The sequence below is a fragment of the Ceratotherium simum genome, chromosome 4 (assembly GCF_057802395.1).
Source record: "Ceratotherium simum simum isolate JZ-2026a chromosome 4, ASM5780239v1, whole genome shotgun sequence".
NCBI lineage: Eukaryota > Metazoa > Chordata > Mammalia > Perissodactyla > Rhinocerotidae > Ceratotherium > Ceratotherium simum.
The window spans coordinates 5,108,934-5,179,842 of record NC_141903.1 but is presented as its reverse complement, the minus strand read 5'-3'; the positions used below and the strand labels follow the sequence as shown (position 1 = coordinate 5,179,842).

The following is a 70,909-nucleotide window of genomic DNA, read 5'->3' as shown; positions in this document are numbered from 1 at the left end:
CACAGACTACAAACTGAGCGCCAATGGTGTGGGACTCAGACCGGGCCACGCCGCATCTGTGTTTCAAACAAGACAGAGACAAAGCCACACAGAGGCCACAAGAACTACTAAACACCTCCTCCTTTGACTAATGTGAACGATTGCCTCTTTTTTACTGCCTCTAAAATAAGATGCATTTGGATACGTGATGAATGAATTGCCCTTGCTCCTTGACAATATCCAATCCAGAACCCACTTCCTTAATCCCACCTTAGAATCAAGCATGTGAAGCCCAAATACTCTGAGAATCTCTCCCAACCCAATCCCACTCTTGGGGTTCCTCTGGGGTGCATTTCTCCCTTGCTGCAAAGCCAAATAAGCCCCCCTGTTGACCACAGGTGTGCTGCTGGTGGTCTCTGGTCGTGGCCTTTGACAAGAGCATAACTTGGGCACCTTTCCATATCAATCACTAAAGATATCAACGAACTTGCGCATGGCTACATAGCAGTGTTTGGATGGCAACATCTATGTTACTTCCCTTTTTTCAATATTTTCCATCAAATATTCCCTTATCATAGTAACTCCATCACACAATGTAACTATTTTGCCTTCTTGTATTTACTTGTATTATTTATTTGCTGCATTGAAACTCTTTGCTTGTTTTCTGTCTTTCCCACTGGACCATAAGCTCTGTGAGGGCAGGGACCACACCCCCCAGCCCAAGGGCCAATAAGTGCTCAGTGAGTGGCGAACAGAATCGGATGGGGACTAGAAGACAGTTCATCACCAAAGGAGAGTGAACAAGAAGAACAGAGCAAGCTGCCATCTGGAGCGCTTCCTGATCACCGGAAAAGTCAGCAACACGGGCTCTGGACCTCTGGACGGAAGTTGCATCCAGGCCGGAAGGGAACGAGTGCTGCGGGCCTTGGCCAGCTGCCTGCGAGCCAGGACCTCAGGGTCTATGAATAGCCTTCACACAGGGCAGCCCAGGAGTGCTTGAGGTCCTGGGACCAGACTCAGCGATATACTGAAGATAGCAACGCAGTTGGGCCAGGGCTGGCACCCAGCCCTGGGCCTGAGCTTTCCCTCTGCATTCCTGTCAGCAACTCTATTGAGTTGTTTCTCTGTCTTTTAGCTCAGGGAGGGAAAAGAATTGAGAAATGCCAAGGGTCCATGCTTGCCCAATCCACATATGCCATTAGCCATTCTGGAAATCCAGAGAAACTCTCTGACTCTACTAGGAAAGAGAACTCAAGAGGAATGTCACCCACAGCTTAGCAGGCGCTCACCCCATGTGGAGTTGAATCTGAGGACTCTCCGAGGAGAGGTGTCCTTTGTGCTGAGTTTGGAAGGGAAGGCCCCGCTCTTCGGAGCTGGGATGCGGCAGAATCAGCAGGGGGCTCATGCTTCTACTATGGGCGAGACGTGAGCTGGAACTCGAATGTGGAAAAGAGACTGTGAGCACAGACTAGAAGTTAGGAGACTGACTGTGCAGCCTTGAGCCAGCTACCACTCCCTTCCGCCTGCCATTCTAGAGAAGAAAGGGTGGGAATACGTGGTCATCAAGGGCTCTTTCTGCTCTAGAATGGTCTGTGGTGTGTGCTCTGGGACAGGTCACATATGCTCGCTGATCCTCAGTATTTCTGCCTGTAGGGAGAAGAAAGACAGGGGGACAGGAGGGAATAAACTCTGAGTAGTGTTGTGTGGACTCTGGGCCAGACCGCATGCTGGTCACCGGGGATGCAGAGATCAAAGGCACTTTCTGTGTCCTCAGGAAGCCCATCCTCTGTCATCCTGAGCGGGACGAGTCAGTAGTTCATTGTAGCGCTTGAGGGGCCTTCAGAGGCACTGATGGAAGGCTTCATTGAGGGGTGACGGCAGAACCTCAGAGAATGCATAAGAGTTCCTCAGGGGAGAGGAGGAGAAGGACAGCCCGGGGGAGGAAGCCCGTGAGCAGTGGCAAGGAGGTGTGCTTCGTTTGGTGAGTACCTAGAAGGCAGGGACTCTGTATGGGTGTGGGATACTCGCAGCAAAAGTGACACAGCCCAACGTCTGCAGGGCCCGGGGCGGCGATGGATGCGAGTGAGGTGGGCAGGCGCCTGAGACCGAAGGAGGTGTGGGGACTTCAGAGGAGTAAAGAACATGCCCTGTCTAAGAGAGAGGCACTACTCGGTTCCCATCGAACGCTGTCTTGTAAGACCTAGCCCAGTGTCTGACTTTTTAGAAGACAAAAATCTGGACTTTTAGGTGACATCTAATTTGTAAATATTGACTTCAATGTGCCAGACAAAACAAGCTGAATATCCAGTATCTGACTTTTCAGGAGAAGACAAAAATTTGGATTTTTAGGTGAAATCTTCTAATTTGTAAATACTGACTCCAATGTGCCAGACAAATAAAACAGGCTGAACACGACTCTTGGCTCCCCAGTTTGCAACCTCTGGGCAAAGTGGTCTCTGAGTCCCTCACAGCTCTTCTTTCCTAAAAAGGCATGTAGCACAGTGCTTGAGAGCACGGGCTGTGGAGCCAGAATGACCTGAGTTCAGATCTTGGCACTGGCTCTTACCAGCTAATTCACATATTTTGCAGATGTCACCGCCTGGAGTTGTGCAATGCACAACCTGAGCAGCTGTATGTAGTTGCCTTGTATGTAATTATAACCAAGGACCTCCTCTCCAAGCCCAAATTACCTCACCTGTAAATCAGGGACGATTTTCTATGTGCCTATGAGGGTGAAATGACCTTACATTGGTACATACGCTCAGCTCAATGTTGGGCATATAGCAAATATTCAAAATATGTCATTTTCATGCTCACGTCATTTTGAGGACTCCAGCCAACTCCGCAGGCCCTCTGGGGAGAGGAATTCCTTGTGCTGGGAGAATTTTGGCTGAGGGCTGGAAGGGAAGACTTCGCTCTTCGGAGCTGGGCTGGAGTGGAATCAGATAGGGGAGCCCATGCTTTTCCTGGCAAGACATGAACCAGGATGAGAACGTGGGAAAAGGGATTTTGAAAAACCTGGGCACCAGGTTCAGATTTTGAGAGAATTTTTAAAGAATTCGTTAAAAGAATCAATTTGGAATATGTTTGGAAGTATGTTATTTTTTTTTAAGCTTCCTGTTCACTAAGGAAAATGGAAGCACCCCCCCACCCCCAAATGCCTTCGGAACGTGAGGCCACAGACTTGGATGATAAATGCAAATCGATTCACTGAGGGTTTGTTTACACAGGGTCTAGATCTGTTCTCAGCATCCCCTTCTCCCCGCAAAACCGCCTCCCCGCCTGCACCATCTACCCCTCCGATCCCTCCCTCTGGTTACGTGTTTAGGGCTTGCCTCTCTGGGCCGAGCTACTTGACACCAGGGAACTGGTCCTCAGTGTCTTTGCCTCTCCAACGCCCAGGGCACGGTACACGTTAGGTGCTCAGTAGAGGTATGGAGGAAGCGAATGAGAGTGAATAAATATCTCCACTCTTAAGAGGGCTAAAATAGCGTCCTTCCAAAAGATGCCGAAGTCCTAACCCCAGTGCCTGAGAAAGTGACTTCATTTGGAAATAGGGTCTTTGCAGATGATCAAGGTGAGATTGTTAGGGTAGGACTTAATCCAGTAAGACTGGTGTCCTTATAAGAAGGGGAAATTGGGACACATAGAAGTATGAACAGAGGGAAGAGTTGTGAAGACACAGGGAGCTTGCATCTATAAGCCAAGGAATGCCCGAGGCTACCAGAAGTGAGGAGAGGGGCCTGGAACAGATCCTCCCTCACAGCCCTCAGAAAGGATCAACCCTGCCGACGCCTTGATCTCAGACTTCCAACCTCCAGAACTGCGAGACAATACATTTCTGTTGTTTAAGCTGCCAGTGTGTACTTTCTTTGTTACTCAGCCCTAGGAAACTAATACAGACAGAACACACAGAAATGTCCGAGTTACAAACGCAGTGTTTTAAAGGACGCATGTGCTCTTTCATTACACAGACACTGACGGAGCTCTGCCCCCATGCCCAGCCCTCCTGGAGGCAGCGGTGGTGACACATGGCACATGCATCCAGGTTTCCTGTTGTTGTTCTGTCAATTGTTTGCCCGCCTCCTTTCCACAGTCCAAAACAAGTCCCCAGACCCTCCCCAGTTCACCCCTTTCCCTTGCAAATTGTGTGCTTGACTTCAAGGCTCCTTGCCCTTCACATTCAAACAGTGAAACCCACTCAGCCCTCCAGTCCTCCTGTCTCCCTGCTAGACTTAAGCTCCCCTTGCTGGACCCCCACCCAGAGATGCAGACCCCCTGGGTCTGCAGGGAGGCCCAGGCACAGGTATTATCTCAAACGTCCCAGGGGCTCCTAATATGCAGCCAGGGTTGAGAAGCCCTGGACTGGAGGCCTATGGTCAGAGGGCTGACCTGTAATAATATCAATAATAAATAACAGCAACAATAGCTAACACTCACACAGTGCTTACAACGTGCCCAGAATGGTTCTAACTACTCGTATCCACTCTGTTAAGCTTCACGACCGTCCCATGAGGTGGCAACTGTCATTCTCCTCATTGCAAATGTAGGGGGAAGAGGGAGAATCTCCCTCTGCCCTTTCCCTTAAGGTTCTTATGGCTGGCCAAATAATCAACAAGACAGGTTAGCAGGAGAAAATAATACCAAGTTTAATAACATGTATACATGGGAGAAACTCAGAAATGAGCAACTCGTCCCTCTGTCTAAGCTGCTTGCTTAAGTATTGCAGCTAAAGGCGAGGAGCGTGTTGGGGGTGGGTAGTGGCCTGGGACTTCAGAGGGCAGGAGGACAATTCTTTTTGGGGTCATCTATAGATAATGTGGTCAGGGAGAGACAGAGTTTTTGATAAAAGGGGCTTGGTGCCCCTCCCATTGTAACATCTATTTTACATTATCTTTATAGCCATCATGATAGAAGATCTGTTCCAGGAAGGAGCCACCGTGTCAAATTCTTTAGGCAGTTAGTGGGGGAGGTCAAATGTCCTTCAGAGAAAACAATCAAGGTAAAGAGATAGATTTCAGGGTGGCCAAATCTTGATCTCCCACACAAATGAGAACAGTGAGGTGAGTGCAATGGACTGAATTTTTGTGTCCCCCCCAGATTCCTCTGTGGAAGCCCTAACCCCCAGTGCACTAGTATTTGGAGATGGGGCATTTGGGAGGTGATTAGGGTAAGATGAGGCACTGACAGTGAGGCCCTCAGGATGAGACAATGCTGTATAGGAAGAGGAAGAGACCAGAGCTCGAGCTGTGAGGACACAGCGAGAAAGTGGCTGTCTGCAAGCCAGGAAAAGAGCTCTCAGCAGAGCCAGCCATGCCAGCACCAGCCTCCAGAACTGTGAGAAATCAGTGTCTGCCATTAAGCCACCCAGTCTGCGGTACTTTGTTACGGCAGCCCGGACCTTGCGGGTGAGTCATGGAGTGGGGACTCGCACCCGGCTGCCTGTCTGTCCCAGGGATACAGGATGACTCCACAGCAGAGGGCTGGGGTCCAAGGCTCTTGCTGGGACATGGGAGAAGAAATGCTGATTTAAACATGCACATAGGACCCCTGGCCATCAACTGATTGCTCTTTTCATTTTCTGCTGGCTTGACACTTTGCCATGGGCTCAACTCCGAGCAAAGCTCCTGATTATGATCCCATCCTACTGGGAGTGTATTTGGAGCCATCCCAGCCCTGGTGCATTCCCCAGTGCAGAGCCGCTCCCACATGCAGTGGCCCAGGAAGCAGCTCCCCGGGATCCCTGATGAGGCACTGGAGACAGTGCAGTGTAGGGCCCCAGACCTCAGCCCCAGGCTAGGCTGCCTGGATCCAGACCCCAGCTCTGCATCTTGGTAGCTGGGTGACCTGGGGCAGGTACCTACCCTCTCTGAGCCTCAGTTTCCCTATGAGAAATCCCGCTGACAGTAACAACACCCATCAGAGTGGTGCGGTGAGGATTCAATAATGCAAACGAAGTGCTGACAAAGAGCCTGCAAGCAGTCAGTGCTACATGGTATGTGGGCCAGTCCTCCCCTGGAGACTGCCAGGCAGCTCCCTGCTGTGCGGATGATCTCTCTCTGTCCCTCCAGATGCTCTCTCCACCCCATAGGCCCACTCTATCAAATAGCAGCCTCGCCCCCTGGCTCCCTGTGTGTGCAGCCCACGGGCAGTGCTGCCAGGAGGGCTGGGGAGAGTGGGGTTGTGTCTGCGTCCCGCGCTTCTCCCTGTGGGGCCCTGCGGGTTGGCCATTTCCCTGCCCCGAAGGTCGCAGCTCCTTCCAGGCAGTTCTTTGCACCCAGCCCTCTCTATGTCCAGTGCTGGAACCTGCTCTCTCTTGTCCCTCCACCTCTAGGGGTACCGGTGCCCAGCTGCAGCCAGCAGGGGGTGCCACTCCATCTTTCGTGGCTTCCCTTCACCCAGCCTGCCCCTTTACAAAAAGTCTCTCTGATACTCTCCTCAAATTACCCAACTGGAGGGTGCCATCTCTTTCCTGCCAGGACCCTTTCTAACATGTGTACCCTGTAGGGGCTGTCAGGAAACTGGCTTGGGGGCCAGCAATGAGAGAATGCATTTATTAACACACAGTGTTAGGAGGTAATGAACTGTGTCCCCAGAGGGGACTTGGTGCTGAGTTTCAGACAGGGGTGGGTGTGTGTGTTGAAATCTTTCATTCAACCCTAGATGGTGTGAGCCTGCAGGAGCAGCCCGCTGAGGAGGGCTCTGGGGCAGGGAGCCAGGCTTCTGCCCCGCTCCCCACATCCAGGCCTGCAGGGCTGCAAGTCCCCCCAGGGCAGGGACTCTGCGACAAGGCCAGGCCCCCCACAACAGGGGCCCAGTTCCCCACCCCCTTGGCCAGCCCACCTTGGGAATGGGAGGGAGCCGCATGGCTTCCAGGTGGGCTTATGCCCCTGCAGGGCCTGGGAGCCTGGGGTCTGCAAGGGGCCTGCAGCCTCCATGGACTTACCGCAGCAGGTGCGGCTCAGAGGCAAGTCCTGTGGCTCTGCCTTGAGGCTAACAGCCCCACGGAAAGACCCAGGTGGAGATCTGGGCCAGGGAGGGGGAGGCTCAGAGCTTCCTTACTTGGCCATTGTGATAGCATGATGTATAATAAGAAAGATACATTTGATCTTTGTCCCTATTTCTGGCACAGAGCTCCTAAAACCCTTGGAATTTCCTGAGAGCAATAAAGGTGTCTTGAAATTCATAACAGATCCCTTTCAACCACACCTGAATTTATGTTAATGAGGTGACTTTTGGAAAGCCCCTAAGGATGGGGGTTGGTTGCCAGGTGAACCAGCCTTGTGCTTAGAAGGCTGGGACTTTCAGCCCCACCTCCCACCTCTGGGGAGGGGAGAGGGACTAGAGATTGAGTTCAAGCCCCAGTGGCCAATGATTTAACCAGTCACATCTATGTAATGGAGCCTCCATAAAAACCCAAAAGCACGGGGTTTTTTCTGGGTTGGTGACCACATGGAGACTGGCACCTTTGGAGAGAGCATGGAAGCTTTATGCCCTTTCCCCATCCCTTGCCCTATGCATCTCTTCTATCTGGCTGTTCCTGAGTTACACCCTTTTATAATAAACCGGTGATCTAGCAAGTAAACTCTTTGAGTTCTGTGAGCCACTCTAGCAAATTAATGGAACCCAACAGGGAGTCATTGGAACTTCTGATCTACAGGTCAGTCAAAAGCACAGGTGACAACCTGTGACAAGCATCTAAAAAGGGGGAGGGCCGTCTTGGTGAACTGAGCCCTTAACCTTCGGGACCTGATGCTATCTCCAGGTAGATAGTGTCAGAATTGAGTTGACTTGTAGGACCCCCAGTTGGTGTCATAGAATTGCTTGGTGGTATTAGAAAAAAGCACACATGGTAGCCCTGAAAGTGAACAGGGGGGAGGAACTAGGAAGGGGTGGGATTTCCCTCCCAAATCCCCATGACATTTGATGCTTCTGCTCTGCCCCCTCTCCCATCACCTGGTCTTTCTCTTTCTCTCTCTCTCACACACACACACTCCCCAGAGCCTTTCTGCCATAACCCCTCTCATCCCTCCCAAGATTTCCTGGCCCCCAGCTCCACTCTCCACCTGGTCTTAGGCAGAGCAACTTCACTCTCTTCCAGCATTTCCACACCTAACATCAACATCACTTTCAAGAACCTGAAAGGTCATTAGACCGAGTACTCGACACATGTGCTTAGGGAACAGAAATGTCCCCCAGCTACCAAAAAGATGAGGGGGGAGAAATATTTTTGTATACAAGTAATAATAAACACCCAGCATGACAGCACATTGCTTAGAGTTATAAAATATTCACGTCAGTAACATTACTAAGTAATCATAACAGCAGTACCAGGCAACACCCTAAAAGCTTTACCTACAACCCCTAAATGTTACAATCAGCCCATGGAGCAGATGCTGCTTCCTCCCTGTCACAGACCAGGAAACTGAGACTCAGGGTGGTTGGGTGACTTCCCAAGTTCACACACCCAGATCTGCTGGGCTCCAAAGCCGGGGCTCTGAACCACAGATGCCAGCAAGAGGAAGTGCAACCCAAGATCTTGCGTGCTCAGTCACTCTAACCGAGAAGAGGTGCCTTCAGAAGCACAAGAGAGGCAGCAAAATACCCAGGAATAAACTTACAGGCAAGCAGACAAGGCCACTAGCAAGGAAACCATGCAGCTTTGCAAAGTGCAACGAAGGAGGAGGGCTGGATGAAGGAGCGCAGATCATGTTCCTGGGGTTGAAAGGTTGATGCTACTCAAATTAACCCATTAATTTCTTATAATGCCAATAAAAATCCCATTAGTGCTTGGGCGAAGATCTTGGCAAATTGCTTAAAATTAATTTGGAAGAAAAAAATGCTCAAGAGTAGCCAAGAAAATGTTCAAGAAATGGGATAAAGAGGGGAGCTCGCACTACTCATTCACTCTTTCAGTGGATATTTATTGAGCACCTATTATATACCAGGTGGTGAAGATATAGACACCAACCCTGCCCACGAGAAGCTTATGGTCTAGTGAATACTAGTTAGTTATGCTATAGAACTAAGGGCATGGAAGTGGGGAGGCTCTGGGGCAGCAGCAGAGGAAACAGGGAAAGCCAGGTGCAGACGCTTGAAAAGGGGGAGGAGATTAGGAAATAATAGTCATGAGGATGGTTATTGAGTGCTCTGCACGTGCTGCCCCATCGCATCCCCCAGCAATCCTGTGAGTCCCCCACCTTACACGTGAGGAAACATAAGCCCCGGGACATGAACCTGTTCAAGATCACACAGCCAATGGGCGGCAGAGCAGGGCCCAGAACCCGAGTCTGTCCAACCCGTGTCCCTGCTCACGAGCACTACAGACAGTGAGACGGCAGGACGGCAAGACCCCTCAGTCAGTAGGGAGAGGGTGGCGTAGTCAATCAATCGTGTTGGGATAATCATTTGAGAGATGATTAACTTGATTTTAAAAACAAATTTGAAATGGATTAGATATTTAAATGTAAAAAAAACCCATAAAAGTCATAGAGAAAATAAAGGGAAAAAGATTTATAATTTTGAGTTGAGAAAGGCCTTTCTCAGCTTGACATGAGGGTCCGTAAGAAAAGAGCAATTGCTCTAACCACACTGTGATTTAAATCTTCTTTGTAGCACAAGGCATGGATACAAAGAACAAAATGAGAAAACATGTCCACAACATAAATGACAGACAAAGCTTGATATTCAAGGAGCTCTTATAAGTCCTTAAGAACAAGAAAGCAGACTAATAGAAATATGCGCGAAGGACACAAACACGCAACCTGGGAAGGAAAGTGAAGGGTGCGGGGCAGGTTGCTGGGCACACACACGGCACCTTTGGAAGCACCAGCTCCCCTCCAGCCTCTGGAAGGAGCAGCCACGTGTGCTCATTTGCCGGCCTAGGACCCATCAGATCCTCTCTCTTGAAGATCTGAACAGAGAGATGACTCACAGAGCTTGTGGTCAGCTGATGGGGGAGTTGAGCTGACCAGTCATTTTAGGACAAGGCCAGAATCAATGCCATTAAGCCGAAGCCCCAAGCCAGATGTAATCATGAAGGATGCTGTGAGGTGACAAATTGGGAACAACTAAAGGTGCATCAACAAGAGACTGGCTAAAAAAATTATAGTTCATCCAAAAACGGAATATCATGTAGGAATTAAAAAGAATGAGATAAATCTTTTTTTTTTTTTGTGAGGAAGATCAGCCCTGAGCTAACATCCGTGCTAATCCTCCTCTTTTTGCTGAGGAAGACTGGTCCTGAGCTAACATCTATTGCCAATCCTCCTCCTTTTTTTCCCCAAAGCCCCATTAGATAGTTGTATGTCATACCTGCACATCCTTCTAGTTGCTGTATGTGGGACGCAGCCTCAGCATGGCCAGAAAAGCAGTGCGTTGGTGTGCGCCCGGGATCCGAACCAGGGCCACCAGTAGCAGAGCACGCACACTTAACCGCTAAGCCATGGGGCCGGCCCAAGGTAAACCTTTATACGCAGGAAAAAAATGGAAAAAGTTAACTCTGATATTATTTTTTGTTTTTTAAAAAAACTGTGTTTTAAAATTTTATATTTATGGGGTGTGTGTGTGTATGTGTGTGTGTGTGTGTGTGAGATTCGAATTGCCTGGGTTGGAATTCCGGCTCTGACATTATTCGCCACAGGCTTTGGGCAAATTGCTTAACCTCAGTTTCCTCATCTATTAAATGAGGAATAACTGTGTAATCTTAAAATGGTTGTTTCAATGAGGATTAAAACATATGTTACCTTAGAACAATGCCAGAAACACACTAAATGTGGGGTGACTGGTAACTATCATCATCACCATCCACCTAGCAAAATAAACTAGCAGGACGCACATCAAATTGTTAATTGTCCATGCCTCCGAGAGAAGGGATTGGTGGGGGACGACACTGTTCCATTTGGCATCATACACATCTATATTAGTTGAAATTTTCATAATGGATGTGTTTGAGTTTGAAAACTGAAACAACAAAGCTGTGAGGAAGCTTTCCCCTCTAAGTGGAAGAGCTGATCAGTAAAGAAGGAGAAGGAAGTGGAGCAGAGGGGCTGAGAGAATGCAGACCCCTCGGGGCCCCCGCACAGCCAGCAGTGCAGGGAGTGGCTGCAGGGAGCAGGCACGGATGGCGCTCCACTTCTCCTCAGGCAACGCAGGGATCTGTTCATGGAGTTGCTCTGTGTTCTTACAAAAAACACCCTCCTCCATTTTTTAGAAAAACTGAAGCTAGTTCAAACGGCTTTTTGTTCCTGGTAACCAAAAAATCCTGACCAAAACAAGCGGCTGATATCACATAAAAATATACTCAACCTTACTGAGAAACAAAGAATTGCAAACTAGAACCCAGAGATATCCATTTTCACCTACCGTATTGAAAAATATTTAACAGATTGTTAAATGCTCAGTGTGGTGAGGGGCTGGAAAAGAGTCAATGTTCACACACTGCTGAATGTATACATTTGGTCAGCCTTAGGGAGAGCACTTATCCATGAAATCTATTTGTCCTTAGATCTTGAAATTCCACCTTGAAGAATTTTCCAAAGAAACTCTTGGACTAGGTCATGAAGATACAAGTTGAAGGATGATGACATTGTTTATATTGGTGGGAAAATAGAAACAGCCTAGGTGTTCAGCAGTAGGAGAAGAGTTAAATAAAGGGCACACAGTGTCAGACGGTGGCCCATGATCCCTGGCTCCTGGTGTTCACACCATTGTGTAATGCCCCTCTCCCCTGTCCGCCCCCCCCGCCCCGCCGCGTTGAGTGAAACTTGCTTCTTATCAATAGAATACCTCAATGTTGAGTGGATCTCACTTCTGTGGTTGGATTACAAAAGACTTCTGTCCTGCTAGGCAATTCTCTGCCTTGCTGGCTTTATTTGATGGTAAGGAACTGAGGGTGGCCTCTAGCCAACAGCCACTGAGGAACTCAGGCCCTCAGTCCAAAAGGAACTGAATCCTCTTGATAACTATGTAAGTGAGCTTGGAAGCAGATCCTTCCCCAGTTGAACCTTCAGAAGAGGACCCAGCCCTGCCGACAAGTTGACTGCTGTCTACTAAGAGATCCTGAGCAGAGGATCCAGCCAGGCTGTGCCCAGATTTCTGACTCACAGAAATGGTGAGGTAACAGATGTGTGTTGTTTTGAGCCACTAAGTTTGTGGCAATTAGTTTTGCAGAAATAGATCACTGATACAGAACTATGTCCCTGTTCAGGAGGGATAAGTTACATCTATTTGTATAAATATGGGGAAATGTTCGTGCTACTCGTATGTTTAAAAAAAAGTAGATGGTAGAATACTATGTGTGCTGTGATCCCATTTTTACAAATAAATGCCTAAAAATATTTTTATGCATAGATAAAAATCTGGGATGAGATGTAGATCAAATTATTCATAAACTTTTCTCTAGGGAAATAAGGTTTCAAGAAACTCACTTAACCTATACGGTTTGAATTTTTACAAGCTTTTTTACTTTTAGAGTCAGTAAAAAATAATAAAAGTCTTTCATTTAGAAAAAAATTTTAAAAAATTACGGTTAAAACATCAAAGAGCTTAATAAAATATTTTGTCATTTGTGGCAGATGCTGCTTTGTGGCCAACCCAGCACTTTCATTCCCAGTCCTCTTCTCCTTTGCCTGTTTCCCACTATGGAGGCTGGAAGGGTGACATTGTCACTTTGCAAGCCTCCCTTGTAGCTGGGCATGGCCATATGGTAGGTCTGGGCAAATGAGAAGTAAGGGGAAGTCCGCTGAGAGATGAATATCACTGGCTGCCTCCCTTCCCCCTTTCTTCCTGCCCTCACAGAGCGCCTATCTTGTGGGAAAGAAGCCACTACAAGACCATATGACCTGTGCTATGAAAGTGAAGGTGCATCAGGCTAAGAAGGCTCCCAGGAGGGGCATGTGACCCAGCCTAGGAACTTAAAGTTGAACTTCCAGAGGAAGTAATATCTCAGCTTGGTAGGGGAGCAGGTGGAGACTAGAGAAGAAGAATGTCCCACCAGAGGAAAAGTGGGTCACCATATTCTCAAGGTGCAGCAAACTGGGCATGGGTCATATTTTCTGCACATTTGTATATTTTCTCCTTGAATCAGGAGGTGCCAGCTGTAAATCATTTTTCACAGTTCGTTATCTCAGAAGTGAAAAAGCTGAGAAGTTGGTGTTTCCAGAGCCTGTCCAGAAGCCCTACAATATCTGGATTCTGAGTTTCTTTGCAGTTCTTATGGTTTTTCCCTCTTGGTCACAACATGGCTGCCTCAGCTGCAGGATCAAAAGAAGGAAGTAGTGGAACAAACAGGCAGAGCACAGGAGAGTGCCTTCTCGTGTGCCGCTCTCCTACTATAGGAGGGAATTTTCCACAACCCCAAAGACTTCCCCTTCGTCTCATTGGTTAAACTGCGTCACACGACAATCTCTATATATGATGGAGGCTGGGAAAGCAAGTATCTGGATTTCCAGTCTTTACAGGGGGTAAAAGGCAAGAACAAAGCAGGGGAGGGTTGGAAAACACTGGGGTAGACAACAGTCCCCACCTGGTCTGGGGACAAGCTGCCCTTGTCTTCTTTGGCTGGGCCCCAGGCTCACCTCCTGACCCTCACCTCCAGACTCCTTGCCTCCGGGGACTCTGATTAATGACCCAGCCAGGCTCCCAGGGGGTCAGCCTCGCATGATTCCCAGACCTGGCTTTCCTTTTATTCTGGGCTATGGTTCTCCTACTTGAGCCCGAGTTTTGGCCTGTGTCAGCTAACACGTCCCCCAGCTGCTCAGAATCTTCTCTCCCATCCTTGCTTTAGGACACAGCTAATAGTTCCTACTCTGTGTATTAGTCAGAGCTCTCCAGAGAAAAAGAGCCAATAGGATGTGGACATAGAAAGAAAGAGATTTATTTTGAAGAATTGGCTCATGCCATTATGGAAGCTGACAAGTCCAAAATCTGCAGGGTGGGCTTGCTGGCTGGAGACTCAGGCTGAACGCATGATCGCTGACTCTGGGTTCCCACAGAACAATCTATTTCGCTAGTAGAGGGAGCCAGGAGAGCAGGATGGTTAAAAGCAGGGGCTTTGAAGCTGGTCAAATGAATCTCCCAGCTAGCTATGCAGTGCTGGGGAACACTCTGACTTTCTGAACCTGAGTTTCCTCATCTGTAACCTGGGAGGATAATAGTATTTGCCTTACAGGGGGGTGATGAGAATTATTTGAGATGATGTGTTCAAAGAAGCCAGCACAGTATACAGAAGTTGGTAGATATTCAGCAGACTGTGTCCCTCCCTCTCTTGTGAGCCAGAACTGGGGCATCACGTGGTCATAGAGACATCGGGAAAACAGCTGGCCCCTCTGGAGTAGCCCCAGTGGGGCAGGAACCAGCTGCATCCGCCGTGACTCCCAGCCCTGAGACCTTTCCAATGCGTCTCTCAAGACCCAGAGCGCATGGTGGCCAGGAAATTCTGCACCCTACACATCCCAACCACAGGCTCAGGTGCCCGACCACAAACCCAGTCACCCCAGGACGGAGAAAAGAAATAACTGACGACAAACACCAGTGGGTTTTGCTGAAATTTTCCGCAGACCACTTCAGTAAATGTTATCACTATGCCATGTCGTTCATTATCTTAATCGTTGCAATTTTTTTTTCCAATTTTAAGTTGTTACACACAGCAGAGATCACTCATGTAAAGAAAGCACATTCTTTTGCTATTTTGGTCAAAGAGTGGTTTGGGTTTCCTCAGAATAAGAAGTTTCTTCCGGCTTCCTTTGAAAGACAGTTCTTACTACATATTCAGAGCAAGGAGGGATTTGCGGCCACCACATCTCAAAGCCCTCTTGCAGGGCAGGAAGCCTATTAGTGATAATGATGACTTCTTATATGATTAAACTGCTAAGGCAGTTTCCAAAGGTTTTCAGATCTAGCACAGAACTGGAAACTTCTAGAGCTGGAAGGGATTGCAAATGTCATCTCAATCTCTTGGGTGGCCAACTACAAATCTCTTCCAATAATAACTCACTTTACAGTATATGAAGGGTGTCACTTCCCTATTAAAACCCTCCAGTGGCTCCACTGTATTTAGGATAAAATGCACATGCCTCACCATGGCCTTGCACCAACACCATCCCCACCTATTCCTGCCTCCCTCATACACTCACGATGACCTTCTCCAGGTTCCTTGCCAAGGCCAAGCTGGTCCCTACCTTGGGGCATTCGCACTTTACTGCTCCTTCCACGTGGGGCGCTGTTCCCCCATCTTCATGTGCCTGGCTCAGCTCAAATGTCACAGGCTCAGAAAAACCTTCTCCAACTATCTTAAACTACCACCCCCAGTCACTTTCAATTATATCACCCTGCTTTGCTTTCCTCATAGCAATTCTTTTTAGCTGAAATTATCTGGCTTGTTCATCGTCTTTCTCCTCCCTCTAGCATGTCAGATCCTTGTCTATCTTGTTCATTGCTGTATCCCAGGGTAACCCAGTGTCTGACACGTAGTAGGTCCAATAGACAGGTGTTGAACGAATGAATGAATTTAATATCCATTTCCTTTTTCATCTGAGCCTCATCCAAACTCTTTGAGGCAGACATCAGTATTATGCTTATTTAATAGTCAAGGAAATGGGCTCAGAGATGGGAACTGATTCCTCCGAAGGCCCCTTATCTAGTTATCCATTGCTTAACAAACCACCCCCAAAATTACTGGCTTAAAACAACAAGGATGCCTCATTTCTCTCAGTTATGTGGGTTGGCTGGGTGCTTCTTCTGCTGGTCTTGCCTGATGCTCACCCACGTGGCTGTGAGAGCTGGGACAGCTGGTTATCTCCCTCCATGTGGCCTTTCATTCCAGGCATCTTCACAGCCTGGCAGTCTCAGAGATTATTCCAAGAGAGGCAAAGCTGAAGCTCCAAGGCCTCTTAAGGCCTAGCCTGGGAAGTGGCACAGCATCATTTCCAGTGGGTTCCATCAGTTAAACCAAGTCACAAGGCAGATCCAGACTAGGAGAAGGGACATAGATGGGAGGTGCTGTCACTTTGCAAAGGATCTTGGGCCAAATTGTTGTGGCCGTCTCTGAAAATCTATCACAGCTAGTAGGTGCTGGAACCAGCCTGCCTGATCCTCTGATTCAGTAAAGAAAACCAAGGGACCGTGATTATCTGGCAATATCAAATGACTCCAGAAATCCGAATGCCTACAACAGATTTCTCTCTCACTCTCATTAATGTCCACTGGGGGCTGGCTGGGGTTCTGGGACTTCACTCTGGGACCCAAGGTGAGGTAAGGGACATGGCAGTCACTGGCTGGCCCAGAGCCTCTGCAGAGAAGTGACACACATCACCTCCACCACACATCAGTGGTCAAACAAGTCACAGACATATCATCCTCTCTCTGGGAGGGGCACTGAATGTGAGTGGACAGTAATCCCATCCACACGAACCCATTTTCCTCTTCAGATCCTTTAAGAAAACATTCTTTACAGAGCCAAACTCTGCCTCATTCCATTTCTGCCAATGGTCCAAGTGCCCCTCTTGCATCTGCTCCCTCTGTGCAGAGAGCCCTTCAAACAGACAAAGGTCACTGCAGCCTTCTCTTCCCCAGGATACACATCCCAGCCCTTCCAGCCTCCCAGCCAGAAAACCTGCTGTAGCCCTGCATGGCTCACAATATCCCATCCGAGTGGTGTCCGTAAAGCACCTCACGATCTGAGTCCTGCCGGCCTGCCACCAGCCCTCATTCCCCAATGCCTCACGCTGTTCATGCTCTGCGCCTGTCTCCACACCTTTTCCTCTGCCTCTACAGCCCTTCTGCTTTTCTCCACCCTGTGAAATGTTGCTTTCCTTTTAAGATCGGGCTCTAAAACCACTCCTCTATGAAGACAATCTTTTCTCCCTTGGCAGGGCCAATCAGCTTTTCCTTTTTCTAAACCTCTTCATTACAGCATCTATTCATTCACTCATTCAACCACCATTTATGGAGCATTTATCACTAAGTGCCAAGTTCTGTTCCAGGCTCTGTGGAGACACAGGGAGTAATACAAGTGAGGTTCCTGCTCCTTCTGGTACATTCTGGTGAGGTAAAGCAGACAATAGGCATATAAACACACGAATGAACAAAATAATTTTAGATAGTCATAAATGTTTTCATTATAACAGAAAGGGATGATATGAAAAACACTGTAGCAAGGAGGTGACTGCTTTAGGTGAGATGATCAGGCTTCACGGCCTCTCTGACTTTGAGCAGCCATGGGAAGATGTGGAGGAAGAGCATGCTTGGCAGAGGGAACAGCCAGTGCAAAGGGTCTGTGGTATGATACAGCTCGGCCCTTTCTGGGCACAAGGAGGAAGCTGCTACGACTGTGGCACAGGGAGGGGGGTGGACAGTGGTGAGAAATAAGATCAGAGAGAGGGCCGTGGCCAGATCACTTTAAGGTGGTAAGGAGCTTGGATTTTATTCTAAAACGACAGGAAGTCACTGGAGGGTTTTCAGCAGGGGAGTAGAGAGGTGTGATCTGATTTACACTTTTTAGAGATTACCTACATTACTTTGTGAACTGCAGGTGAGCAAGAGCGGAGTCCACGAAACCTGCTTGGAGGCTCTTGCTGTCATTCCAAGACAGTGGTGACTTCGATGCATGGCCTACAACAGCCTTCCCCAGAAGCTGTGACTGCAGAGCTCGAGGGGACTGTGGTCTTTGCATCTCAGCAGGTAGCACAGGGCCAGGCCCATAGTGACAGAATGGCTTAGGGTGGGGTGTCAATCATCATTAGCACATGTCCGAAATTTATGTTCAGCTGAACCAGTATCCTTTCGCTCTCCTTTGCCAAGCTTCTGCAGAAACACCCCTCCTCCACGTATCAGGTTCCCCAAGCAAGCAGGGCAGCCCGTCTGACCACCTGCCTCTCCTACACTTGGCTGACCACCCCTAGGCACCCCTAAGGCACGACGCCCTTAGCCATCCTGCCCACCCAGGCTCCCTCCACAGAGGTCTGCATGGTTAGCACTGCAGCCTTGACATCTTGATATTTAAGAGACAGGTTTTCCCATCTGAGCCTCCATTTTCTTGTCTGGAAGGTGGGTGTTATTTTCCGTACCCAAAAAAGTTCCTTTTCCCAAGACCTTCCTCCCTACCTCTTCTCTCTCGCCATGCCTTCCTTCAATTGGAACAAATCCACTCTGGGGTTTTCTGAAGTTCCATGGATCCCAGAATTAGCCAGACTTTTCCTTGCAAACTAGTTCTTTCTCTCACTTCTAGCCTGATTCAAAGTAGCTGGGTGCTGGGCACCAAGGTGAGAGGTGCCACCTGATCCCCAGCTGGGCCACAGTGGGGAGTCCCCTTCCTCTCAGCCAGTTATGGAACAGGTGGACGGATGCTGGGTCCCAGGTCAGGCTGTGGGGGGAGTGGGCAGGAGAAGCCAGGGGAAAAAATGAGAGAAAGAGGGGGCAGTGTGACAGAAAGAGGAAGGGGGAAGTGTCAGAGCCAGAGAAGGAAAGAGGGTCCAGGAGAGAGGAAAAGAGAAAGCGGGTGAGAGTGTGGGAGAGGCGCTGCGCAGAGAGAAAGCCAATGAAGAGAAAATGTGTGCGCGCGCTGGGCACGGAGTGAGGGGGAAGAAGAGGGGAGAGAGAGAAGGGGAGAGAGAGAGAGACTTGGAGAGGGAAGGAAGGGAAGGAGCGTTTGAGAGCGAGGAGGAGCGAGTCGGGGGCGGAGACGAGGAAGTGGGTGCGGGGCGCGCCGCCCGCTCCATCCCTGCCCGGAGCGCAGGCGGCGCGGGCGCAAGACCCAGGCGAGCCCGGAGCGGAGCCACGCTCGGCGGCTGCAGCTCCAGGTAAGGCGGCCGCCGTCTCCCCGCAGGGCCTCGGCTCGGGGTGGGATGCCCCCGCGGGCGCTGGCGGGACCTCCCCGGGCGGCTGCTCCCGGTTCCCCGCTGCCGTCGTGACCCTGACCCCGGGGTTGAACACCAGCCCCGCCGCTCGCTGGCTCTGCCTGACCTTGGGCAAGTCCCTCCACCCGCGAGCCTCAGTTTCCTTCTCTGTGACCCGCGGGGTCGTGCCCCCACCGAGGGGCGTTGCGAGCACGGGACGCAGCCCAGGTCAGTGGCAGGGCTCCGGGCGCGGGGTCGGGTACGTCCCCTCTGCCCGCGTGGGCGTGGATTTAGCAAGTGCTCTTGCGCCGAAACAGCCCTTGGTGTGTCCCCGGGTCTGGGCGGTGGCATTTTCTCAGGGAGATATGTCTGTCGGAGCGTGGGGGATTTTGCTTAAGGAGAGCGCGCAGAGGGCCGGGGCGGGCGGGGAGGGGGCCCCTAGCTCCTCGGGAGCCGTCGTCCTCCCGGGCTGCTGCCCCGACGCCCGGGAGCCAGGACAGGGCAGCGCTCGCCGGGAGGGAGTCCTGCGGCCGCGTCTGGAGAGCCATTCGCCTCCGGGATGAAGGGATGAGCCTGGCAAGTGCCCCGGGCTCCGAAACCCAGTTCTGCCGCTTCAGTGGTGCGGTTGACCTTGAGCATGCCAGCCTCTGTTACCTCCCCGTGGAGAGGGGCATGCTAATGCCCCCTTTGAGGTGGTTGTGAGGATAAGGAGGTGGGCAGGAAAGTACCTACACCTGCGCGGTGTGGTGTCCCCAATGGCAGCTGTCACACCCTAACTCGGGTGGCCAGAGTCCTGGCGCTGGTGGCCTCCTGGGAACTCATTTGTACGTGCCAGGTCCTCTCTGGTCTCCTTTGCCAGAGATGGTCAGTGACCCGGCTGGGCCTGAGGCAGGGCCCAGGGAATTTGGGGGGCCCAGGAGCCCCACCCCCAACCCAGACACACATCCTGATGATTCTCTTTAAGACATGAAAGCTGTGGGAGGACAGTTTATGTCCTGTGAAGACTCCAGGCTGAGTCTCTCAGAGCCTCAGTATCCTTATTTGTAATAGGAAGTTATGAACTCCTGCCTACTAATGAGGTCCCTGTTGCTGGAGGTTATGAAAGGCAACTAGGTAGATTCCTTTTATTGACATCTCTGACCCTGAGATATGACGAGAATTGAATAGAAAGAGAAAAGAACATTTCTCCGGCACCTGCCCTGTGCAGGCGAGGTCCTCGGTGTGTTATGTCTACAGTATTGGCTATAGTCATCACAATAATCATGGGAAGCCGGTGTCATTAAACTCCAACTTACAGATGAGAAAACCAAGGCTCACAGGGGTCAGAGATCCCACAGGGCACACTGGTAGGAGGCACCTGCCCTGGGTTGGGCCCCAGGTCAGTCTGACTCCAGAGCGCGTCTGCCAGTACCACCCTGGCCCCAAAACAGGAGTGTGACAGGTGCCTGGCATGGGACCTGGCACCTGGTAGGGGCCCAACCAGTGTTGGAGAAAGTGAGTCTGCAGGCTGGAGGTGCAGTTGGAGACCTCTGCCAAGTGGTTTCTCTTGGGGTCTGGAAGGAAGGAAGGTCACTCCCCAGCACCACATAGGAAGCAGCTATCAGGCTGACTCACCCCAGCCTGCCAGCTTCTCTTCCCTCCTCCGCCACCTTGTCCCGGGTAACGTCGCCTCCGTTGACCTTGGCCTAGGCTGCCTGTCCTGCCTTCACAGGCACCTTCAGTTCTCCATCCTCCGCTGATGACTAACTGAACTGACCCTTCCAGCTGGTGTGTCCGAGGGGAAAACAAGGCCAGCTGTGGTCCATCTCCACCAACTCCCCAGAGAAGGGGAAATAGGATTAAGTCCCAGTTCCGAGGATTTAGCTCAGCCTTGGGGAGGAAATCCCTGATGATTGGAAAATGGGCGTCCCAGCAGGCTAGACAGGTTCCTTTGCCAAAAATGTTTTACAAGAAGAGGAGGACATCCAAACGAATGATGGGAATATGAACAAAGGCACTTTCCAATGCAAAGATATTCATCAACAATCAGAGAGCACCTAAATGTCCAACAATAGGGGATCAATTAAGTAAATTATAGGACAGCTATGTGGCTACTAAAAACGGACAGTTTTTAATAAGTAGGGTCATGCTTATGCATATGCATATTATGGCATGGTCACAAATTTGTGGCAAGTGCTTAGAAAAAAGACTGGAAAGAAATAAGCCAAAGAGTGTTAACAGTGTTTGCCAGTGGGAGGTGACATTATGGGAGATTTGTTCCCTCTTTATAATTTCTACATTCTAGATTTTATGCAATTAGCATATACTGTAATAATTAGTGGACACAGAATTGTCTAGCTTCTAGTGACAAGATAATCCACCCAACCTCACCTCCTCCTGGCCAGCACCCAGGACAGGGCTGGCACGTGGATGCTTGTCAATCATAGGGCCACCTGGCAGGCTCCGTAGAAGAAAGAACGAATACTAAATTACTAATACCAATAATATCTGACATTTGTTGTGTTCTTACTGTGTGCTCACAAGAACCCTATGAGGTAGGTCCTATCAATATCCCCATTTTACAGAGAAGAAACCAAGAGTCAGATCATTCAGTCACTCGCCCAGCGTCACATGGGTTTCAAACCTAGGCCATATAAGTCCAGAGCCTATATTCCTAACCAGAGTCGGGGGGGGGCGACAGATTCCATTGGCCAGCATTTAAGCACCTGTCACAGAGACCCTGGGGCAAGCAGTGCATCTCTACACTTTACAGGTGAAGAGATGGCTCAGCAGGGACCTCCAAAGTGCCAGACTTTGTGCCAGACGCCGGGACCCGAAGGTACACCATCTCTGCAGAGGGGTCGGGCGAGAGTCGTGTATAAACAGCGTCCTCAGGGCTTGGGTTGGGGGGTGTTTAGGGAACTGTGGGATTTCAGAGGAGGAAGAGTGAAGGTTCCCCAGAAAAGAAGATATCTGAAATAGTTCTGGAAGGATATGCAAGAATTCACCAGATGAGCAAGGGAGGTTAGAGCAGGGCTTCTCAGCTGGGAACAGTTTGGTCCCCCAGGGGACATTTGTCGATGTCTGGAGATAGTTTTGATCATCACAGCTGGGGTGGGTGGATGCTGACGTATAGTGGGTAGAGGGCAGGGATGCTGCTCACTATCCCACCATGCACAGGACAGCCCCGCAACAAGAGAACTGTCCTGTGCAGGGTGTCCACAGTGCTGAGTGGAGGAACCCTGGTTTAGAAGAGAAGGGCGTTCCTGAACAGGGGTCAGCCCATACAAGGCGTCCGCAGGTACTTACTAAGTGTGCTGGACCCTCGGAGCCTGTGATTGCACTGCTGGCCGCCTGGCCTCCCTGCTGCCCCTGTGCCCCCACCAGCAAGCAGACTGGTCTTCAAAAAACAACAAACATTAAAGCTTTATAAAGATATAATTCATATCCCATAAAATTCACCCATTTAAACTGTACAAGTCAATGGTTTTTAGTATATTCACAGTTATGCAACCACCACCCCTATCTAATTCCAGAACATTTTCATGTCCCCAAAGAGAAACTTTGTACACAAAACTGTCACTCTCTATCCACCTCCCACTCCCACTCAAGGCTAGGCAACCACTAATCTATTTTCTGTGTCTATAGATGTGCCTATCCTAGACGTGTCATATCAATGGAATCACATAATATTTGATTATGTGGAATAATATATGGCCTTTTGTGACTGGCTTATTTCACTTAGCATAATGTTTTCAAGGTTCATCCATGTTGTAGCATGTGTTAGTACTCAATTCCTTTTTATGGCCAAAGTAATATTCCATTTTATGGATATACCACATTTTGTTTATCCATTCATCAATTGATGGGCATTTGGGTTGTTTCCCTTTTTGGGCTGTTATGAATAATGCTGCTATGAACATTTGTGTACAGGTTTTTGGACATGAGGACATGTCTTTTCATTTCTTTTGAGTATACACCTAGGAGTAGGATTACTAGGTCATGTGATAATCCCATGTTTAACCTTTTGAGGAACTGCCCAAGTGTCTTCCACAGCATCTGCATATTGCATTCTCACCAGCAGTGCACGAGGGTTCGAGGTTCTCCACATCCTCACCAATGCTTATTATCTGAATTTGGATTCTAGCCTAGTGGATGTGAAGGGGTATCGTTATGGTTTTGATTTGCATTGGTTGGGATTATTACTCCCATTTCAGAGAAGGGGAACTGGGGCTTTAAGAAAAACCGCCCACCTATCCCTGCCTCGCTGGGAAGTGGCAGAGCTGGGATTAGAACCCGCTGTGCTGCTGTGAAGGCACTATTTTTCACCAGGAGCCTGGAGGCTGCGATGAGGGAGGTGAGGGGCAGCCTTCGAACCCACACAGCCCCTCTGGCCTGCGGACCGCCCAGGGCTCGCCCCAGCCGCCTGCACGTGGACGCCCCCAAATGCAGACCCGTGTTTGCCCCCGGGGCTCCTGTCTTCTCCCATCTGGCGAGCTTGGGTACCTTCTCTCGCAGGAAGGGCGGGACTCGAAGCCCAGCGTCCCTAGAGAAGACCAGAAGATGGCCGGGGAGGGGAGGGCGTTTGTGGAGGAGCCGCGAAGCTTCTGGCCCATCTCTTGACCTCACACTTCCTCTTCCCAGCACCTCGCGCTGTGGTGTTATGCCCATTTACAGATGGGAAAACCGAGCCTCCGAGAGGCGCCTGGCTCCTTTCCACCCCACAGGGTTGCCTTTTTGGGATGAGCAAAACGCTTCCTCAGTGTGGGGCAGGCGGCCCAGGGGGGACTTGGGGGGTCTTGGCCTAGAGAGCAACTGACCTCCCATCATAAGCAAGAAGATGCCCTTTTCGTGCTCCTTCAGACCTCGCTCTCACGTCCCAGAGGAGGCGTCAGCGAGGCCCGTGGCTGTTGTCCCCGTCCCGTCGCCCCCCCCACACGCTCCCCCCACCCCACGCGGCCAGGCTGCCCTTCTCCCAGGACGGTTCGGGCTGGCACTTGGGCGGCAGTAGCTATACGGAGTGTAACACCATCGGCTGTTATCTCCACTGCGTTTATTTTCACGGTGACTTATTTGAGGGAAAGTGATCTTGGTGGTTCTTACAATGATGAAACAATTCCGTTTGTAATAAATGCCATCACTTTAAAGAAAAATGTTAAGTAAAAGATGGAACTGGTATTTTACGGGTTTCTCAAAAATCATGGAGGTGGAACATGAACAGATGAGGGTTGAGAAACACAGGAGGTATGGGACAGGGTGAGCTGTCCGGAGTTAGAAGCTGAGAGGGCTCTTCCCGGCTCTGACCAGGTGTGTGGCCTCGGCCTAGGCATTCAGCCTCTCTGTGCCACATCTGCAAAATGGGGTAACAGTGTCTGCCCTGGCTGCTCCACAGAGCTCTCCTGCACGACCCAAACTGAGCTCCTGGGCATGCGGAGGGCGGTGGCAAGTCGGGGAGGCCGAGAGGATTGCATAAGATAACCAGTGTGTGTAAACGTTCCTGGCGAGTGTTAGCTGTGGGCTGCTGATATCGCTAAGGTGACCCAGCTGGCTGCAGGACTTGGGCCTGTGAGAGCCAGCTGTACCTTGCTGGAGGGGCAAAACCTTCCTGGAGTGAGGCTGAAAGCAGAACAGAGAGGAAGGAAACGCGGTGTTGGCGGGGGCAGTTCTGGTGCCCAGCTCATGGGGCAGCGGCTGCAGCTGCTGCTGGTGGAGGTGATGGTGAATAGGATGGTGGTGGTGGGAGGCTTATGATGGCAGTCATTATGGTGAGGGCAGTCGTAGCTGTGGATGGCTGTGATGATGGTGGTAATGGGTCCAGTTTGAGGGCCTGAGGGCTGTTTTATCATGGAGAAGAAAAAACTTAGAGATCATGGACCGCTGTAGGGCTGCCTGGAAAAGACAGACTTAGACTTGTTCTCCGGGGCCTTAGAGCTTTTCAGGAACCTACAAAGTGTCTGCAAACTCACGCACATGGACACACATACACAAGTACCAGATTTAAAATACGAAAGGAAAACCACAAAATTGCAAGTAATAAATGTTTAATTGGATATCTGCAAATATAACACTATGCCAGCTAGTCCGGCATGGTTTATATTAGGTAGCTACATGCAAATTATATTTTCTTTGGAATGTGTATATATTGCAATGTGTTTGTTATGCCACAGGGTATGGCCTCCAAAAGAATGTGTAGGGCTCTATAAATATCTCTAAATGGCTATGGCCTATTGGCAAATAATTTGTAAGTTAGTAAGCCCCCCATTGTTGGAGGTATGCAAGGCGATTGGTGACAACTGCCTCTCTGATGCTGTAGAAGGAGCTCCTGAACACCAGGTGACCCCTGTGTTTTGTTTCTACACAAAGCCATCCTATGTTATTATCTGGGGGGCTCTGATCCTTGCCTCCCACGCCCTCCACACACACACACAAAAGTTGCTGAAGAAACCCTTGCGATTCTAAGCCCATCTGCCCACCTTTCTGCTGAGGAAACGGGGGGGGGGGTGTGAAACTTGTTGGAGGTAACACAGCAAGTCAGACTAACCCCAGGGACTCACACTCAGGGTCCAAATTCCCAGCCCAGTGCCCTCTCCACACCTGCCCCGGCCCCTGGGCAGCTTTGCCTCTGGGTGGCAGAGATTTGGGCCTCCCTGCGACATTGGCAATCTCGTTTCCCCCTGAAGGACCGAGGCAGATTTCGTTTGGCCCAGTCCAACTCCTGCCCTGAAAACACCCTCCCCACACCTTCCCCACGTTTGCCAGCCCACTGCTGGCAGTGGACTTTAGCCAATTCACAAAACACCATAATCCTTAATTTCCTCATCTGTAAAACCGAGATGAGTAACGGTAGAGGATTGTGGCAGAGATCAAATGAGTTAAAGTATGTAAAGTACTTAGAGCATTGCCTGGCGCTTTCCAAGTGCTCAATAAATGGGATATTATATTGTTATGATAGTTGTTTTCAAGATGCATTTAGTCAATCCAATAAGTATTAATTGAGCTCCCTTACGTGCCTGTTGGGGAACAAGACAGCAGGGATCCTGGCCCTCACAGCGCTCGCATCCCAGTGGGGAGAGAGAAATAATAAGCAAATAGGGAAAGAAAAATGCCAGGAAAAAGCGTGCTCTGCAGAAGCCAAATGAAGAGGGAGAGGACAGAGGGTGAAGGGAGCAGCTTCGGGGGGTCAAGGAGGTCCCCTCTGCAGAGCTGATATTTGTACCACAACATGAATGTCCAGCTCAGCGCAGATCCCAGGCAGAGCTCCAAGGAGGAGTGAGCGGCACGTCCGGGACACTGGAGCAAGGTCAGTACTGCCGGGTGCCCACTGAGGCCTGGGGGTAAGGTAGGAGATCAGAGAGGTGGGGCGCAGATCCCTGGGGTCTTGTGAGCCGAGTGGAGGGTATAACGGGACAGCACGAGTAGGACAGAAGTGGGTGTGGTGTTGGTGGTGAAAGGGAGCGGCAGTGAGGCCAGTTGAGAGCCGTCACTGGAGCCGTCACGACAGTCCAGGCAAGAGATGGTGCTGCCTTATGGGTAGGATCAGCATGATGGCAGCCGCCAAGCAGAGTGGACACACCCAAGATGTCTGTATTTCGGAGGTGGCATCCCCTGAGCTTGCTCGTGGGTTGGCTGTCCAGGATGAAGGAAAGACAGGAGTCCAGATGATGCCTAAGTGGTTAGCCTGAGCCCCAGGTGGATGAAGGGGAGGCAGAGGGTGGAAAAGAGAACAGGGTCCTCCCCGAGTCCCACGCTTCCCAATTTATGTACACCTTGTGCCCACAATATCCGGAATAGGCCAATCCAGAGAGCCAGAGAGCAGGCTGGCGGTTGCCAGGGACCGGGGTGGGGGGAGGGGGCAATGGGGGTGCCTGCTTGATGGGCGCAGTTTCCTTTTGGGGTGATGAAAATGTTTGGGAATCAGATAGAGGTGGTAGCCACACAACATTGTGAATGCACTGAATGCTACTGAATTGTACACTTTAAAATGGTTAATTTTATGTTATGTAACTTTTACCTTAACTGAAAAAAAAATGAAGGTGAAATAAAGACTTTCACAGACAAACAATAACTAAGGGAATTTGTGGTCACCCGATGTGGCTTCAGGTTCCCAAATTAGTCGTGGGCAGAGGCCAGGCAAACAGCGCAAGGTCTCTCACGGATAAGAAAATACCCCAGCAAGAACTGGTCACACAAGCAATCAGAGAATGATCTGGACCTGATGGGTGTCTTGGGGTGGGGTAGGAGGTGCCTATGGACTCTCAGAGACTATGGAACCAGGCCTGGTTCAAAGCCATACCTGCCTCTTTACCAGCTGTGTGCTCTTGGACAAGTGACTTAACCTCTCTGAACCTGAGTTTCACCATCTGTCAAATGGGAATAATAATAATCTCTGCCTCACAGAGATATTAAATTATCTGTATTGCTCAGCAAATGGAAGTGGTCAGTGTCCTGGCTCCTCGTCCAGGTCCCTTCGCCCTCACTGTGATGCCAAGCTGATGACATTCATCACAATAAAATGTCTGCTTTGGTCCCACCATCCTGCTCTGGGCTGGTGGATACATGTTAAGGGTGTGTGGGAACCATCCCTGGCTGTGGGCCCCGGGTGGCGGCGATCCCCCGAGGCCAGGCCTTTCTTTCTAATGAACGGCCTCACCCAGAAGGCTTTTTGGGCCTTAAAGAGGCATTTACCAAACACCTAGTGCCCTGCAGGGAAGGGGTTAGAAGGCTGCCAGGACGCAGATGAAAGGCTCACGGGAGTGGTGCTGCGAAGGAGGAGGGGCTCGGCGCTGCAGAAGCATAGGCAGTGGTTCCATCTCTTTGAAAAGCCCAAAGCGTTTTGTTTCTTTTTTTTCTCCATAGGGGAAGCTAAATACATGGCGGTGGAGAACAGGGACTCGGGTCAAACGGACCTGGGCTCAAATCCTGGCTTTTCCGCTTAGTGGCGTTGAGACATTGGGCATGTTCCTAACATTTTCTGAGCCTCGTCTCTGCATCATAAAATGGGGGAAATAAAAGTCCCTTGCCTCAGGATTCTGTGGTGAAGGCTAAATGAGATGTGCAGGGTGCCCCAGGCCTGTGGTGAAGTCAGCATTTTATATATGCTAATTAGTAATAGAATCCTCACTGCCTGTCGGCTGGCTGTGATCCAGACACCCAGGTTCCCAGATCTGCTGCCAGTTCCCTGGGCAATCTTGGGCTGTTGCTTGAACGCTCAGTGGCTCCCTATTGCCTTCAGATCTAAGTCCAAACTCCTTAGCACTCCATCCCAACCTACACTTTTCCCCTGAGAATCCGCTGGAACGGCTGGCAGAGGCTAGATCAGCAGGGCATGGCAGGCGTTGTCACTTTGTGCCAGCCACAGGGGGAGCATTTCAGAGGCATGGCAAGACCAGAGACAGCACAGTCTGATTCTGGAAGCTGTGCGATGAGTCGGGGAGAGGAGTCATCCCTGAAGGCGACGAGCAGGGCACGGAGGGCTTCTTATAAGGGCCTCCGGGGACCGACCCAGTGGCACAGTGATTAAGTTTGTGTGCTCTGCTTTGGCAGCCTGGGGTTCACAGGTTCAAGTCCCGGGTGCAGACATAACTCGCTGCTTGTCAAGCCATGCTGTGGTAGCATCCCAGATACAAAAAAATAGAGGAAGATGGCCACAGATGTTAGCTCAGGGCTGATCTTCCTCACCAAAAAAGAAAAAGAAAAAAAAGAAAGGGCTCCTGGGCAGAGCAGAACAAGTAGCAGCCCTGGCCTGGAGCCCTGACCCACCACGTGGCTGGTCCCGCCGCTAAGCCTGACCTGATCATGAAGCTTCCATTCCTTTGCGTGTTCGTCTGCCCGGCGTCCCTTCCTTTCCCTCCTCCGCCTGTCAAACTCCGTGGCTGTTAGGTTTTGAACAGGTGATACGACCCAAGGTGAAAGGTTTCAAAAGGTCCCAGAGGGCATGTGGTACAAGTTTTCTCCCACCCTTGGCCCAGCCCCAGATGCCCCAGGAGACAGCCATTGATACCCATTTCACAGCCTTTCTCATCCGCCAGTGTCAACACGTGTCCATGCATGTGCACACACACACATTCCCCCTTTCCATATCACACTCGGTGCATGTTCACACACCATCCCACATCAGCCCGGACAGCCTGCATCAGCCTTGTGGACGGCCGCACCACATGTGGCGTGGGCACTTCTACACTGTTTCCAGCTCTTGCTAACGCTCAGCACTGTAGTGAATCACAGGACGAGTTCCTAGAAGTACAACTGCTGGGTCAGTAGTCTGAGTGTTTTTAACCTTCATGGGGTTTTCCAGGCCCAATAAAATGCTGCCTTTTGCGTGTGTGCACACACACACACACACACACACACACACACACTCCTACACCCCCACCCCCCCACCTGTCGCCCGCCACCACCGGCAGAATCAAATTTCGTTCCTCTGAGTTCCCCCAGCCCCTCAGTGCCCCACCGCGGCCCCGATTCCCCATCCCTTGGCTGTGTCTGACTGCAGTGGGCTGGACCCCGCCCCTTGTCCCCCAGCCCCTGCCCCACAGCTTGCCTTGGGCTCCGGAGTGGAGGTGAGCAGGAGCCCCGAAGCTCCTGGCATTGGGCGCTGTCAGCATTTCTTCAGTGGAGCTGCGCCCAGGTCCAGCGTCTGTAAGTGGGAAGAAAAGCTTCCTGGGGAGGGCAGAGGCTACTTCTGTTCCTACTCTCTGGGCCTCAGTCACCATTGCCCAGCCCACAGTGGTTACTTGATGATGACCGTTTTCTGTTCCTGTTGTAAATTATTGCCGGGAAAATCAGATTCATCTTTCAGGCCGAGGGAGAAACCCAAAGGAGACTTAAGGGATTACCCTAAATTGCTGACTGCCTGTGCGATTGCCAGCTCCCCAGGGGCTGCACCTGAGGTTTAGATGCTTAAACCAAAAAAGGGAAACTTCATTTCACTGCCCAGTAAAAAGGGAAAAGAAAGTGTTGGACGTGGTTTGATAAGATTTGAAGGGGAGGAGACCCCAGCACCCAGACTGGTGCTTTTCTAGATGGCCTTGCCCTTCTAGTTGGCTAACAGAATGTACCACCAGCGGCATTTCTTCTGGGATTTTGTGGGTTGGGAGCCGGGAGAGGGAAGCTGGGGCATCAGGCAGACCTGTGTTTCCCTCTGGGCTACACCCCTGCCGGGGAGTGACCCTGAGCCCCCATTTTCTTTGCTGCCGCATGGGAGGATTGAGGAGAGAAATGGTATTCTGGACCCCACCACGACTCAGTTCCTGGAGAGACACATTTTGATAGTGAATCACCATGGACCCTACTAGGGGGAGAGTTTTCCTGGGGCCTTGAAAACTCAGAATTCTACCCAGTGAGGTTAAAGAACCCCTCCTTCCTGTGCCCCTGAGAAAGCACAAGCCTCTGGAACAGGTGGGCATAAGTGGGAGGAGGAAGTGAGAGAGGATAGAGCAACTATTTCTGGAAGACTTCCTGGAGGAGGTGATGGAGGAGGCCAGGGTTTGAAGGAAGAGTGAGGGCTCACCAGGCATGGATGGGAAGAAAGGCATTCCAGGCAGTGGGAACAGCATGTGCAAAGGCTCAGAGTCAGAATGGGCCCGGCACTTTTCAAAACCAGGAGGAATTAAATGCCGCCAGAGCTGTGTTTCTCAAAGTGTTGTCCTGGAACGCTAAAGGACACTTGGCAGGCAGAAGCTGAGACTAAAGAGGGCAGACAGAAGCAGGTCACGAAGAACCTGGAATGCCACACCAAGGATCTAGACTTAGAGACAACCAAGGCCAGTAACGGGAAGTGACCCGAGCACGTGCTAGCACAGAACCCAGCATGGTGGGTTTAGCACACATCTACAACCTCATCAAGTGCATTTAACACGCTGGCTGCTCTTGAGGGCTGGCTGGCTAGCATGGCCTCTGGGAGGTGCGTGGTGAGGCAGGCTCCGTGCTGGCCTCCGCTTTTTGTTGCGGCTGCATTTGCTCAGTGATGACTGTAAGTAGAGGTCAGAAGCCTTGCTAGGGGAGAGTCGGGGCCCACAACCTGTGAGAAGATTCTCCAGAAAGTGCCTTTCAAAGGCCGTGAAGGCAAAGACGAGCAGATGTAAGAGGAAGCAGTGTGACATCTGCAGCTGCATGTCTGTGGTCAGCCCGCAGGATGGGGGGGCCTGAAGCCTGTTTTAATGAATTTCATATCATTTTCACACACACACAGACAGAGAGAGAGAGAGAATGAGAGGTAGAACAGACAATTGTTTAATCTGCATGGACCGTTGGATAAGATCTAATGTACATTGTACTGTTTTTTCAACTTTTTGTGTGTGTTTGAAAAATTTCACTATAAAATGTTGGGAAAAATAGGCCCTTTCTCACATATCCATTCAGACATACTAACAAGACCCATTGAATCCCAAGGTGAGCACTCTCAGATTTCCAAGGTGAGGAAACCACACACACGTGCCTGTGTGCACACACACGCTCCCTGTGCCCCATATCTCTCCCTTGTATAGACAACAGGAAATGTCTGCTGGCTGGCTGGATGGATGGATGGATGGGTGGATGGAAGGACAGACAGATGGACGGGCAGATTGGAGGTGGAGAGAGGTGGGCAAGATCCAGGCCCTGTGGGGGACAATGCAGGAGCCATGTTAACAGCACAAGGCTGTCCGTGCCAACAGTATAACTGGGTACAAAGTGCAGGGCAGGGAGCTCCTGCCTCCGGGCACTCAGGGAGCCTTGAGGGGACGGTGGTGTTTGAGCCAGGCCCCGAAAGGAGAGCAGCTGCGGTGAACACAGGGAGCGGGACTTGCGGTGAAGGAGACAGTGGGGCAAAGGCAGGAGTGAGAGGGCGGCTACCTGAATGGGGAAGTTAGGGGACAAATACAGGGGTGTTTGGTGAGATCCAGCTGGAATGCCGGGCTGAAGTCTGACCCAGGAATGGGCGTGAAGGCAGGCTAAAGGAATGGGAGCTGCGTGTGAATCAGGCTCTCCGGCCATTTACACGGGTGTGACGTCACTTTGCCTCCCTGACCCTCAGTCTCCTCAGCTGTTCAGTGGAGCCGTGATTCCCCTCTCTCACGGGGTGTGGTGAGGAGGAAGTGACACTTCATTCACTGTGCGTGATGCCACCGTGCGCAGGACTGTCCTACAGCACGGATGCACCATCATTTGGTGAACTATCCCCCTGCCGATGGACACTGAGGTTGTTTCTCACTTGTTGCTACTTGCAAACCTGCTGACACAGACATACATCTTTGCACAATAGTGGTTGTATTGCCACAGCCTAGGTTCCCAAAAGAATGGGTTAGATGTAAGTGACCTAGAGGGGCGTCCATTATATAATGGGAATTTTAAGAGAAATTAAGGAAAGGGAGTTGCTGAGTAACGTGGGGAGTGTGTATGAAACAGTGTCCCGCGTGTGCCTCTGTTCGCCTAGGGGCCCAGAGAAAGAATGGAAGGCCCCATCATTCCAAACGGTCAGCAACAGTCACCTTCTGGGAGTGAGGGCTTGGGTATGTGACAGCCCAAATAGTTGGCCCTTCCTGTATACCTCAGGATACTTGGTTTAGTGCGATAAGCATGTCATTGCTTCGGAAGTTTGAAAGGAAATTTCAAGGAAGTGTTTTTTATGTTAACTGTGATGACAACGATGGTGACAATGATGGCTATAATCTTGGGGTGCCACGGCCCCCTAGGGCAGTCATTCTACCCACAGGGTACGGGATAGATTGAGCTCCACGCGACAGCCCCTGTCTTCACGAAAGGTCCAGAAACTTCTGGGACCTGGGCTATAACATAGAAACACAGCAGAAGTGGTTCTTCTTTGGAACTCTGTGAAAAAAGGAACCACTGCTGTTCCGTTCATGGTTGTGCCCTCAGCACCTGGAGCAGCATTGGGCACACTGTGAGTTCTGAAAGAAATATTTGCTCCATAGGACGGAGGGACGAGAAAGAAGGCAGGAAGGACGGAGGAAGGAAGAGAAGGAGGGAGGGAGGAATTAATTTCTAATTATAAGAGAGGCTGGTTCATTCAGATTTGAAAACACCTAAACATTAACTAAAACGTCAGTCCAACGTCAAAATGCCTTTACCTGGCTATTAAGGAAACTCAGAGAAAATTTTGATCAGAAATAGAGATCCTCAAAGAAGATACCCTGGCTGCTACCCCCTACAAAGTTAATTAAGTGTGGTGGTGAGAGCCATGCTGTTTGGGCTATTTATGTAATGAAAAGATCTTCTAAAAATAATACGCAGAGGCCCAGCCCACAGGGCAGGGTGGCTGGGCCAGCTGGAGCAGCAGAAGGTGACCAGGAGCCGCGGTCCCTGAACCAGCACAGTGGTTATGATTAAGTGATGCTTCTCACATTCAGGATGCAAAACCGCTCCAGGCAAGAGGCTAGAAGAGGCTTAATTTATGTCATATGGAGATTAACTTGCTTCTGAGAGGGCTCCTGCTGTCACCTTGATTTCTGCACACTCCCAGATCCCAGGAGATTGCCTGCTGGCTGCTCTCTGGGAAACCAGGACCAGCTTGCATGAAAGGGCCCAGGAATCAGCAGGGCCTTAGCTTGTTTTGCATCAATTGGAATCCTAGAATATTATGATTCCACTAGGAGGGAATCTGAGATTTAACCAAGAAGCATTGTGTGTGCAGCCATTCTATTGAAGTGATCTTTGCAGAGGGACAGGAGGGAGGGAAGAGGTGAAGGGAGAGGGGGAGGGAGGGAGGAAGGGAGGGAGGAAGGAACAAACGAACGGACTAGACACCACCCAAATACCCATGATAGGGGGATGATGGAATAAACCTTGGCCAGCCACCCCGTGGGCTGTTATGCAGCCGTTAGAAAGATTGAGTGAGTTCTGTACCAGCTGACCTGGATGCGGAACCACATGTGCTGCTAAATAAGAAAAGTAAGATTTAGAGAGATGTTTAGAGCAGGCTTGGGGCAGGGATGCGGTTGGCAAGCTATGACAGCAGGCTAAATCTGGCCCTCTACCTGGTTTTGTGCAGCCCATGAGCTAAGAATGGCTTTTGCATTTTTTGATAGTTTGGAAATAGTTTTAAAGAGTGGGAGAAAATCAAAAGAAGAAGAATATTTTGCAACAGGCGAAAATTATGTGAAATTCAAATTTCCATGTCCATAAGTAAATCTCATCGGAGCACACTCATTGATTTGCACACTGTCTGTGGAGGTGCTTTCCTGCAAGAACAGAGTTGAGCAGTTGCAACAGAGATCATGCGGGATGTAAAGCAGAAAGCATCTACTACCTGGCCTTTTCCTGAAAAAGTTTGTCAGCTCCTGGTTTAGAGTATAATGACATTTTGTAAAACAACAGTGTCAGACGCTGTTCTCAGCAGTTTCTAAGAGAAAATTCATTACATTTGCTTATTTATTCATTCATTTTATCATGTATTCATCAGATGCTTAATGCTTTCCTATGGGGCCAGGCACTGGGAACCAGCAGTGAGCAGGCAGATGCTGCCTCTGTTCTCACAGAGCTAGGAATCTGTGTCTAGATCTTTCTTGCTCCAGTATAAACAGTCCTAACCTCTCCATCCATATCTTGCATGGTGACATGGTGGTCCAGCCCCTTGCATCCTGCCTCCCTTCCTCATCCCACTATGTGTCCTGATTGCCTCAGTATCTCCTAGGTAGAGGTACCCAGACTGACCCCATGTCCCCTGGTGTCTCACAGGGAGGTCAAGGTCTAGAAGGACCGATCTTGAATCAGGTCAGACTTTTCCTCTGGTTTCAAAGTGCTCTACACTTGACCTTTGCATTTTCAGCTCCTGCTCTCCAGTGGTCCTGAGAGGGAGACACAGTAGTCCTTGACCCCTGTCACATGGATGGGAGCAACTGCCAGCTACGGAGAAGGATATGGCCACATCGCCACATGATCCTTCCCGCATAAAGCCAAAGCCACCTCTGGACACATGCCCCAGTGCCTCAGTCTCTATGCAAAACCTGGAGAGTGGAGGCCTGCTCCAGGCCCAGGAGGAAACCAGCTCTGCAGGGGGCAATTTGAGGACTGGAGTTTGAACCACGAATTTCTGTCTTCTTTCCCTCTTCTTCATTCATACTCCTGCCCAATACTTTCTAGGAGACTGCTTTATTTATTTCTGGAAAAACAGCACTAGGTCATTGTAGCCTCCCCACATCTGGACACTCTCTTGGCTCTGTTGTGCAGCCCAGAGCCCAGTGGTTGAAGTAACTGATGCATTGGGGAGCTGGACGAGAAGCAGCCAGGGGCCGTGGGCAGAGGAAGGAGCCATAGGGTCCCAGGATGGAGCCCAATGGCACAGCCTCTTCTTGTTGTCTGGACTCTGCCGCGTGTAAGATCACTGTCGGCATGATCCTCGTTGTCCTCATCCTCATCACCATTGCTGGCAATGTGGTGGTCTGCCTGGCTGTGGGCTTGAACCGCCGGCTCCGCAGTCTGACCAACTGCTTCATTGTGTCCTTGGCCATCACTGACCTGCTCCTCGGCCTCCTGGTGCTGCCCTTCTCGGCCTTCTACCAGCTGTACAACACGTGGAGCTTTGGCGAGGTCTTCTGCGATATCTATACCAGCCTCGATGTGATGCTCTGCACGGCCTCCATCCTCAACCTCTTCATGATCAGCCTTGACCGATACTGCGCTGTCACAGACCCCCTGCGCTACCCCGTGCTAGTCACCCCTGCCCGGGTCACCATCTCCCTGGTCTTAATTTGGGTTATCTCCATCACCCTGTCCTTCCTGTCTATCCACCTGGGGTGGAACAGCAGGAATGAGACCAGCATGAGCGACATCAGCAAGGTCAATCACACTGCCTTGAAGTGCAAAGTCCAGGTCAACTTGGTATACGGCTTGGTGGACGGGCTGGTCACCTTCTACCTGCCCCTGCTGGTCATGTGTGTCACCTACTACCGCATCTTCAAGATCGCCCGGGATCAGGCCCGGAGGATCCATCAAGTCAGCTCCTGGAGGGCAGCCACCATCAAGGAGCACAAAGCCACGGTGACGCTGGCCGCTGTGATGGGAGCCTTCATCATCTGCTGGTTTCCCTACTTCACCGTGTTTGTCTACCGCGGGCTGAGAGGGGATGATGCCGTCAATGAGGTGTTTGAAGCCATCGTTCTGTGGCTGGGCTACGCCAACTCGGCCCTGAACCCCATCCTGTACGCTGCACTGAACAGAGACTTCCGCATGGCATACCAGCAGGTCTTCCACTGCAGGCTGGCCCGCCGCAATGCCCGTAAAATTTCTCTGAGGTCCAACAGCTCCCAGCTCTCCAGGAACCAAAGCCCAGAACCCAGGCAGCAGGAAGAGAAGGCCCTGAAGCTCCAGGTGTGGAGTGGGACAGAGGTCACGGCCCCCCGGGGAGCCACAGACAGGTAACTGCCCTGGCCGTGTGCATGCAGGTCAGGGGCACGGGGAGGGGGTCCCACTAACGGTAACTATTAAGGTGGCAGCTGCTCACAAGGTGCTGGTGCTCTTCATGAGCACTTGGCAAACCTCACGTTGTGGCATCTTCTCAACGGCCCCCTGAGGTAGAACTTTTCACCTGCATTTTAAAAGGACCATATTAAATCTCAGAGAACTTGGCCAGGGCCACAGGGCTGGCACCTGGACAGAGGTCCCCCAACTCCAGAGCTCGTGGGCCCTTTTTTCCAGCTGTGTTGTCCTTACCATCAAGAGTCCTAAGTTTAAGGCCCAGCTCAACCACTTAGTGGTCATAAGTGTTCACCTGAACCATCCAAGACAGCCCTCAGATGGCCATGCACTAAAGCTGCCACCTGGGGGTTAATGGAAACCAGCTCGGTCTGCACTCCTTGAGCGCCTACTATGCATCAGCTCCTTCCCGGGGGGCACTCAAGTTGGAGGAGAAAGAGGACTCGAGAAAGAGGACTGGCAGAGTGGGGAAGGCAGGGTCTTGAAGGCCAGGCTGAGGGCTTGGACATTATCCTGGAGGTCTTAGGGGAGGATGGAAGGATTAGAAGCAGGGGTGAGGATAACCCAGGCAGTTCTGTGCTTTGGGAAGAGGGCTCTGGGTCACTCCTAAGACGTGAACCAGAAGCATGGGACGAGGACATCAGTGAAGGAGGATGTGGCCCTGATCCATGAGAGAAGGGAAGAGAATAGAGCAAAACTGAGGTGGCATAAAAACTAGGTGTGGAGACCACTGGGTGTTCAGGATGCAGGAGATGCAAGAGGGAACATGCCCCGGCATTCCACCCCCAAGAGGTGTCCAGGCTGACAAGATAAACAGGACCGGGATGAGGTTTAGCTAAACTCACTGGTGACGGCTGGCTCCGGTGCAGGGTGTTACAGGAAACTGCACCAGACTGGAGTGGCGCTGAGGAAGCTCACTGCACGGAGAGGAAGTCACAGCCTCATGAGCGCGAGCTGTCGAGGAGTGAATGAAAGGAGTAGGTAGAACAGCTGCACGTAGAAGGGCTCAGTAAATGCCAGTCCCCTTTCTCTTCCCATAAACTGTGCCTTGGCCTCCCACAATGCTGGTCTATGTGACTGACCCATTCATTCATTCATTCATTCATTCATTTGCAAACGTTCATCAACCTCCCACCACATGCTGGGAATTGTGCTGAGCACTAGGGATGTAGAAATGCATTTTTGGCCTTTGTTGTGGTGAACTGGTATGGAAAGTCGACTGCATAGCCCCTGTCTCAGCTCTGCCCTCACTCACTCTGTGGCTTGAGCAAGTCCCTGCCCCTCTCGGGCCTCGGTTTCCTCACCTCATAGAGCGTGGGGTCTGTCCTCATGCAGCCTGCCCTGCTCACCTCCTAGAGTTGCCTGAAGCACATGTGAGCCAAGGGATGCGAACAGGCTCTGTGACCCCCGATGGGATACTCGTCCACTCTCGAGCATTGAGCATCAGCCTCGAGAAAAGCTTGGACAGACACTGCAGACCCACACACTCTGGGTTTTGGCCGTTGTGGAGCACTGTGGAGGCAAAGCTGTCTAACTAGACCCCTGGGCTTCATGTCCCCTCTGGTCCTTGCAGTGCCAGGTGTGGAGTGTCCCCCATAGACTTGGGCCCCAGGCTCTCCACCACTCCACTGCTATCCTTCTGGAACAAGCCTCAATGCTCCTGCGTCCAGCTTCCTCCTGGCCTCCCTGCCTCTAGACTCTCCCTCTCAAAACCATCCTCCAAGCCACCCAGAGGTGTCTCTCCAAAATGCAGATCTAGAGACTTCCACATCTGGCCCTGATGGATAAGAGGCCCATCTGACCACGTCCTTCCACACTCCCTCTTTCAGGCAGCAGCCTCGAGTGCAAAGCTAATTTAGTTCACAAAGCAAACAAAGAACAAAGCATGGGGTGTGGACTGGACAGAAGACAGTTGACACGGTTCAGTCTAGCCATGCGTACTGCTTCCTACCTGTGCGACCCCTGGGTTAATGGGCTGCTTTTACCCCTAACTCTTGGGAAAGCATATTGAGTTAACACTAACAACGATAGCTAACACTTACAGAGCACACACTAGGTGCCAGTTTTACATGTTCGCCATTGTTTCTCTGTATTAATCCTCTGCAAGGGCATCCTATCCCCACCCCTGTGCCAGGTGCTAAGGGTGCAAAGGGAGATGAAGCAAGCCCCCTGCCCGCTGCCACCTGTAATTGCTCACCATCTAGCTGAGGAGCAGACTGCAACAGTTCAGTGCAGCATGTGACAAAGATTGAAACCCAGGGCACCCGCATGAGGCGAGCACGGCCCAGGGAGCACACCCTGGGAGCAGACCTGTGAGCTGAGCCTTAAATGCAGACAGGAAAGATCCTTTCATCCTGGGTGGTGCTAGACCCTCCCTACTCGTGGCCTCATCTCGTTCTCCACACGACCCTGTGAAGTACGTGGTGGTTTGGTTTCCACTTGAGCTATGGAAACACTGAGGCTCAGAGAAGTTAAGTAAATCGCCCGAGTGACACAAGCTGGTGAGTCAGCCAAAGCTAAGATCTGAGCATCCGCAGAAACAGCAGCCCCCCTTACTGATGTCATCTGGGCGCCTGGCACATTGGGGGGTATGAGTGCCCACCTTCTCTTCTGATCCTCACCGCCACCCTGGGTGGGGGGCTATGGAGAGGCCGAGCCCAGCTGAGAGGCCAGGCCTGCCTGGGTCACACACAGCAGCCCCGGAGCACATGTTCCTCACGTCCATGGCCGTGCTCTGTCCTCCAGCCCCCGGGGGCATGGGCAGAGGGCAGAGGAGGATGGGGAACCAGTCAGATGGCTTCAGACTGTGGTGGGGACATGGGGGTGCTGAAGACCAAGAACAGCCAGAGGGTGATTTTCCTGCTGAGGCTGCCAGGGCGATCGGAGCCTCGTGTGGCCCTCCATAAGGTCAGCTCCCAGCTTCCCTGATGACCGATAGCATGTCCTTCCTGCTCTCTGTGTGGGGACAAAATGCAGTGTTGACCTGATTGAGAGCCCTTATCATTGCCAAGGGGGCAGGGGTGTCTGCCTGACCTGAGAATTCCAAGGGACTGATCTGGGCCAGCCCTTGGTGGGGCGTGGGGGGCTACAGTCAGCCGATGGGGCAATCCAGGAGAGAGAGAGCTGAGCTGGCCAGTCCTCCCTTCCCTGCCACCAACCAGCAGCCACCTCCCCAGCAGCATGCTCCATCTGCCCCTTCCCGACCCCGACTGGCTGCCCTCACCCTGCCCCTCATCACCTCTCCCCTGGACACCCCATCTGCTCCACCACCCTGCTCAGTAACCTCTGCTGCTTCTCATGGATGTAGGCCTGTGTTAGTTTCCCAGGGCTGCTGTAACAAATGACCACGAACTTAGTGGCTGAAAACAACACAAGCGTATTCTCTTACAGTTCTGGAGGTCAGGAGTCTGAGATCAAGGTGGTGGCAGGGCTGGTTCCTTCTAGGGGCTTCAAAGGAGAATCGTTTCCTTGTCTTTTCCAGCTTCTGGGGGCCACCCATACTCCTTGGCTCATGGCCCCTTTCTCACATCACTCCAACCTCTTGCCTCTATGGTCACATCTTCTCCTCTACTGTAGCCAAATCTCCCTCTGCCTCCCTCTTATAAGGGCACTTGTGATTACATTTAAAGCCCACCAGGATAATCCAGGATAACCTCCCCATCCCAAATTCCTTAACTTAATCACATCTAAATAGTCCTTTTTGCCATGTAAGGTCACATTCTCAGGTTCCAGCGAGGGGGTGTGGACATCTCTGGAGGCCATGTTAAGCTACACAAGTCCCAGCTCCTTAGCCTGGCACTAGAGGCTCTTCGTGATTTGGTCCCTGACCACCTCCTGCCACCCTCCCCAGGCCCACACCAACCCTCCACCCACTTCTGCCCCTTTCAGACAAACCACTCAGAGTCCGTTCATCCACAGGCACTCACCAAGGATTTGCTATGGTCCAGCACTGCTCAGGGCACAGCACTGAGCAAAGCAGAGGCCGTGCTCCCCCAGGGGTGTTATTCTGGGGTAGTGCTTCTCCAAGTGTGGGCCCCCAGCCAGCAGCAGGCTCCCAGAAGCAAAGCAGCCTGCGTCAGGCCACACGGCCTCATCTGTGGCAGAGCTGGGGTTCCAGCTCAAGCCCATCTGACCCCACAGCCCTGGCTCCTTTCGTGATGAAATGCTGCCTGGACTTGAATTTAGCCCAGACTCCGGGCTAGTCCCATAGATAGCAGGTGGGGAAACTAAGGCACAGGGAGGTAAGTGACCTATCTGGGGCTGAGAGTAGACCTGTACCTCTGGACCGCTGCCCGGGGCTCTTGGGTCCTTTTCCCACACACACTCTTGCTCTGGGCAATCTCCCAAGGCAGAGAAAGAATATTCATAAGCACCTGGTGTGTCAACGGTCTCCCCTGGTGGGCATTCCTCATTCCTGCAGAGCCCCCGTGCCTGCAGCACGATACTCTCGGGCGGCTGGAGGTTGGAGTCAGAGCTGGAGAAAGACCCCTGGAGAAGAGGTGCAAAGGGATATGAGGTGCAAAAGGATACCACAGGATGCCCCCACCCCTGGGGCCAGCTCCTCTCTCCCCTCCGCCCGGGCCCTCTATCTGCTCTCCCTCCCTCGGCAGCCAGAGAGAGCATTTCCAAACAGAAACGGGATTATGCACCGTCCCTCCTGGTGCTCTTGAGATACAATGCAGAGTTCTTACCCTGACCGCCAAGGCCCTGCGCCCCATGTGCCCTCCCCTCCCCGGGTGTCTTCTGACCCCTCTTGCTGTGTTCTGTTTAATGTCTGCTCCCCCACACCATAAGCACCCCAAGGACAGGCCCGTGTCTCTGCTGTTCACTGCTGTCTCCCTAACACCTACCACTGTGCCTGGCTCAGGACAGGCCTCGTAATATTTGTTGAATGAATGAATGAATGAATATATACTTCGTTCTAGGTCCCCAAGAGCCCTGAGAAGTGAAAAATACTGCCCCCACTTCATAGATCAGGAAACCAAATCTCAAAGAGGAAAGTTCCAGGAACCCAGTAGGGACTCAGAAATTCCTGGTTCCCTTTTCTAAATTGGGTATCACAATGGGCTTCCCTCTAAATGGCATCGGGGCAGGCCTCACAGCTGAATCCACCACCAGCTCTGAATCACAGTCTCGGGGTGGAAAGAAGGCCTGAGCAGTACCAGCCCCACCCCCTCCCGCTATGTTACAGCCGAGCCCAGAAAGATGAGGCGACTTGTGCCAGCAGCACAGGAAGCGAGCTTCTGAGTTGGGGTTGCAGTCCAGAGTTCCCTATGACCTGGAGCTGTCCAGCGTATCTCCACAGTGTGGCCTGATTTGGCCAGAGGCTGCGGGCGCAGGGGAGGGCGCTGCTGACTCGGTCGTCTGCTTGCAGTCCGGAGTGAGAGCTACGTGACTAATGCGCTCACACTTCTCAAGAAGGAGATGCTGCTCGAAAAAGAAGATTTGCATAACCCTCTTGAGCCCAAACTCGCTTACTTGTATCAGTTGGAGTTCTAAAATAGTCTAACCTTTTGGGACATTGATTCCAGCCTTTCTGAGGGCTCTTTGTGGAAGCGCCCAGAGCAGCTCGCCCCCACTAAGGGGCCGGCTGTCCCCTGCACGTTGCAATCCTGCTGTCCCCTCTGCCCTCTGCCTGGCGGTCACACCACGAGGCCGTTGGGGTGTTCTCTCACCTCGAGCGTGGAGACTGGGGAGCCCGAGTGTGAGTCCCGGCCCCACCCCTGGTCAGGGAGCGGGCGATGTTAGGCAGGTCACGGACAGTCTCTGATAATTATCTGTCACTTGCAGACTTGTAAGAACAGAAGGGGGTAGGGGATACAGGGACTCAGCACCATTCCTGGCACGTGGCAGGTACCATAACAGCCGCAAATTTTTGTTCTTCACCATCATCTCTTTCTCTCTTTCTTTCTTCTCATTTCGTCTCTTTTCTTTTGTTTTCTAACTTTCTTTTATGTAACAGTTTTTTTGAGATATACTTCACGTACTATACGATTCACTCATTTCAAGTGTATAATTCCCTGGTTTTTAGCGTATCCACAGAATTGTGCAGCCATCACCACGACCAATTTTAGAACATTTTCATCACCCTCAGAAGAAACCCTGTAGCCTTTAGCCATCACCTCCAATCCCTGATTTCCGCCAGCAACCAGGCAGCCACTGAATCCACTTTCTAGCTCTGTAGATTTGCCTATTCTGGACCTTTTGCGTAGTATGTAGTCTTTTGTGCCTGGCTGTTTCACTTAGTGTAATGTTTTCAAGGTTCTTTCTTTTCTGCCTCTTCTCTCTTTCTTTCTTCCATTCTGTTTTGTTTTCTTTCTCTCCCTCTGTTTCTCCTCCCCATCTCCTTCCACCCGTGATCCCATTTCTCCTTCGCCAAGCCCTTGGGCTTTCCGGCAGCTCTTGGCTGTTTGTAGCCCTGGGTGGGGAGCTGCAGGCCTGAGCTGTGTCCTGGACCACCAGTGCCACTCCCGCCTCCTGCCTGCACTTCCGCACAGCCAACTGCAGAGCAGAGGAGCTACAGCAGGAGTCAATCCTTTTCATCTTCTGTCTCTTCAGAGAGTTTGGGGAGTGAGAGCCCCTCCCACCCCCGGCGAGGAAGTCGGGGGAAAGAGAGCAGAGGGAGAGGAGGTGGGAAGCCTTTTACAGCCTCAAAAGTCAAGGAGACTAAATCGTCGCCCCCCAGGAGTCACTTGAAAGGTAGAGAACTCTCATTTACCCCCCTGGTGGTTGGGCCTTTGAAGCCGGCTGGAGGCCCCGCATGTGCCCAGCATCCCCTTCCTTCCCTCCGGCTCCTCACAGTCTCCTGCCCCTGCTGTTTCCCCGCCTTCACTTCCGGCTCCTTCTGATGCAGACCTGACAGGGCCGCCATGAGGCTGCCTCCCCAGGAGCTGTGATGGGGAGGGGAGGGGAGCTATGCCTTCAGGGCCACTGCTGGTAGCTTTGTGCCCAGAAGAAGTGGGCTCTGGGTGAACAACGTAGGAGATGGCCCCTTCTCTGGGGACCTGGCCCCAGGGCACGGCAAGCAGAAGGAGGTCTGGATGTCGGCCCTGAGGCCCTTCTGCAGGGAGCAGCTTGTGCGCCCACAGGGAGGCCCTGAAGACCTCCCAGACCCCATGGGAGAGGGCATGGTGTAGGGCAGAGTCCGCAAACCTTTTCTGCAAAGGGCCAGATGGTAAATATTTTAGGCTTTGCAGCCCACCATGCATTCTCTGTTGCAACTACTCAGTCCTGCTGTTACAGCCCAAAAGCAGCCATAGACATACGTAAACAAATGGGGGTGGCTGTGTTCCAGTAAAACTTTATTTATGGACACCAAAATGTGAATTCCATATCATTTTCACCAGTCACAAAATGTTATTCTTCTGGTTATTATTTTTCCAACTATTTCAACAAAAACAGCTTTGGGGCTGGATTTGGTCCACAGGCTATAGTCTTCCATCACTTTGGGTAGGTGGCTTGCCCTTTCTGAACCTCAGCTAGCTCATCTGAAAAATGTGGATAAAAATGCCTCCCTGTGAGGATGACGATGAGGCTTAGCACCAATAGATGCCAAGCGCCTGGCACAGAGTAGATGCTTGTAAGTGGTAGTTTTCCTTTTTTCCTTTTCTTTTTTTTTTTCTCCTCATGGCCCCTCTGCAAAAGAGCAGCTGAAGAGCTCAGGGAGGGCCTTGTGGCCTCGTGTCGCCGCTGTGCCACTGAATTGCTCACGTCGGGCCCTGACCCTGAGCCTCGCCTCATCTGAAAGTGGGCGCCGTGGAGCAGTCTCAAGGGGCGATTCCAGCACTAAGTACACATAAATACTTAACACGGGAAAGGAATTATGCCAGACCCCCAACTTAGTTTGTGTCAAGAATCTTCTGGCAAGGACGGTGAGGAGCATGATTTTCATACTAATGAGTCGCTCTGAGTGTGGAGGCAAGTTTGATAAAATGTGTCCTTGTCACAACCTGAGCTTCGAGTATAGGGTCCAGGGGCAGGTGGGGTGCAGGCTGGGCGCAAGACGGGAATGCCAAGAGAGCCCTGGCCTGGCTGGCGGGGGACCTGGGTTTCTCTCTGCCTCTGCCACTGACTGGCTGTGTGGCCTTGAGAAGATCACGTCCTTCTCTGAGCCCCAGTTTTCTCATCTGTCAAAGACAGCTAAGCCTTCTGGTGGCTGCCACTGCTCCTGAAGAAATGGCAGTGAGTCACAGGGCTCTCTGCCCTGGGGTGACACTGGTGTTTATTAAACCCATAAGACCTGTTTGTGGCAGTGTCAGGGGACAGGGATGGGGTGTGTCTGAGACCTGCTGGGCATTGCAGGGTGTCCACAGCCCCTGAGGCTCTCCTGGGGCATGAGGACCACTCCCTTCCAGCCCAGAGATGGGAAGGGGTGGGGGTTTTGTCCCAACTGCCAAAAAGTGGCGGGTGGCTCTACAAAGCCTCGGTGGATCTGCTTCTCCGTGTCTGACTCTGCAGAAGGTTGCAGCGTGCAGGGAGGGCCTGTGGACGAGACTCAGGCCTTCCTGATTCCAGAACTGAGCATGTGCCACTGTCACCCAGGGAAGACATTCAGAGTGGGTTGCAGGGCAGTCCTGGGTGCCCGGAGGATTCAGGGAACTTCCCCTTTCCACACTGACTTGGGAGACATAGAATATTGGTGAATACTTACATTTTGTTGAAATGGAACATTAAAATTGAAAGTCAGAGAGAAAGCCCATTCCTCCTGCCGTCTTGCGCAATCCCAGAAATCACGGCTCTGTGCTCCCTTCCCGTCTGTCACGAGCGGGTGTGGCCTTAACGTCACGGCAGCAGGAGGCTCCACACTTGCGTTCCTCTGCCAGCCACGTGTCTCCCTTTTTAGGGCTGCCGAGCCTTGCTGATTCGTTCGTTCCCTCACCCTTAGCACCCATTCCTGGCGAGGTGTTTGTGGCGGGACGGGGTTCATAACGGAGGCGCCAGACGAGCAGGGAGGGGTACAAACACGTGCGAGGCGAGCTCGGAGCTCGGACCTGGGGCCCTGCCTGGGCCTCAGGGAAAGCCTCCTGGAAGGGGTGACATCTCGGCTGACTCCTGAAGGACAACAGGAATTTCCTAAGCTGAGGGGCAGAGGTTCAAGGCGCCATTCCAGGCAAAGGAGCAGCGTGTGAGGAGGCTGGGGTGGGCAGGGGGCGCTCATAGGCAGTGGGAAGCCAGTTAGTGCGGTGGTCTGTTGAGAGAGCTCTGAAGGCTGACCTCCCCGTGTTGCTGGCCAAGGGGACCTTGGGCAAGTCTCTCCTTCTCTAAAACTCTTTGTCCCCATCTGAAAAGTGGGGCTGGTCATTACAGCACCTCCCTCCCAGAGCTGGGGAAAGGACCGAGGGCATTAATGCCTGTGCCTGGGACAGAAGCTTAGAGCAGAGCCCTGAGTCCACCCAGGTGTAAGAGTCTTTGTTTCATTCTGCTCGGGGCACCCACGGGCCACCATTCCAATGATGCTGGAAAAACGTTCCAGATCAGGGGAGCTCAATCACTTCCAGCTATAAACATGGGGACTTTGGAAGTTGAACGCAGTCAATACAAGATCCTCTCCCCTCCCCACCTCTTTCCCTCCAGGACAAGCTAAGTTCCCAGAGACTGTCTGGCATCCTCTGGACCACTCCAGACCTGTTGGGCCAGCTTCCCCATCCACGGCGCCCGTGCCATGCTGGGCCCAGGAGACATAGCTGGCCTGCTCCTGGGCCCTCCCTGGCCCTGCCGAGGACCAGCCACATCCTCCTCTGGGCCTTGGCTCTGCTGCAGGCCCCCAGCCCCTCTGGGACACCTCCAGCAGGCAAGCCCCAAGGCCCAGCCACATGCTGGGTTCACTGTAGATGCAGGGAGGTTTTAGGGACCTCCTGAACCCTCTGTGGGAGCAGAGGAATTGGGGTGCAGCAGCTACATGGAGGCTTCTCACTGCGAAGTCGGCGGGGGTCCCTCCCTTGTTCCGGCTCCCAGCTGGGGAGCTCCCAGTAGGGCCCTGTGCTTCAGGCCCCACGATAACCCTCCAGTGGCCCCCACCTCCCCTCCAATCAGGGTTTTGACCCCAAAGGAAGGGGGTGGGGCGGGGCACCTATCCCTCAGCCTCCTGCCCCAGCCCGTGGCCGTTCCGCTTCCTCTCTGGGTGGTGGGGAGCTGCTCTCACAGGCTCTGGAAAACCAAAGGCCCTTGGCCTTTCTCACCACTGTGTCTGTTTGGGGCTTAAGATGTGGTCTCTGCCCTCACCTGCAGTTGCTGCCTGAATGGTGGGGGCGGCACTGGCGATGGGACAAGCAGGGGTGAGAGGCCACGGCAACCCCTTGACATCTAAAACAGTGTCCTGTCCCTCCCCCCCGAGATGTACTACACGCCTGGCACCTTGGCCGGCATTCCCTGGTGAGGGTAGCTGACCACTGCTCTGGGAGTGCCCACGATGGGAGCTCAGGTGCCGCCTGGGAGCTGGAGGACCTTGGGCACATCACCTGGCCTCACCATGCCACGGTTTCTTCCTCTGCAAAGTGGTGTGTTACTAGCACCCACCTCCAAAGGTTGAGTAAGGATTCCAGGAGAGAATCAATATGGAGGCCCGAGATTAGCATCTGGCACGGGGGGCCCGCTGCACCCCAGCTCACAGCAAGTCACTGGCGGGAAGCGGGTGCGTGAGGAGCCTCGTGACTGACTGAAATCTGTCCTGATTATTGCCCTTTGTTGTTGTCTCCACATTTTTTGCTATTATAAGCAACCCTGTGATGAACATCTCCATACAGAGAACATTTTGTTTCTTTCAGATTATTCCCTAGAAGCTGAATTTCTGGAAACAATTAGTGGTCAAAGGGGAGGGTATTTTGGACCTTTTGTAATACTTTGCCTAATTGTTTTCTAGCCAGACTGCACCGGCTTCACTGCCACCAGCCACATCTGAGGTATCACTTCCTCAAAGCCGCATACGGGGAGGGTCCTGGAAGTGTCGTGAGGGGGTTGACGAGGGCAGGGGGTGTAGCTGGCAAGGAGAAGGGTCACCAGCATTTAAGGATGGGCCGAGGGCCAGGGAGGAGGGGAGAAGGGACTATGAAGGGACTGAGGAAGAACCATCAGAAGGGGAGACCCTGTCTGCCTCCAAGGCCTGAGCCCTTCAGAGACTAGAGAGCAAGGGAGTCTAATTGAAGAGACCAGCCTGGTGAGGCAGGGAGCCGAGGCCAGGGTGCAGCGCTCCACGGCGTGGATGACCTGGGGCAAATGGGGGGCCTCCCTGAGCCTCAGTCCCGTCCGTGAAATGGGCGTGACACTTCGCCTGCCTCTGAGGTGTGGGTTGGAGTGAATGACAGGAAATGACTTCAAGCACTTCTTGGGGCCCGCGGGTTCTTCCCTTGAGCCCCTGCTGCCATGAGTGGGCAGAGGCTTTGGGGTTCCTTCAGTTTTAACAAACATTCCACAGTTTCAAGGAGAGGATTGAGCCCCAGCCAGTCTCACATGGGGCTTCCTGGAGGGTTCGAGCAGTGGGGCAGGGAACACAAGGCTGGGCCTGGGGAGATCTGAGCACGATCCCAGCTCCACATGTACTGGGCGGGGAGTGGGGCGGCGGCCCCAGCTGTGCAGTGGGGCCACTCTGGGCTCCCTCCAGGCTCTGCAGCTCTGCACTTATTTGCTGTGAGTTCTTGGGCAAGTGACTGAAGCTCTTTTGGCCTAGACCTCCTCATCTGTTAGAAATGAGACTGTAATCCATTTCTTATGTATCCACCCATAACGCATGTTGTGAAAGTTCAGTGTTTAGTGCCCGGCCCTTGAGCGTGCTCATCATTTTATTATTCTGCAGCCCTAGTTCAGCAGCAGGAGGTGGATGACAGGGAGACAGGGGAGGAGTTGAGTGGAAGTGGGGCTCCCCACGCCTTCACTTCTCCTTAAGCCACAAGCCCAGAGTGTTGTAATATACCCAGCTCCCCTTACTGGCTGTGTGACCTTGGGCAAGTTTCCTAACCTCTCTGTGCCTTAGTTTTCTCCTCCATCAGAGGGGGACAATAACAGTACCTACACCGCGGGTTGGTGTGTGGATTAACTGAGCTAATGCTGACCAAATGCTCTGAGTCGGGCCTGGCATAGAGGAGGAGCTCAGGGGACTGTGCCTGTCCTGTGGTTGCTCTCAGGGCTTGGGGCACAAGCGTTGGACCTAGCAGATGTGGCATGGAGCCCAGTTCCTCTACCCACTGACTATGTGACCCTGGTCAGGTCACTTAACCCCATGGAGGGCTGTGCCCCTCATCTATAAAGACAAGGGTGGTGGTGCCCACCTGGCAGGCCAAGCGCACAGTGAGTGTTTGACGTGATTGTTGGCCAAGGGCCCAAAAAAGGACACTCATGAAAACCGCCCAGACCCGCACCCTGCAGCCTGGGCTCTCCCAGTGGCGGCGCATGCTCCTCACGCACCACCCCCCACCCTGGGCGCTCTCACTGCAGGGGCAGGGACTCGCCCTGAGCCATGTCGTTGTAAGCTCTTAGAGAAGGGACAGTCCAGGCCACCAGCTGAGACTGTGCCTTGGTCACTTCCTGACTATCCTCTGCTCCAAGCCTTCAGCAGCACTCCAGTGCCTGCCCGGTCACATGCAGGCTCCCCCACCAAGACCCAACTGTGCCAGCTGCTGAATCCCGTTCTGCCCTCGTCTCCCACTGCATCCCCGGGCACCTTCTTCTCCTGCTGAACTAGATCGTTCCCTGTTCTCAGAGCACAACCCACAGCTCACGCTGCCCCCTGGGCCTGAAGAAACTTGCCCCACCCCAACGCCTCAGTTCAATTTCCACTCATCGCCCCAGACCCAACTCAAATGCCACCTGCTCCGCGGAGCCTCCCCTGATCCCCAGGGCCAGAAATGGCTTCTGTGCCACGCAGTCCTGCCCACGCACACCCACACACACTGAGGCACTGGCACACACTCACGCTCTTATGTGCGCACAGACCCACACATATGTGTGTGTTCGCACACATGTACACATGCACACACCCACTCACGCCCAGGAGTTACCTGAGCCCTGTGACCCTGTCCTAATCATTGACGTCTTTCGTATTAGCTCTGGGTCCTGTTCTGCTGTCTTCATTTAGTCTGGTCCTCAGGAAGGCACGTACCACAGTGGGAAGGGAGCACACTTGCAAGTCGACAGCTGCGGGTTCCAATTTGAGTTTTGCTACTGAGTGACCCTGGGGCATCACTTACCAGCCCAGAGCCTCGATTTCCTGGTCTGTGAAATGGGAACACCTGTACTTGCCTTATAGCCACTGGGAGGGTTAACTAGAAAAAGGATGCAAAATACCCTGTCAAGACCTAGCATGTGAGCGCTCGGTAAATGCTAGCTCTTGTCAATCATTTATTCATTCACAGATGCCGGCTCCATGCCGGCCCCCACAGGACTGCTAGAGTCACAGCCATCCCCTCCCTCAGTGAGCTCCCAGGCTGGTCACAGGCTGTGACCCACCAGTGTTCAGGGGTGTGTGCCCTGGGAGGTCCCTCATCAAGACCGCTTTTAGCAGCCTGAAGTTCCCTAACCCTCACCATCTATTTCCCTCGTCATGGGGGGAAAAATAAAAAGGGATTAACAGTTTGTGAGTATAACCTATTGATCTCAACTAAGTCCCAGGGAGCTCTGGGGGTGCCTTTCCTGGATAAATTTCCCCTTATCTGGCATGAAAATGAACACAGTGTGTTTGCAAGCCTCCTACAGGAAGTCTCTGCCCAGTGTGCTCTGGATGCTGCTCCTAAAGGGCAGAAAGAGGCCTCCACCCATGGGCTTGCGATGGCATGACGTCCCTGCCCGTTGTCCTGCACTGGCCTTTGCCCTTCAAAACGGATGCTGGCGCAGCAAACTCTCATGTTTGCTTCCAGAAGATTACGAGAAGGCTGTGAAAAAATAATTTCTTTCACAACAGTGGCCTGAAGTTTGGTCATTTCAGCATATTGGGTTGGTTTGTGGTAGGAAAGCAAGGTGTCTGGAGAAAATGCTCTGATTGGCTCTGGGTAACTTGGTGTCCTGAAGCGGCCACCTCATAGCTGATTTTAGGACAACCAGAAATTAATCTGGCCTGGAGAAGAAAATCAGGGTCACCCCTGATTTTGGCAAAAGCTCAAGGCCAGGGGAAAGACCTCTGATTTGTTGTGGCCAGCTTCCAGGACATGAGAGAGCCACTTCCCCTTTCTGATGTCCTCCACTTCTGTTTCCTCATAAAGGAGAGGAATCAGCAGGATGTAGGTGATACTGACCCTCTGGGGGTGGCCGTTCTCTCGTGTTGTTGGGTACAGGAGAGCAAGGGCCTGGGTTCAGGGATCAGCCCAGACCCTCAACACACAGTCCTCCAACCACCAGTTCTCGGTGACCCTCAGGGGCAAAGCAGCTAATGCTGTACCCATTGCAGGAAACAAAAGAGGAGGAGGAAAAGGAGAATTTCTTGGAATTTCAAAACATTTCACTTCTCCCATCTCATCTCACGGCTTCAACAGCCCTTCACTGGGATTGTGTCCATTTTACGATGGAGAGCGACTTGAGAAAGGAGATGAAGTTGCCTGAGACCCGACAGCAGGGGAGTGAGGAAGGCTCAAGCTGGACTCAGGACTCCTGATTCCAAATCTCATACTTTCCCCCAATCGTCCCAGCACATGGCTGGTGCCCAGAAATGGTAAGCATCCCTCCCTGTCTCTCCCAGGTCCCTGCCCACAAGGCTCTTCCAGGCTAGCAGCAGCGGGAAGGTAGATATAGACATGAAGCCGCCATGAGACACAGCACAGAGAGTCAAGGGCTGCCAAGGAGCCACGGGAAGCTTCTGCTTCTGTCGATCTGTGAATTGGGGAAGTCAGAAGACGGGAGAATCACTATCTGAACTGAGATCTGTTGGGGTTTTCATTCATCAGTTCACACATGTGATTGAACACCTACTGTAAACTTGGACAGTGGCATGGAAGATGAAAAACCCAAGGGCTGGCTGCCTTTGGCCTGGGAGATGGACAAACTGATGGTGAACCCAAGGAGGTAAGTCTCTTAGCAGAGGAGCCGTAGGAGCCAGGTGGAATCAGTAATGCTGGGTGACCTCAGAGACAGCTTCCCAGAGGAGGTGATGCCTGCACAGAATCTTGAAACAGAAGTAGAAGTTGAACAGCAAAGAGGAAAATAAAGGACTTTCAAGCAATGGAAACAATATGTGCAAAGGCGTGGATACAAGAAACAGAGTAACGTGTGCATGTGGCTGTTCCAAGTGATGATGTGCACTATAAGCAGTCCAGAATAATGGAAAAGGGCACTGACATTCATTATCTGTAGTCCTTACCGTAGTCCTGTGAGGTTGTTATTATTAACTTATTTCACAGATGAGAAAACTGAAGTTCAGAGAGGACCTGAGCAAGGCTTCTCATACAGAGTAGCACTGAAACTGGGTCCTGACCCCTGGTGACTGAACGTATTATAACACCTTCAATGTGAAAAGATGAGATTCAGATTCAAAGAACATTTAGCTAGGAATATTATTAATCAGGACACTGTTAACTGCCCGTAGCAGAAACCCAGTTAAAAGAGACTGGGGTTGCTGGAGGCAAGGAGTTGGATCATAGAACTGAAGAGACCAAGAGTAGCTTCAAGCATGCCTGGATCCAAATGCTCAAATGTCGTCAGAAATCTTTCTCCAGCGTTCAGCTCAGTCTCACACGGTGTTGACCTCAGTCTCAGTCAGAGGCTCCCGTGTGCCCCAGCAGCTCCAAGCTGACACCTCACGCTAGCAGCCCAGTGGAACAGAGGTCCCTTTCCTGCTGTCCAACACGAAGTTTCCTTGGCTGGATCGGGTGGTGCGTCTGCCTCTGTACCCGGACCTGGAGCCACGGCAAAGAGTAAGCGGTCATCCCACCTCACCCACACGGGCAAAGAGGAGGAAGCCTGGACCCCAAAGAAGAGCCAAGGTGCTGGTACCGAGAGAAGGGGAACTGGACACGGGAAGGTGGAAGGGCAGGTGTTCCCCACGAGGGCAGACACCACATCATGTGCTCTCCTGGAACCCCGTTAACATCCCTCCCTCCCCGTGTCAGGGCTCGGGCAGACGCGGGCCGTGGGGCCACGACGGGGATCAAGGATGTGAAACCTGCCTGTATCTCTAGACGTGTGTAACGTAATGGAGTCTCCACAGCGTGGGAACCCAGCTTTGTGTCTCATCCCAACTTACATTTGGCGTGGAAGGCAACAAAGTACAGGAGGGCTGCATGCCCCTGGACATTATTAAGTTAAACGTGCAGGGTAACATTTTTATAAGAAGGTAGAAATTCCATGTGGGGAGGAGGAAAGAGAATGAGAAAAAAGGGACGTTTAAAACAAAGCAAGAAAAGACAAGGGGAATTTTAGAAAAGGTGGGGCAAAAATAAAACACAAAATCACATTGAAGAGATTAGTCAAATATATCAGTAATCTCTGTCCATGTAAATGGAACAAACTGGCCAATTAAAAAAAATGAAGATTGTCAGATTTGATTTTTTATATCCAAACAAATGTTTTTACAAGAGATAGACTTAAGGAAACAAAGATGTAGAAAGCATAAGGAAGGAAAAATAAGATATACTAGGCAAATACTAACCAAGGGAATCTGAGCAGCTACACTGATATCAGACAAGGTGAACTTTAAGCAAAAAGTAGGGCTAAAGATAAAGATGGTCACCGTATTCTGAAAAAAGGTTCAATTCACCAGAATGATAATTCTAAACTTGTATGTAATAAATAAACTAGCTTCAAAAATATGTCAAGTAAAATTGACAGAACTACAAAGAGAAATTAATCATTAACTTCATAAATAAACAATATTAAGAATGAAAGTTAGACCATATTATAGACGTTGCAGAGATTAAGCAAGTTAATGAAGACATTGTGATCAATTTAACACCTCAAACAAGGGAAAACTCAGATGCAGTGAACGAATTCCCAGCAAAACAGGACTTGCCAAAACTGACTTGGGAAGAAATAGAAAATCTGAATGGTCCTATAATCATTAATAATAAATAAGATGAATAATAAACGAATAATAATAATAAATAAGATGAATGAAACACCAGTAGTACTTGGTTTTGCAAAGGAGTTCTACCAAACCCTCAAGGAAAAGATCACTCCAGTCCTGCACAAACTCTATCACAGGAGAGAAAAAGGGACACTCTTCTATGCATTTGATGAGGCCACTTTGGTGTAGACTCAAAACCGGCATGAGAAGGGAAATGATAAAAAATGAGAGACAACTCAAATGTCCATTAACAGGTGAACGGATACAAAAATTGGAGCGATTCACATAATGGAATACTTTACAACAATGAAAATGAACTACAGGTATGCGATCAACACAGTTTAATCTCAAAAATATAATGTTAAACAACAAAAAAAAGGTAGCTACAGAAAAAAATCATAAAACATGATTCCATTTAAAAGTAGAATGCAGGCAAAACAACACAATATATCGTTTAGGGATACAAAAATATTTGCTGAAATAAGTCAGGTGCTGGGAAAGTTCTGTTTCTTCACCTGAGAGTTGATTACATTGGTGTCCTTTTTAATATTCTTTAAACCATGTGTATATGTTTTTTACATAGTCTCTTTGGATATATGACGTATTTGATTTTAAAATATTTAGTGATGGAATAGACATGTATAAAAAGATATGTCTGAGTAGAGGAGTTATTTAGGATGTTTATTTTCTTCATTTTGTTAATCTCTATGTTCTGAATTTTTTACTATGAACATGTGATCTTTTCAGAATAATATTAAGTGATCTTTAAGCCATTTAGAAGAAGAGAGAGAGTTATTTCCTAGCCTAGAGCTAGCTTTTCTTTGATTACTTCAGTGAAAGTCACTTGATTGGAGCCACAGGCTGCGTCTGGAATGTTAATCCATGGTAGATATCTGCCTGCTTGGCCAAATATGTACACTGCTGGTGTGGAGAAGGACCGGAGCCTCTGAAGTGCCTCTGAAGGGTGTGACCTTGAGGTCCAGGTGAGGGCAGGTGTTCTGGGGAGGAGGGGCTGGCCAAGCCTACAAGGAGAGCTTGGGCTACGCGGGGCCCCCAGCAATGGCTAAGCTGGACCATACCGCGCACTGAGGGAAGCTGTGGCTGTTGGCTGTTCCTTACTCACAAAGCCTCACAAAGTCAGGCGGCTGAATCCACAGCTCCCGTCTGATAGATTCTAAAGGGAAGCACGACTCTCTTCCCTCTCCCTATGTGGAAGGGGGAAGGAGCAGTGAGCCAGATTCCCCTCGTGGCCAGATGACCTTAACAGGTGATGGCTAGAGCTGAGGCCGGACGGGAGCTTCATGGGACATCCAGAGGAACTGCGATGGCTCTCAGGACAAGCTGTGGGTGGCTCCCAGGTTCAAACTGGATGAGGAAAGCTACCATTCGAGCCTAAGCAGGGAAGCAAGAAAGTAGGTAGCCTTTGTGGCCTCAGACATTGCTGAAGCCAGATTGTCCTGCCCTGGGGCTATGGATCCACCAGACAGTCTCTAGGACACCAGGCAGTCAGTGCCCGGCTTCCCTGTGTTTGGGCCAAGTGTGAGCTGGGACTCCCTCAGCCACAGTCGCTTGCAAATCCCTTCCTCATCCAGCCCACAGTCCTCTCCCACTTGCATTATTTGCAGTTACTTCTCTACAGCAACTCGCTGTTTTCACCGAAATACATTTATAAGAAAACTTTACATCATCACCATAAATGGAAATGCAGCATCTCTTGTGGAAAATGCAAAATACTCGTGAGCTAGATACAATGACCCAGGACAGATCCGGTTGCCTGGTCAAAGCTGCAAGCCCACTCTCTGCTCTTTGCTATAAGGGGAGATGTGCAGGTGTTAGGTGCTGAAAACCAGGAGCACCAGGCTGAGCCTTCTCCGTTGACCTCATGAGGCTTGAAATAAAAATCATAAAGGCATTCCTACTCCCTGACAGAGCTGAAGGAGAAAGCAGGGCTGCATCCACGTCTTAGCAGGCAGCAGGGAGAGGAAGTTCGTATGCCCACGAGTGAGGGACGTCTCTTCTTGCTGAAAATGTGTGTCAAATACTTTGTTAAAAACTTTCCTACCAAGCATTAGGCTCACTCACCTCCGGTCACCTTCAATCAGATGGACTCAACAGACACTAACTGAGGACGTACTGTGTGCAGCCACAGTTGCAGGGGTTTGAAAGGCAAGCACCTTGCCTTCAAGGAGCACACATCCTAGTGGAGAGATAGATGTGTTCACAACTTATTTTAATGCAAGGCTGAGTAACTCTCTGTGTCTTCTTCTCCCAACCTTCCCCCAGCTCATGCAAGGCGTGCTGTAGATGCTCAGGAATCGTTTCATTAAGACTCAGAAATAGCAAACATGAATCGGGCTCCTGCTAAGAGCCAGGCAATGTGTGGGACACTTTTAGACATATTTTATAGCACTTAATCCTTTCAAGAATTGGAAAGGTGGTTATTTTTACCACCATTTGAGGTTCAGAGGAGTTAAGTAACTTGACCAAGGGCACACAGCATGTTAGAAGTTGACTTGAGATTTGAGAGCAACTCTCTGGGATGCTCCCTCGTGGGTTGAGGGAAGAAGTCTCTGTTGCACATGGGAGGTCTCCTGCCCCATCCCACCCCACCCTTCTCAGGGCCTGGCTTAGAAGAAGCAACAGCCAGTGGCTGGGCTCTGGCCCCACGGGCCTTGCTCAGTGGTCCCCTGACCTGTGCTTGTGTCTCCTCAGGAAGCCAGCGCTGTCCTGCGCCGTGTGCTCCAGCAACCTTCTGAGCTGCTGCAAGAGCCTCTGGGGGCTTAGGCTCCTCCAGAACATGGGGGAGCCACTGTTTGAGGAGCCGCTGAGGACACCGCCCCAGGAAGCGGTGAGGACACTGCCCTCCGAGGCCGTCTAGACCCAGCCCCGGGACACTGAAGATACTGCTCCTGGCCACCAAGATTTGACTCTTGGAGCCACTAAGGACCCAGAAGCCCCCCAAAGCCCCCCAAGGACATCCTAGCCTGAGTCTGGGGACTCCCAGAGCACACAGGGGGGTGCTGGGGTCCTTGGGCCTAAGATGGAGCAGCCTTCTGTACTCAGCGGTCCCAGACAGATGTTCAGGACCCCCCTGGGTCCAGGTCCGTTGAATCCCATGGGTTCAAAGCTCACATTGGTGCTGGCCCTGAGTCATGAGCAGGGGCAGCGGGACATTTGGGGATGTGTGCACGTGTGTGCACAGATGTGTACGTGCAGGAGCACGCTGTCTTCTGAGTAGAGTGTGTTGCCAATAAAGTGTTAGCCTCTTACTGCCCCGTGGGTTCTGCAGGACAGCAGAAAGGAGAGAGAAAGGAAGGGAAGGAAGGAAATGAGCCTTTAATGAACACCTATTGTGCACAAGGTCTTCACCTGCATGAGCCCCCGTAACCCTTACAACAACGTTTGCAGTAAAGATCACTGTCCCAGCTTTACAGAGGGGGAAACTGAGGGTGAGAGAAGTACGGGCCTGCGCAAGCCACTCAGCTAGAAAGTGTGCCAGGCTCATAGGAGATGCTCAAAAAATAGCTGTTGAATGAATGAATGAGCGGGTGAGAGGATGAGTGAGGACCCAGGCCGCCAGCCCATGCTCTTGACAGGACACTACACTGCCTCTCAGGAGAGAGGTCAAGATACTTCCTTGACTCAGCCTACCCTCCTCCTAGCGAGGCTCAGACCGGAGCCTGGGGGCCCTTCATACTGCAGTCCCGACCCTCTGGTGCTCTTCGTCAGCAGCAGGTGGTGTGGCATGGACTTACCGGGGAAAGTGCCTGGCATCAGGCAAGGAGAGATGGAAGTTGGGAGACACAACAGACTTGAGTGGGGGAGTTGGCCCCGCAGCACCCTCTGCTGGATGTGTGACATGGGGCAAGTCCGGGAACCCCTCTGAGCAGCACTTTACTTCTCTGCCCAAAGGGGTAAGCTCCCCTTTCCTGTTGACAGAGTTGTTGAAGAGACCTGAGGAGCAGGGGTAGTGACAGCCCCAGAGTGATGAGGGTGTCCATAGGCAGTCCTCACTGACCACTACCCCTCCCTGAGCCCACTCTTCCCTTGGTTCCAAGACCCCCCCATGGTGTCCCCTCCCTGCCCACCCATGCCTTTTCAGTCCCCCGGCAGCTCACCATCCTCTCCCTGGCCATCAGATGTGGTCATTCCCCAAGGCTCAGTCCTGAGCCTTCTCTTCTCACTGCGGTTTCTCTCCCTCCATGGCCTCATCTACACTCTCGTAACTGAAGTCACCATGGAATTTATCTCTGAGGAGATCACTCTCGGATTTGTACCTACAGCCCAGGCTCCTTCTGGGAGCTTTCCACCCACCGTTGCCTACATGACACCTCCACCTGGGTGTGTTGAAGGCACCTGACCTTTAGCGTGTCCACAACTATACCCCTGACCTTTCCTGCACCTGCTCCTCTCCCAGGGTTCCCCTTCTCAGACGGAGGCCTTCTCATTGGCCTCAAAGGCCGGGGGCCAATCTTGGTACCTCCCTTCTCCTGGCTCCTTGTGGTCATGCCTCTCGAGTCCTCCCACATGTATCCACTGTCCCCTTGATTCTCTCCACCTGTCCTGTCATCACTCGATCCCACTGCCATCCCCACTGTCAGGACAATTGAAACAGCCTCCTGACAGCTCTCTGCATTCCCCACTCCCCCCGCTCCAGTCCGCTCTCCACCCCACAGCCGCAGTGGGCTGTGCAGCATGCAAGACCAATCATGTCACACACATGGAGGAAACCACCTTTCACCCGACATGTCCCTCCAGCCTCCTCCTGCCCCACACTCCCCTCCATCTCTTCACCCCAACCCTACTGGCCCTCTCCTTTTGGTTTGTTTATCTCACTGCTCCTTCCAGCTACCGGGCCACGCACAGAGCTGTTTCCATGACTTGAAATGCTCGTCCCGCCCTTTCGGCCACAAGATTTCAGCTCAAGTAGCACTTACTTGAGGACGTCTTCCTTGACCCTCGCTAGTGGATCAGGCCCCCGACACTCATCCCAGAACTGACCTTGGAAGCCATTGGCGTGGTTGTAATTTACAGCCGTGTGTGCAACTGCCTGAGCCCCGTCTGTCTCCCCTACTCGGGAGGTAGTGGGTCTTGTTTCTGTTGACCATTATGTGTCTAGCCCCTAGACGAGTGTTTGACACGTAGTAGGAGCTTTAAGCAGTTTATCTGCCACTACACCTGAAGGCATGATTTGCCCTGATGGCCCCCAGAGATGCTCACTCTTGGCTGGCTTCCTTCTGGAAGCCCCGGAATCCCCTCTTCAGAAGTTTTCCCAGGAGTCTGAGGCAGATGGGCCTCTGAGTCATGGAGCCATAAGACTGGTCTGGCTGATCACAGACTCAGCTGGTCAGGGCTGAGGTCAAGGTGCACACTCACCACTTGCCACTGCACGAGGCTCCTTCAACTCTGTCTCTGAGTTGCCCCCACCCTTCAGGAGGCCTCCTAGAGCCTCTGCTGGCTGCAGAAGTGGGGTGCATGCTGCCTGGAGGAGGAGCAGTGGGCCCCCAAATCCACGTTCCATGTTACCGTCATGTTCCAATAAAGCTACCGAAACAGATGCTGCCTTGCGGTTTTATTTTTTAACTTTCTAGTGAGGAAATACTCCCCAAACTTCATTATACAGTGTGTCTTGATTTAGAGAAAGAATTATGACAAAATGTTGGGGTAAAGGCCAACTTGGAAATTGCCTTAAAAAGTAAAGGAGTTTTCAGGAAACTAGGTTTCATCTTAAAACGCCATGTTAGACATGAGTGATGGGCTGATCAGAAGGACCAGGCCATCGTCCTGCTCACCTAGGGAGCCAGGTACATGGCAGATGCTCAGTGAGTGTTTGCGGAATGGAATGTTTCTGAAATTGTCAGATTCAGAGATGCCTTTGTTAAGTGGGAGAAAAAGACATCTTTAAATTGAAAACTTGTCAATCAAGGAATTCCACAGTAGAGAGTAAGTGGGTTAGGTGAAAGTAAGAAACCAGGTCAAGAAGACAATTCATGGATTCTGTGCATGGAATGATCCCAAAGGCACACCAATGAAAGGGTTTGGAAAATGAAGGGAGGGAGCTGGCCAGAGTCAAGGACCGCTTTTGATAACCACAATATGTCCCCTGGGATGGAAGGAGGAGGCTGTAGGCAACTGTGGAATTTTGAACTTCAGGCCTCACAGCAGAACCCATAAAAACACACTGTGACGAATTTCCACAGAAGGCAGAGAAGAGACTGTAAGTCATCACAAGCAAAGCTTACAGGAGCTTATCTGCCGGAAGTGGGTTTAATATATTTCAGGGCAGAAAACACAAAGCTGTGTTAAGGGAGACTTGGGAAAGATGGAAGTAGAAGACTGAGTCAATAGGTGATATTTAGCAGTTCTGTGTAGATGGAAAGAAATGACAGAAGTGTCCCCTGAGCTATAACTGTGGGTGTGATGAATATCAGGGCACTTTATCGGCAACCAGCCAGGGCTGGAAGCCTAGGAACCACAATTCCAGAATCCTGTTCCAACAGGTTTAGATTCCACCAATAGGAGGCAGAAGAGAAGCAAAACCACTATTGCTAAGTAGGCCAAGCGGGGAGGCTGGGAGAAGGGGAAGGAGGCAGGGAGACTGGAAGAGGCTGTGGCAGGGAGTCCTGAGCAGAGCGGGCCCGGAGGGAGCTGCGTTAGGAACATTGTCTCAACCTGTGATGAATGGGAAGGCTTCGGAAGGTCTTCATCCAGAGGGGGCTAAAATGATGAGGTCTGTGTTATGAAAGGATCATTCAGACTCCAGTTTGGAAAATGAATTGGGCGAGCAGGGCAGAGGCAGAGTGAGCATGAGCAGCCCCGCTGTTGGGAGGGTCCGCCCCAGACTCCGCTGCAGACCTTGGGCTGTGTGCAGGGAACCCAAAGGGATCAGCCCCTCCCTGCCCTCCACAGAGACAGGCTTGTAACTAAATATTACCAGGGAATCAGGCAAGGGATGGGACACGGGAACAGGTGCTCGGGTCGCCAAGGCCAGGAAGAAGGTGCAGTGTGTGGAGTGTGGGAGGATGGGGGCCCCGGCAGCCTCCAGGTTCTAAAGGGAAACGTTCTTGGTGCACGCTGGACCTGGCACACACTGGCCCCGGCACACGCCGACCCAGTGCACGCCAGACCTGCTGCTGGACCCAGGGCATACTGGACTTGGCGCACGCTGGACTTGGTTGGGGCACGCTAGACTGGGCTGTGTTTAAAGTCAGGTTAGAAGCGTGGTGGGTGGTCGGGAGTGCTCAGTAGGCTGGATTGAGGGAATCCTATTGGAATCCTAGCTCAGTCAAGACGCCGGCTGTTCACACTTCGCTGACTCGACTCCATCTGGAGCTTTGGGGGAGAGTTTATCATCTTCATTGTCCATTTGAGGGGGCTTTTTCCAGGTCACCCAAGAAGGAAATGATATCCAAGGACACGCATCACTCACCAGAATTCCCAAACCCTACCAGAATTCCAAGCATTCCAGTGATAATTCAGGAGCTCTCAACAGTCACTAATAGCTTGCAGGGTGATGGGGAGAAGGCCTCCTTTGCCCTGCTGGCAGCCCTGAGGGGCTCATAACTTGCTATTTTGGAGGTCATTGCAGATGTCAGCACCATGTCTCCGACCTCCCCATTCAGGGTCACACAGCACAACATGCTTCTCACGCCCCGAGATGCACCGTGCCAGCCAGGGCTCTGCCTGGCTGCACCATGGTCCACACTTGACATTGCCAAGGCTCTCACGTGCCCAGTGGGCCTGGCTGGGTTCCCAAGAAAATAGGGCCCCAGAGGGACATGCCAGCCAGGCTGTGTGACACCAAATAAACCTGTCCTTCACTTTCAACTGACATTTGCGAGCCCCTTCGTGTGCCCAGACGTTATGTCGGCCCCTCCACAGGCACCGGCTCACTTCTTCCCCTGGGTGGCCCTGCATCCCCACTGGGGCCTGAAGAGCGACACGACACACCCAAAGCTGAGAACCCTGAAAACCCCAGTATGTGACATAGCTGGGGTTCAACCCAGAACTGCTCATCTCCCAAGTCCAGGTCTGTTCTCGTCATTCATACAGTAAAGTTGATTCTTAAGGATTAAGCAACATACAGATATGGCCTCTTTTCAAAATTCTGATGTTACAGAGAAAGCCCAAGTTCCCTTGGCCACCTCTCCCCATCTTTCCCCCTAGAAATTTCCCCTGAGGCAACCACTGTACCCAGTTTGCTGTACAATGTTCTGTTCAGTTTTGTTTTGTTTTCAACGTAAAAGTTATACTGCATGTAAGGAACTGAACTCAATCGTTTGTCTTCAAGGTTCGACCACATTAGCACATAAAGGCCTCCTTCACTCTTTGTAACCACCAGAGGGTGTCCCACAGTGTGGGTACCCCACAGTTCTTCAGCTATCCCCCCACCCATGAGTATTTGAGTCGTTACTAACTTTTAGCTGTTTAAACAGTATACTGATCGTCTGACAGTTTCCTTGTGCACATGTGCACGTGGGTTTTGTTGGTGTGTGTGTGCACGCACATGTGTTTAGCATACTTGCAAGTGTGCCTCTGGATATGGAGTAACACGCTGTCCAATAACCCTCCTCAGGGTTGCAGCTCAATCAAGCTCCCACCAACAACACTGAGGGGGCTGGCTCCCCACAGCCTCTCCATCCCTCCTGTGTCTTTTCTACCATGGCCTGTGGCTTCTTTCATCCCTTAGAAGTCAGAATACTCCTCCTAGAGATGCCCTACCTCCAGTGAGTGTGGGACAGGACAGGTAGGTAGAAGGAATTCTCGGAGCCCTCCTTGGGCTCACCCCGGACTTTCCCATGAGCTCTACCAGGCCCTGCCTTGTCCTTGGGATCTCTGTGGAGGACACCAACCCTGCCCACCCACATCATGCAGCTGGTGAGAGGCTGTATCAGCTAATGACGGCCACAGTTGTGCTGCATAACAAACGTCCACAAGGATCTCTCAGCATATGACAATAAACATTTATTTGGCTCATGGAGCTGTAGGCCGGCTAATCTAGGATGGGCTCTGCTGGAGTGGTTCGGCTTTGCTCCACGAGTCTCTCATCCTCTCTTGGGACTAGCAGGCCTGCCCAGACATGTTCTTCTTGTGGAAAGGGCAGGGACACACTAGAGCAAGCCCAGCAGCACAAACGCACTTCAAGTTCCTGAGCATCTTGCCTACAAACACACTATCAGCCACAGCAAATCCCATGGCTGAGCCATGGGTGGAGCGAGTAAATCTCCCCCACCCGTGGCATTGAGGTGGGGTGGGAGGTGCCTAGATGACTGTGTAATCCACCACAGGGCGGGATCAGGAGAGGAACTGAAATCTGCTCAACTCCAGAGCTCTGCAGAGGCAAGGCCCTCGGGGTGGAGGAGACTTGGGTCCCCCGAGTGATTGGAAGTTCCCTGGGGATTCTCTAAGTCTCTCCCCTCCCCAATATTACACTTGCTTCCAGTCTCCTGCACACCCTATGTTCATTCTCCACCCTGGCCTAAGCAATAGTTTTAAGACACAAATCTGGGCCTTGGCACTGCCTAGCTGAAGGCCCTTCCAGACGGCCCCACCACGATTTGCATTGCCCCCTTAAATTATAATCACTCGAGCAGGGCACTCAGGGCTGCCCTGTGGTCTGCCTCCGCCTAATGATCATGGCTCATCTCACACCACTCTCCCTTTGCCCCCTCCTCCCCACCCTGCCCAATCTCTCTCAGACACTACACACTCTCACTCTGGCTGTGTCCCCAGCAGAATTTGCTTCCCAACCTGGCTTCCTCAGTCATCCTTCAAATCCCAGCTTGGACATCACCTCCATTTCACAACTGCCCCTGCCCCGCTTCCTAGAGTAGCCCACCACTCCTCCTGGTGCTTGCCTTTGTCACAGGACACATCTCATGCATCCCAGGGGGTCCCAGACGTGGACGCTGCAGGGGCGGCCAAAGTTCACTGGCAAAGACGACAGAAAGGGGCTCCTGTGGCTTATAACCAACGTCCCTGCTGTTGGTCTGCACCCTTGCCGCACTATGACACGTATGCCAAGGATCGCTGGGCCGAGAGGGGCGGCCAAAGGGGCGGCAGCAACTCTGCTGCACAGGGATGTTGCCTCATGGGGATGTGGTTCAGATTCTGTTTTTTAGGAGAAGCCGTAAATCTGGATTTCCTTTAGTAACATTCGATGAATTAATATTGGTAAAGTTCTCAGAAAAGTGCCAGCCACATAGTAAATGCTATAAAAGTGTTAAAATAAATGGATGAATTGATAGATAGATATAGATGATAGATGACAGATAGATGATAGATAATAGATAGATAGATGATAGATGGATAGATCTTTGAAAAGTTGACAAAATTCTTTAAAAATACTGTACAGACCAGGCCAAGCCTTTTCACAGGCCACGTTTGCCTGGAAGGCTGCCAGTTCTTGGCCTCAGATACAGGGTAACTGCCCTGCTTCCAGGGTGCCCCTTGGATGAGGGGGTGTGGCATGTGGCCTGCACCCAGAGCAGATGCCTCTGAGGACCCCCCTCTCCACACTCCCAGCCCTCCCTCTGGGCTTCCCTCATCCTCTGGGTGAGGTGGGGATGGTGGGGAGAGAGCAGAGGAGAACCACAGAGAGAATGTGAATTCTTCTGTCTCGACCAAGGTTTCTCTGCAGTGCTCAAGGATGATCTGACGAGCCTCCCGGTCCTCAGAAATGGTCTTCAGTGTGCCCCCTCCTCCCACCTCCATGGCCAGCTGTGGGTCAGGCCTTGCTGTGGCTTTCTTGAGCTCCTAACTAGCTTTCCAGTCCCTGTTCTCTCCTCCTCTGATATGTCCGGCCACCTCAGTGTGCCCCCAAAGGCAGCCCAGAGTGAGCGGGTCATGGCATCTGACTGGCTGTGTGAACAAGTTACTTTACCTCCTGCACTCTGGTTTCCTCATCCAGAAAATGGAGATAATGACAGTGTCTCACAGAGTTGTTGGAGGATTCCATGAGACCATGCCTGCAAGGTGCTTGGAACACGCAATAAAAGAGCTTGGGCCCTGGTACACGCTCAGCAACATCAACCATTGCTATAGCTAAAATGCAAGTCATCCTAAGCCCTCTTCTGCTTAAATACCCATGTGGCTCCCATCACCTGTGAGTACAGACCAGGTTCCCCGGCCTGGCCTTCCCAGCCCTGCCTGACCTGGGCCACGTCATCCCCCTGCCCTGAGCTCTCATATGGACATAGGTTCCAGCCATGAGATGTACACACCATGCTCTGAATGGCTGTGCATTCTTGTTTTGTCACTTCTGAGCCTTCCAAATGCCGACACCTGGCAGGCGACCCCTTTCCCAAAGCTGGGGAAATCCCCCACCACCCTCAAAACTCAGTCCAGGATGTGAGACCAAGTCAGGTCTGCCCTGCACAACCAGCGTCTCATAGAGATTTAGAGACAGAGCTCATTCTGAGTCTACTCCAGGCTTTTCTTCCAGGGACCCAGTGTGCATCTGATCTAGGGGCCTGAGCCAGACAGGGCAATGGAAGTGACAGACACAGTCCTCTCTGACTGTCGTTTTCTCATCCATGAAATGGTGGTACTGGGGACATTTTTCTTAATGCTATTTATAACCTAAACAGCCTTTTCAAGAGAAAGACCCTTTACTGGTAACCGGGTCCTCTTTGTTCTGTTGAGCACCTGGATGAATTTGAAAATGCATTTATCTGAATAATGGTGGGAGAAGAATTTGGAGCTCCTGAGGCACAGTCTCAGGTGGCAGATGGTGAGGAGGAGGGATGGGAAAAGAGGAAAGAGACAAGAGCCACTAAGATGAGGACAGGGTGAAGTTAACCATGCAAATTCCCAAAATGACACTTTGAGGAAAAGGGAAGTTCATTTTATAGTTGTGTGCACTATAACCACTAAAACCTTCTCCACCTCTCCTCCATCAAAAACATCTCCAGGAGAGTTCACTGCACTCATACATGTTTTTTATGAGTGGCTTTTGGGGGGAATCTGGGAAGGGGGTGGAGTTTCATATATGTATCCACATAGAAGACACTAGAAAGTGCCTGAGAGGAGAGAGGAGCACTGAGGCAGAGGAGACCATGAGAATATGAGAATCTGAGCCCTTTGGGAAGTCACCAGAGTCTTGGGGAAGGCTGTGGACTACCTAGAGGGTAGAGAATGGATGGGATCAAACCAACCTTGTCCAGATCTCAAGAGATCAGGAGGCCTCAGATGTCATTTTGGTTACACAGGGTTCATAAAATATACCTTGTAGGTTGCTGTGAAAGTTAACTGATGAATAGAAGCATCTGATGGATACATAAAGACATGATTATTTGATGTGGATTTTCCTCATGGTTACATCCTCCAGAAAGTGGCTACCTCACAATGCCAGACACAACGTGATAGAAATCGCCAATTTGAAGATCAGCTCTCACATAGCATAAAATGCTAAAGCATTGGTGGTTCTAAGCAGGTGTTTCGAACAGTTTGAAACAGTTTAGACTCATATTACACATGAGAAGAGGAGATAGGAGGGTCCTCTCAGTTCTTGGAACCTGTCTCCACTGAAACATGTTTCTACAGATAGGCCCAGCCCAAGCTGAATTATGGTTTGAGCCAGCCAGGCAGGGTAGGGAGCCCTGAAATAACATGGAAATAAACCACGAGTATGTTAACTCAGGTTTCCAGAGCCCTTCTTCTCTCTTGGCTGGCAAAACAGGCATTGAGCCCTACACTTGCAACAAAGTAAATGGTACCCTCTTATGGAATGTTTTTGAAATCCCTTGCTGCGCTGACCGTTCTGTGGGTTTGTTTGTTTGTTTGTTTGTTTGTTTTGTGAGGAGATCAGCCCTGTACTAACATCCGCCAATCCTCCTCTTTTTTTGCTGATGAAGACGGCCCTGGGCTAACATCTGTGCCCATCTTCCTCCACTTTATATGGGACGCCACCACAGCATGGCTTGCCAAGCAGTGCGTCGGTGCGCGCCCGGGATCCGAACCAGCGAACCCCGGGCCGCTGCAGAGGAGCGCGCACACTTAACCGCTTGCGCCACCGGGCCGGCCCCGGGTTTGTTTTTTTTTAATGAGATATAGTTCACATACCATAACATCCACCCTTTTAAAGTATACACTTCAGTACTTTTTAGTATATTCACAAAGTTGTGCAACCATCACCACTGTCTAATTCCAAAACACTTTCATCGTCCCAAAAAGAAACCTCACACCCACTGGCAGTCACTCTCCCAGCCCCTGACAGCCACGGTCTCCTTTCTGTCTCCATGGGTTTGCCTATTCTGGTCACTTTACCACAGACATGTGCAGCCAGAGCGAGCTTGGAGTCCACAGTGACATCTGCTGAAATCCAGAAACCCAGTCGTTCCTGCTACTTGTAGATAAAAATCATCCTGGTTACCAAAAAAACATGTATTATCTAAAATTAAAACTCTTTATTATGCCTCCAACTAGGTTATTTGATTTGGACACTGCCCAAAGGCAGCCTAAGAAAAGAACTATAACTACAAAAAATTGGGAAATGTTTTGCTGAGTATTTTCAGAACTGACTCCACTGGGACCACGGATGTGAAGGAGTAATGACTTTCTTTCTATATATAGTTTTTATTAACAGAAAAATCAGTTCTCCCCTGACCCTACTGAATAAATGTTGACCTGAGCTTGTGAGGCATAGATCTGAAGGGCTGCCAAGCCATTTACCTGCCTGGCACCCTCGCCCTGGGGCCAGCTCTGACCCTGGCAAGGACTTGCCCCACAAAACCCCTTTTCTCTTGTTAAGAAAATTTATCCAAAACTTGAAAATCGGGCTAAAGGGTGACAGCATGTCCTCTGAGTGTCATGTGGGAGTGTAGCTAGCAGGCCCAACCAGGATTATCTGAATCTCTAGGGGAAAGTCTCTCTGTAGATTTACTATTTGCTATTGATTGGGGACCAGACGCTGCAAAGTTACATGTTAACTTGTGGAAGATTGATAAGTTGCACATGATTTTCTTTTGGCCCAATAGAAATGCAAATGATTTCCATCCAGTAGAAAAGATAACACCAAAGGTTATGGTTTATTGTCCTGTAGGACACTGACCAGTTTTGTGTCTAGTTTATCAATCTTATTTCAAAATTCTTCCTTTCCAGATATACAGCCATCCCTCAGATACTTCTTTGAGCCAGCTCTGCCATCCTGCTTGTTCACTCACTAATGGGTTAAATTAATCTCTGGCACGTGTTGACCACACATTTGTACAAGTCGTGTTTTTAATCTTTTGAAAATTACACTTTGACAAAATCTTGAGTTTCTAACCACAGCCAGTGGGCAGGAATGCCCCCTGCTGGCAGGGCCGTTCCTTCTATTAGTCACTATAAGCACAAGACCTACAAAGACATTTGGGACCTGAAAAAAAAAAATTCAGAGCCTCCAAAATATGAAAAGAAAAATGTAAATTAAAAAAAATGAATAAATGCTTAGTTAAATATCTACAAAATACAATATCTTAAATGTCTACCAAGTATAACTTGTCAACCATAGCTCAGCTCAACTCACGATTCCATAAAAACTACTTTTAATTTGGGATATTCTCAGTGGTCACAAATCCTGATGTCGGCAATCTCTCAAGACAAATGGGGAAGGATGTTCTGCGTGTCAGTTTCACCAAACGTACAATGGAAATAAAAATAGCTAGTCTCTCAGAGGGGCAGCCGGTCCCACCCACCCTGTTTCTGAGATGAGATTGATTCTAGGTTACAAATACACTTGCCAAGCCCACCTGGGCTCCATGGGATGTGCTGGGAGGGGGCAGGCACATTCTCATGCCCTGCCTGAGTTGCTGTATCACCAAGACACTATGCCGTCTCTCTGTGGCCCCGTGCCATGCTTCAGGCCGCAGAGGTGGGCCGGGTCTTGATGCTAGCCAGCTGTCCAACTGGGCAACAAGAGACCCACCTCCCCTTCTGCACAGCCCACCGAACTTCATGGGAAAGCATACCGGTAGGAGTCTCCTTCTGCCCAGTGACAACAGCCATTCCACAGATTTGGCTTCATCAAACCCTTGCTGCAGGCAGGACCTGGCACTAAGAAATGCTAAGAATGTTCTGGTTGTGAGCTGTTTTCTGGGTAATCCATTCACCAATTGGTATCTACGGTAACTGATAGAGGCAAAGAAGAGGTCTCAACAGGGATTTCATATCTCCATATCCACAAGGTCACGAACTTTTTTTATTTTTATTTTTTTTGCTGAGGAAGATTCATCCTGAGCTAACATCAGCTGCCGATCTTCCTCTTTTTGTATGTGGGTTGCCACCACAGGATGGCCACTGACAGACGAGTGGTGTAGGTCCACGCCCGGGAACCAAACCCGGGCTGCCAAAGTGGAGCGTGCCAAATTTAACCACTAGGCCACTGGGTCTAGCCCATGAATTATTTTTTAAAGATTCTGATTTTGATTTTGATAATCTAGAAGTATCAATTTTGGTCCGCCATGGATCACAAGTGATGTATAAAATTGCGATACCTGTTTCAAGCACAAGAAACTCTGAACCAGACCAAAATTACTCTTACGGCTGTGGAGTGTGGATTAAGGCCCCTGTCCTCACTTCTCTGAAAGTGTGGTTAGGCCCACCATATCATTGCTGACAAAGCCAAATTCTATTTCAACCCAAGGTAAGAAGAGAGCGCATATGTAAACTGCGGGTCTCAAGGTTTTTACTAGGAAGGACCCTCACTCCTCTCTCGACCTCAAAACCCTAAGATCTGAATTCTGGCTCCAGTTCAAGTTCTAAGGGAACTTTGGAGCCTGTTACTTATTCATTTGTACTTCAGTTTCCCCATCTGTAAAACGGGAATGACCATTAGTGTAAGGATTGAGTCAGGGCTGGATGAGATCACGTATACAAAGTGCCAGAACCCATGTGGTACCTAGTAAATACTTGCTTTAAAAGTCCCAAAATTCTAAAGTAAATAACTATTTTACATGTCACCAAAGATGGTAAAGGTTTCCAAGTTTAAAAAACACCTGTAGTTTTATGTCTGATGAAGGTCCTTTCTGTACAGGTACGCTAATCAGGGAGGACTTACTCCACACCTTGTCAATAGAGTACAATGTTTTCAGACCCCCCCTTAAATGACTCTATTAGTGTTTTTTTCAATTGCAGTTCACCAGCTGGCATAATTTTACTGCTTGCAGAATATGTTTAAATATAAACATTGATTGGTTTTGATTTTGCAATCTTATTTTTATATTCCGGAATCCTTTTTTTTTTTTTTTGGTAATATGCAGGCAAAAGCTACACGGGGGAGGGTGACAAACCAGCAAGAAGGGGGAGGGAGTCCTGAGCTGGAGGTTATAAACTGCAGCGACTGCCAGAGTGAGCATCCATTTGTGGGGTTGTTTAAATATTTACCCAAAATTGAAATAGAATGTGACTTGCAAAAAGTTGGAAGGATTGAAAATCCTTTATTTGGCAGGATCAGATCCATCCTGCTTCCTCAAATCAGTGGCCTCTGAAAACAAAAGTGACATGTTATTAGAAGAAAATGTAAATGCTTCCCTTCTGCACATTGCTGAGTTAAGACCGCTGGATCTATTCCTGCTCAGCTTGTTATTCCATGTCCTTCTTGCCGTGGCAGGCAACTGTCAATCATGGCTGCCCAAATCTGTGAGCACTCGCTCACTTTTTCAGTTTCCTCTACTGTGAATTCCTCCTGCCCAATGCAGAATGCAAACGGCTGCATTTCCCAGCCTCCTTCGCCCGTCGTGCACAGACGCGTGACTTAGAATTTCCCCATCAAAGGCAGTGAGCACCTTTGATTTACAAATAAGCTCCGTGCAGAAAGCGATGGGCTTAGGCAGCCGTGCCTCAGGCTGGTGGGCGGGATGCAGCAGCTCCGGCCAGCCAGTTCTGGCACAAATCTGTGAGCTTCCTAATAGCCCCTGTGCTAATAAATCCCTTCCTGCTTAACAGCCAGCTCCTGTCATGTAATAGGTACTTGGTGGATTCTAACTCACGAGGGACTGGTGAACCAAAACCTCTGTTGTGTACAGCTTTTCAAGAGCCCGTATGCTTGGGGAGAAGGCCTGGGTCTGCTTAGAGTGATATCTTCCCCTACTAACTGGGAAGGCAGGCGCTGTGTCCTCCAGATCATTGGTGGCTGGGGCCTGGCAAGTGCTCGGCACAGAGTGGGCCCCAGTGACCCCTGGACTGGTATTATGTAATCCCCTTTCTCCTCCCTCTCTGTCTAGGGTGGTTTTTGTTCTCGAATATCCCTGGGGGTGCCTCAGCCCTGTCTGAGAAGGTGGGAACAAGGGGCCCTCCCAGGACTACCCTCAGACTCAGGCACGAGGGGCACCTGCTGTGGTCCCTGAGCTTTGGAAAATCCTGCCCTGGACCTTAGGCTGCATCTCACAGGGTGAGGAGTCCGTGGCGGCGAGAGGATGTGCCCACCAGGAGCCCATCCTTCTCTTCTAGACCACACTTGGAGGAATTTGAACCCTGGATTTCCTTGGCCAAATGGTGCTAAAGCCCAGTTCTCGGAACCTGTGCAGGCCTTTCCCCAGATCCCGCCTCACGAGGGCAGACCACGCCGATGGTACGCACGTGGCTCAGCCCTGGGGAGGCTACGTGCAGAGGGGTATGTATGCAGTTTTAACCCTTGGGCACATACAAGACCTGATGTGGGATGGAGTCAGGGTGGGAAGAGAAGGAGGGTAGCCCCATGCCAAGGTCCAGCTCTCCCCACCGACTATGTTCTGGTGCAGAACTCTAAGGAGTT

General features: G+C 51.1%; 1 protein-coding gene and 1 pseudogene across 2 annotated transcripts; both read left to right on the top strand.

The window, feature by feature from the left end:
* The first annotated feature begins 18,663 nt into the window (after positions 1 to 18,663).
* HRH2 (histamine receptor H2) lies at positions 18,664 to 58,716 on the top strand. 2 transcript variants are annotated; one of them, XR_015551902.1, is made up of 4 exons: positions 18,664 to 18,776; positions 34,555 to 36,142; positions 42,759 to 42,899; positions 55,891 to 55,984. XR_015551902.1 is itself a non-coding variant. In XM_014786095.2 (3 exons), exons 2-3 carry the CDS (start codon positions 35,052 to 35,054, stop codon positions 56,054 to 56,056), a joined length of 1,257 nt encoding a protein of 418 aa, XP_014641581.2. In that variant the 5' UTR covers positions 18,664 to 18,776; positions 34,555 to 35,051; the 3' UTR covers positions 56,057 to 58,716. The 2 variants fall into 2 exon arrangements, 1 of the variants encoding a protein (XP_014641581.2); XM_014786095.2 differs by lacking the exon at positions 42,759 to 42,899 and having other exon boundaries at positions 55,891 to 58,716.
* LOC147917193 (uncharacterized) lies at positions 37,408 to 38,211 on the top strand (annotated as a pseudogene).
* Positions 58,717 to 70,909: the final 12,193 nt, after the last annotated feature.

Excerpts from the sequence above, each read along its gene's own strand:
- HRH2 (XM_014786095.2), top strand. The coding sequence starts at position 35,052 with ATGGAGCCCAATGGCACAGCCTCTTCTTGTTGTCTGGACTCTGCCGCG. Across the intron at positions 36,143-55,890 it reads CCCCGGGGAGCCACAGACAG|GAAGCCAGCGCTGTCCTGCG; the intron begins GTAACTGCCCTG and ends GTGTCTCCTCAG.